Source organism: Centrocercus urophasianus, unplaced genomic scaffold (assembly GCF_019232065.1).
Source record: "Centrocercus urophasianus isolate 14NV4802_14NV808 unplaced genomic scaffold, USGS_Curo_1.0 seq_14, whole genome shotgun sequence".
Taxonomy (NCBI): Eukaryota; Metazoa; Chordata; class Aves; order Galliformes; family Phasianidae; genus Centrocercus; species Centrocercus urophasianus.
In genome coordinates this window covers 11690707-11762795 of record NW_024884586.1, presented here as the reverse complement: position 1 = coordinate 11762795, position 72089 = coordinate 11690707, and the positions used below count along the sequence as shown (strand labels likewise).

At 40.1% G+C, this 72089-nt stretch overlaps 2 protein-coding genes and 1 long non-coding RNA gene across 7 annotated transcripts in view; 1 reads left to right on the top strand and 2 right to left on the bottom strand.

Annotated features, from left to right (window-relative positions):
• Positions 1-21571, bottom strand: part of NAT10 (N-acetyltransferase 10) — a 22775-nt gene extending 1204 nt beyond the window's left edge. The window contains exons 1-27 of the mRNA XM_042814239.1: positions 21408-21571; positions 20869-20960; positions 20040-20211; positions 19609-19731; positions 18845-18906; positions 17875-17989; positions 16514-16621; positions 15573-15706; positions 15112-15205; positions 14648-14746; positions 14019-14155; positions 13400-13524; positions 12829-12979; positions 12268-12364; positions 11430-11546; positions 10390-10491; positions 10210-10284; positions 9682-9798; positions 9360-9493; positions 7401-7449; positions 6671-6764; positions 6478-6588; positions 5260-5432; positions 4610-4729; positions 3556-3654; positions 3075-3148; positions 430-513 (exon numbers count right to left, since the gene is read on the bottom strand). Coding sequence (XP_042670173.1) covers positions 430-513; positions 3075-3148; positions 3556-3654; positions 4610-4729; positions 5260-5432; positions 6478-6588; positions 6671-6764; positions 7401-7449; positions 9360-9493; positions 9682-9798; positions 10210-10284; positions 10390-10491; positions 11430-11546; positions 12268-12364; positions 12829-12979; positions 13400-13524; positions 14019-14155; positions 14648-14746; positions 15112-15205; positions 15573-15706; positions 16514-16621; positions 17875-17989; positions 18845-18906; positions 19609-19731; positions 20040-20211; positions 20869-20960; positions 21408-21515 — 2966 coding nt within the window. The 5' untranslated portion in view covers positions 21516-21571. The remainder of the gene's footprint in view (positions 1-429; positions 514-3074; positions 3149-3555; positions 3655-4609; positions 4730-5259; positions 5433-6477; positions 6589-6670; positions 6765-7400; positions 7450-9359; positions 9494-9681; positions 9799-10209; positions 10285-10389; positions 10492-11429; positions 11547-12267; positions 12365-12828; positions 12980-13399; positions 13525-14018; positions 14156-14647; positions 14747-15111; positions 15206-15572; positions 15707-16513; positions 16622-17874; positions 17990-18844; positions 18907-19608; positions 19732-20039; positions 20212-20868; positions 20961-21407) is intronic.
• Positions 21572-21774: 203 nt separating this feature from the next.
• On the top strand, positions 21775-24567 carry LOC122158369. Its single transcript, XR_006168216.1, has 3 exons — positions 21775-21992; positions 22418-22529; positions 24412-24567. It is a non-coding gene; the product is annotated as an uncharacterized LOC122158369 (long non-coding RNA).
• Positions 24568-26983: 2416 nt separating this feature from the next.
• On the bottom strand, positions 26984-59152 carry CAPRIN1 (cell cycle associated protein 1). Of its 5 annotated transcripts, none has more exons than XM_042815026.1 (19): positions 59043-59151; positions 58542-58741; positions 49258-49320; positions 47351-47437; positions 44877-45115; positions 44677-44759; positions 42648-42785; positions 41295-41347; positions 41122-41208; positions 36795-36950; positions 35807-35915; positions 35291-35352; positions 34215-34325; positions 33852-34001; positions 33496-33646; positions 31848-32042; positions 30969-31069; positions 30097-30160; positions 26984-28232 (listed from the first exon to the last, which is right to left on the bottom strand). In XM_042815026.1, the coding sequence occupies exons 2-19, from the start codon at positions 58737-58739 to the stop codon at positions 28168-28170; spliced, it is 2112 nt and encodes a 703-aa protein (XP_042670960.1). In that variant the 5' UTR covers positions 58740-58741; positions 59043-59151; the 3' UTR covers positions 26984-28167. The 5 variants fall into 5 exon arrangements, with proteins under 5 accessions (XP_042670960.1, XP_042670962.1, XP_042670963.1 ...); XM_042815028.1 differs by having other exon boundaries at positions 42651-42785; XM_042815029.1 differs by lacking the exon at positions 41122-41208 and having other exon boundaries at positions 59043-59152.
• Between the last annotated feature and the right edge of the window lie 12937 nt (positions 59153-72089).

The window sequence follows — 72089 nt, the reverse complement described above, 5'->3', positions numbered from 1 at the left end:
AGACTCCCGTGCTTCTGTAAGGCTTCTAGATATTCAGAGCTCCCAGCATTCATGAAAAGAATATGAATACACAAAAGGTAAAATAGAAGGAAGACCACATAATTACTTAAGTTGTCAGTCACCATGGAAAGGGAAAACAATCACGGGGAACAGGCAAGTCTCAACTGTAAATCCCCAAGTGAAGAAAGCCTCCATCCTGCGCAAGGTAAAAGAAGATGGACTAAAAGGAAGAAACTGCAGAAAGGCAGACTCAGCATCTTGCAGGCTCAAATTTGAAAGAATCCTCCACCAACTTCCCATTTTCTCCAATGGGAATCTCAGAGGCTCCCGCAGCAACAGGACAAGGATGTGGAACGAGTGCTGTTTATTGCACTAAAGCCAGCAGGAAAGACAAGAGAGACCTCTCCACAGTATTGCAACTTTCCTAACCTTTTCACACTGACGATGGAGGCGTTCTGTCCTGCTTTGCTCAGCACCTCATTCCATTCTTCATCATCACCCCGGATAATATATCTAAGTGAAAAAGGTAAAAGAAAATCCAAGTAAAATTTTCAGGTTTAAGTAGAATAGGACAAAAAGGCAATTCTACTGTCACACACGTACTCTTCAAACAAAGCCAGGGCATCGCACCCAACCAAATCAGTATTTGGAAATACATACAAAACCAGACTGGCAAAGGGATACAAAAGCTTGTCACAACTAGGTCAGCAAACAAACTAGTCCACAGCTTAATAGCAACCAATACTAGCGCTCATCCAAAGCTCACCAGTGGCAGACAAAGCTCTTTCTCTGAGAAGCCAGTACTGTACACATCACAAAACTGTTCTATGGAAGTCTCTACCACAAAAGTAGAATTCTGAACAGTGTATCATTTACAAAAGCAAAACAAACAAAACAACCAAAAAAACAGAGCTATGGTGCTAATGCTTTCCACAGCAGTGGTATATACTTCTCCTTTGCTCAGTAGCTTTCTTAGAATATAGGCCTTCAAACACTACAACTTTAAGACTGACAACCATAGTCAAAAATATATTCACTATACAGATTTATTTTTAAAGGATTGAGGTCTTCATTTTTTTTTATTTTTAATTATTATTTTCTTCCCCCCAAACCAAGAAGGATGATTGGTACTAAAGGAAGAGGTTGCAAAAAGGAAAGTCACATAATTGAAAGTCAGTGAAATTACCAGCTGCTCTTAGACTAGCAGTAAGTTTGAATGGTACTCTTCCCTGCATGAATCTGGGGAAAACTGAAGACCTGCAGGTTTCTTCTACAAACAGACATTCAGACAACAACTGCTAGTCAGATAGAAATGCCCCTTGTTCAAATACCCTGGAAATAACGTATGAATTTAAATAGACAAAAAAAAAATTCAGTAGTTACTCTCCATCTCAAGTTCTCAGAGATAGGATTAGACTATGCTTTGCTCATACAAGGCTGAACAACACTGGACAGAGCCAAACCAAACAGCTCTGACTTTTTTGTTCGCTTTCTATAACCTGTATTCAAAAGTGTTCAAAATAGGTTTTTGTACCTCTTTCCTCAGAGAAACAAACAGAAATCTTTTTCTGGATGAAGAAAAAGGGAACATGGTCCAAAATGACAAACAGGCATGTCATACTATCAGATATAAAAAACGAAATTAAAACTTCTATTAAAAAGCAGTGATTATTTTATTTTTCTATTATGACTGACTTACAAATCATTTCAAATCACACCCATTTTTGTCTTATCCTCAAACAAGAAAACCAAAAATTCAAAAAAAAAAAAAAATTTCCTCATATCTAACCTTGATTAATCTAGAGCCAAAATAGATTTTTTTTTCTTTTGCAATAGCAGTAGAGAGCAGTGAATTTATGAGACAAAAAAGAGAGAGAAGGAGACAATCCAAGTGGCAGGTGTCATTCCTGTTGGTTCAGAAAGAGTGACATCTGCTGACATTTCAAGGAAGTTCAGCAAGCAACTCAGTATTGTAAAAACTGTACAGCTTTACAACAGCTACAAGTATACAAGTCCATGCACACTGCCGTGAGTGAAGAAAGCTCTTGTTGGTTGTTCTTTTCTGTCAGCTCTGGGGTGGTTTTGTGTGGTTTTTTTTTTGTTTTGTTTTTTTTTGCTTTTTTTTTTTAAATACTAGAATACTAAAATTAGTCAGCTACTATTTTTACTTGAGATGAAGACAGCTGCACACAGAAGAGCCGGCCACGGCACAACATGACCCACATATCCAGGTTTGAGGAAACTAATGACTATATCTAGAAGTACAGAAAACTATCAAATTATAAGGAGTCCACACTCAGGAAGCTTATTTTATTACTCCCCATTATAGAACTACGTAAGTTATATACATATAATACGCATTCTCTACACAGCCAGGACCAAGAGCCCCCTATGGATATATAGTAAGAGTTCTTGCCAGAGTAACATAATTCACCATTGAAAGAGACAAAGGAGAACAGAAGCTCTCAAGCTCATGCCAGAGGGGAACTGAACCAGCATTTCCACATCTCCTATGTGCAGTAGTATTATGATGAGCCAGCTCCACCTTTCATAATTCAGTTCTACAGTTCCACAGACACACCTCACTGCTGATCCGCTGTTGTATGCAAACTTACCACCTCCTGCTTTTTGTTCAAAATATCAATAGGAAAAAAGGAAATCGGTAACTTCACGCTTGGCAAAAAGTAAAATTAATGCCCATGACACATTTTTCAGGAAAACAATTAATGTACTGAGTTATGTAGGTGAATGACGCTGAACAAATAAACTGCTACTGAATTTACCTTCTACTGCAAATTATGTTGTGAGTGTGAAACAAAGCAACTGTTAAGAGAGCTGATGAAAACAATTACTGGCTATCAGGACAAAATACCCAAAGTTTTCATCAGAATAGAGGCATATACTTATCCAACGTGGACAGTGTTGAAAGATGCTCATTGCTTTTTCTTATTTGTAGACAGTTTGCAATCATTGCAACTACAGCCTTGTGCATGCTGTGCCAGAGCTGGTAACCAAGCATTCAAATAACCAGCAGGGAAAAACTGGAGTTGAGACTCATACAGATAAATTCTTACTGTGTGAGGTCCATTTCCTTCAGCTTCCCCACTTCTTGCTTGTGTTTTTCTTGGAACTCCTTTGCAGCTTCTTCCTACAAAAGGATACAATAAAGATGCACTAAGTGTTAAGTGCAACAGTAACCATGCAATACAAGTAAAACTCCTTTCCCATACAAAGAGAAGAACATCTCATAAAACAAATACATATGATCCTGCAGTTTTTATCTTTTATGAAATTTCATTTTTATTTAATGGCTATACATATAGTTGTGATACGTAACTCCAAAAACATCTTTGTACGTTCTATAAAAATCCATATGGCTGATTAGCAAAGCATGACTAAGAATGTAATGTAAAGCTGGCTGGTTTAACTTCCAAAAAGTGCAGACATGACATGGAATAGTTCTAATCCAAGAAAATTTAGATTACAAGTTTCTATGCTTGAGAGAGCACCATGAGAAGTGTTTATGTATGTGCTAGGAAGAAAATTCATCATTACCAAATCATCATTTAAAGATTTAATCGTTGGCTCCATTACAATGTCCTTTGTTGCTACCATCTGTTCTTCCACAGCCTTTTCCTGGACGGTGTTGAACAACTGAAAATGAAGTAAGCCCACACATGTAAAACACTGTTTCTTCTACATTGCTGCTTTAAAATAAATAAGAAATGCTGGTTGTCCCCAAAGCAGAAACTCTTCTAACTGTGCAGATATTTCAGGCAATTATTTCTGATGCATACATTCTGTCATACTAAAATAAGAAGCTCAAGGTTGCTACCTAAAGAAAAAAAATACATAATAGCTTTTATTAAAAAGTATAAAAAAAAACAGCTAACACTGTCACTCACATAAGCTCAGAAAGCTGACAGTTAACAATACTCTTTATTAACACACCATTATTTGATTAGGATTTGTAACTAAAAGTTGTATATTAGTTTTCTTGTATGTTACTTTCATTATGCTGAGCAAATCACCTCTCCAATAAGCAATGTGTTAGACTGCAGAAGCTTTGCTACCGTTCCTTGAGAACTAAAGGCCCTAGGCTGAGCAAGCAACAGCAAGCAGTTGGCAATTTTTCTCTCTTGCCATTTAGCAACTCATCATGGTTCTCACGTCATCACAAACACCAGGGAAAAAGAAAACCAGACCCAACATTTCTACAGTGATTTCACTGGAGTTCAAGTCCATCTCTAAATGATATTGGGAAAGTCTCACGTTTGTTTTTTTGTTGTGATGCCACCAAAGCTGTGAACCACCAGGAACAAATGGCTCAAGTTCAGCTGGCTTCACAGGCTGTATGCTCAGCATTTTGTTAAGAGCATTTCAATATTTAAAAACATAACAAGCACTCTCACTTGGGAAAACAAAGTACAGATCAATGATATAAATACTTCCACTAGCATTTTCCCTTCTCACAAAATTCACGGTCATTTTTTGTGGCCATATTAAAAATACACAATTCTAATTCAGCATTCTACTGGCATCACACTCGGTGTTGGAATTACTCTTTGGCCTGATACTACCAAGACAAAGCTTGTCAAGATGCAATTACCTGGACTACTTTGCGGATGATTCTGTTGAAGAGACCCATCAGCTGGCTGCTAGGCAGTTCCACCTCCTTTTCCAGTTGCTCTAGAGATTTATGCTGTAGGCCAATCCCTAGAAGAAGGGCCTGAAGAAATATTTCAGTTACAGAGGCTTTTAGAGTAAATACTAGCATATCAACAGTATCCTTTAACTCCCTGCATTTTACCAAGTCCTCGCTCTACTCAGATAATACAAGGCTTCTCTGGCACATGCTGAAGCTTTGCTCAGATGCAGCAGCACACCTCTAAATCATTCTGTAGTCAGCAAGCATTGTTCCATACTTAATACAGATGACTACACCTTTCCTGAGGCACAGGCTCAAGAAACAAGACTTTGAGGCTTTTTTCAGCCATAGTTCACACAGTGTTACAAACGAATGGAATACTTCACTGAACATACAACAGAATACGATCCTCTACAGATTTTATTCAAGGCAAAAACTAAAAGTAGAATAATACTATAAGCAGGAGAAATCATGGAAAGAATCACAGAAGCAGCAATCACCTAAAACAAAGTCTTTTTAAAAATGACGTGAAATGGGAAACCACTCCAAAATTAGGAGACAGCAGGAAAGTGCAAAGAGAAAAACATGGCAGTTCTCATAGTGAAACATACCGACTGTGCTGCAGAGAGAGAGATATCACCCAACTGGTTGAGAAAAAACATCCTGGCAATGGTAGGTACCATGTCCATGATGAGATGATAGTCCACCATGTTGCGAGAGTACATCTCTAATCTCTTCAGGTCATATGGGATGAAAGCAGATTCTAATTCAGCACGGCTGATGGCTGAACAATAAAGAGACATCAGCATCAAGACTGTTCTTCATAGCTGTCCAGGATCTCAGTATTTAACAAATTCCTTTTTCACATCATTGATTGAAGTCCAACTGCTACCCCATACATTCACTTCCCAATATACTTCAGAAGGCAAGACACTAGGAATAACACTGCTATTCAAACTGGCTTGCTTATTCAAGAGCATTGCAAATTTCAAAACAGATCAATTAATCAAGTCAAACATGCCAGAGAAACTAAAAGCAGCAAGAACTGACTGAGAAAAACAGTTTGCTCAGTCTTTCCCTGCTTTATATTGGTTTTGCTGATAACAAACTTTGTTTCCTTGTAGCGACAACCAAACCTTTTTCAACAAGACAGATACTTAAAATCCACAAGAGGCAGATCACCAAGTTGTCTTAAGAGGACTCTCTTAGACTTACAAAGAAAATAGCAACTTGCTTTTAAGGAGGACTTTTAAGCCACGAGGCTTAAAATTAGAATTGTCTTATTTGCCCTTTTTATTACGTTGTTTACGTGTTTTCCCCAGCAGGTATTGCACTGAACCCCACAACCGTGCAGATGGACTAAAGCCTCTCTCTTAGAAAATCCCATTTCCAAATTTCTGATGATAACATGCTCTACCTATTGACACTTGCTACTCAAGGCTTCCATTTCAACTTCAGCAGGCTTCAGTATTCATTTTTTTGTTTTCATTGTGTTTTCTCATGCCTTTAGCTGCTACACTCAAGGTCCCTCTAGTTTTGGAGCACTTAAATCTTTGATTTAAAAAAAAAAAAAAAAAAAGTACAGCAAAAAAAAAGAAGAGCAGCACAGAAACACCACCTATTTTCAATTGACAGAAAACGTTCTGATAGTTTTTACTCAAAAATGCAAGCATTTTTTTAGATGATAGGAACAAAACATAGGAACTAACTCAGAGCAATTCACAGCACTTCACACAAGACTTCATATTACGCATGTATTTGAGAGCCTGACAAATCTATACAAAGACTTTAAACTGCAATCTAGATAAATACAGAGTGTGGGTACTCACGGGGCTGCGACTGCTGTTTGATATTTTTGTTCTGTAGGATATTCAATGCAAGTGAGGGAGAGAATGTGCTGAACTGGTAGGAAAGTAGAGAAAGAAACCGCCTCCTAAAATCTATACAAGATGAAAAAATAAATTACTCCCATGAACCTCCAGAATAAATATTCCAAACATTTTTGTTAGTATTAGTTGTTACCTTTCCAGAAGGCAGTAAGCCAAGGTTCCTGCTCAACATCCTCTTCATTCAGCATCTTCATCATGATGCACGAATGCTCACCAGTCAGATCATTCTAATAATGAAGATGCATTTCCCATCATCAGCATCAACTGTTTGCATTCTATGCTAAACTGCAGAAGGCAAAGGTCTTCTAAATCAACAACTCTTAGATCCACTGCTACTGATGACCACCACGAAACGATGAACTTCTACAATTTGGTAAATCCCCATGCTGAGGGATTTTGGCTTCTTGAGATATATTCAACTAATGTTGCAAACCCACTGTACAGCTCAAGAGCCAAAAAAAAAAACTAAAGCAAAATACAGTGATGAGACAAACAAATTATTTTCTCCAGAAGTACAATAATCACTACAGCTACTTTTGGTAAATACCTAGAAAAATGATGGCAGGCAGTTCAGGGACAACTTGCATATTTTACCTATGGCTACAATAATAATAATCCTGACCAGCTGCACCCTTGCTCTATTTCTTTAAGTGTAAATTACTTAGAATTCCACATTCACAACCCTAATACTTGATTCCACTAGTGAACTATTAGGCCAAAAGAACAAAAATGAATATAAAACAAACTCCAAATGTAGTCTCAGAAAACGTTTTTGCCCAAATCAGATCTCACAGAAACCAATGGAAATATGCCCAGTGATTTTAACAGGGCTGGATTTCATTCAAAAACAGTATGCTACTTACTGGTGTCTGCCTTAGATAAACTGGCACAAATCCAGCACGTTTCCAAAACCTAGGGAAAATGACAACAGAAAGCACACTGAGAAATATGGAGCTGTTGATCCTGCAATAATACTTGTGGTTAAATAAAATTTATCTATTATACAAGAGCAACTGTTGAAAGGTAGGCACTACTCTACCAAATAATAAAAATTAACACTGACAGAAAATACCAACAGCAATCTAACTGATTGAAATTCTAACCAGAGCAGTTAAAAATGATCATCACTGCCTCAGAAAATGAATGAAATTTCAAAAGCTAACAGATAAGAAGAACTCTTGTATTCAGCATGCTTCCAGGACCTCTATTAAAACAGGCAAATCAAAAACACCACAGAATCCTTAGGGATATCCCGGGAAAGTGTGAAGGATTTATAGTTCACTTCAGAGACTCCACTCTTCTTCAGTAATCACTTACGGACCAGAGAGAGCCCCAGACAGACCTGAGATTCCCTTTCCATCCTCCTCTCCTGCATCTTGGCTGTGAACTGATACTAATTTCATTTTGCCCAGGAAAAGGAATACTAGTGTGAAGGTCCTGCTGAGATGAAACATATGTTGTCTCAGACAAAAGAAAGAAGTCAGGCCCCAGAACAACTGTCACTGGCAATCCACCTCCACAGGCTAAAGGATGACTACTCATCAGCCATGCAGGGTGTTGCAAATTTCAGTAGCAAGCCCTACATGAACACCCCAGCAACTCTATGATACTATTCCTCTTTATCTATTCCCACCAAATCTAACAGAAAAACAATTCAGAACAGTGAACACTTTATCCTTCCTTCTGTCCTGAAAAGAATTGTTCAATAGTGATGAACCATTTGCTTTATAATTTACAGAGATGAAGCCTTTTTCAGAACTATTCAGTTTGGATGCTCCATTCCACTAAATAATTCACCCTCACATTTCGCTACGAACTTTGCAGCATGCTTATCACAGAACAAAGCAAGCTACAGTCTCTGTATCTGAAATGCTGAATCACACACATCTGTCTAACATCACTCTGACTGGGTCAGTCACAAACCCGCCTCCTTGGGTCTTCTGTTGGACTCAATCACATTTTTTGTGAGATGCTCCTCTGTAAAAGTGGACAGGCCAGCGCAGAAACTTTGGTTCTGTGGTTCAGATCCAAAGTTTCAGGTGGTAAATTACTGCTTTGCTGTTAGGTTAGTAACAGAAAAAATTTCACGTAGTTTTGAAACTGTCTCCCAAACTATGGATTCACAACTTTTCATACAGAGTCTCAGAAATGTAAATATGTTACAGAATTGCATAATATTTTTTTAAGTTACAATTTATTATAAAAGTTCTTATATAAAACTATAACATGGAGGGCAAACTTCAGAAAAATTATTATTAATTATTTAGAAAAAATTAAATTATTTATTGCTGCAGTAACTCCGTTCCTCCTTGGTGAGAAAAATGAGAAACAGCAGCAATTTCTGTTGAAATGTATTTACATTAGGAAATGTAAATAAACAAGTAACTTTGAAGTTAGCAGCAGCTCTTGTTTCTAGAGGTCACAAGAGTATTTAACTCATCCCTTCTTATTACAGGTTTTTCTTACTGTTCTAGCTTAGAAAAAACAAGCAGTTAAAGGTAATTAACTGTTCAGAAGGGTCACAGAGCTGATCGAGAAGAGAAAGGGTTTTCCTTCACAATGAGTTTGAGGGAAAACTACTCTGAAGGATGTGCTAAGTGATTAGATTCAGCTGCACTGCACAAGAAAAGGTCCTGCAGGAGTACAAGGCTTGGAGCTGCCCAGATTTTGAAATCAATGGAAGCATGGAGAAAAGAAGTGAATGCCTGAGAGGTAAAATATTTACATCTATATTTATACTATTCACAAATTATAGATATTCTATTATTTATATAGCTATGCTTTTACACTGGGTGTAACTGGTAAACAGAACAAGATCTTACTTAAGTAATCTTGGTGTTAGGCCATATGATACCCCAAGGTAGTCTAGACTCTCAGCTGGTCTCTCACTCAGTTTGAGAAGTAAAGGTGGCAAGTCTTTCCGAGGTGTCACAACTTCTTCTAACAAACTAACAGTCTGAAAGAGAAAGTGGAAATGAGTTAGCAGCATTGCTTAGGGCAGTCTACAAATTAAATCCTTTATTCTGTACAAGGAATATATAGGAATATTCTGTATTTACTTAGATAAATCAATAATGAGATTTACAGTGAGAAGTAGATAATTTAGCACAAGGGGAAATGTGATAAATGTACTGAGTTCCGTACCTCACTGCTTACAGTTGCAATTTCTTTTGGCTTTTGGGTTGGTTTTTCTTCCAAACATGGGAATTTGCCTTCATAGTACATCTCCAGTAAATTCAGAGCTCTGCTGCCATAGCCCATCTGTGAAGTAGGAAAAATACACTGTAAGCAAAAAGACAGATCTGTTTTCTAAAGCAGGACAACATTTCCCCCTTACAAATCCATTAGCAATCATAAGTTTAAAAATTATTCAGCCAGTGCAAAAATGTATTTTGATTGCTACATGGGAACTCCACTGGAAAAATACCACAGAACCTGATGGATGACCAAAATCACAACAAGAGCCCAGTCAGGAGCTCAGGACAGCACAGTAATTGCCATTGCATATCTCTGGCGTTCTGAAAATACCAAACACCAGTGTGAACATTTGGTACTCTCACAATAAGCGTCACTGCATCTACACTGCACACTGGGTCAGACAAAGCTCTGGTCTGCCTGGCTGCTAGTGCCTCTGCTGACTATTGACAATAACTGGGTTTCACAATACTTTACCCCCTGATAATCTGGATGAACCGCAATGCGAACAACGCGCCCGCCAGACAGGGCCCCAAAGTCTGGATCTTGGAACTGCATAAGAGACAAAAGTCAACTTGAGTTACTCAGGATACTTTGGAAACAAGCAATAGCGCTGCAAGATATCACTGGTGTGAATACACAGCCAAAATTATTTACCTGCTCTGAAATGGTCCAGGGAATAAGATCACCAGAGGCTTTCTTTCCCCTAGAAAGGCTGTTCATGATAGATTGGCGAGAGATCTCTCCCTCCATGCACACCTGCCAGAAAAGGTAAAAAGGCCATGAATGGAGAAAAAGTTTTTCTCCCGCACTCATTCCACCAGAACATATCAAAATCTATCCTCAGCTGCTGAGTGCACTATGCAGAACTGACGTGTCACCTGATGCCTCACCTGCAACATAATGAGCTAACAGATATGTGCCAACGAACAGGCTCTGTCCCTAAAAGCACTGTCTCAAAAAGCACAGCAGTGAGCAGGCAGGACAGTATGGCACAAAAGAAGCCAAAAGAGATTAAAGCATAGGATGTGCTCTACGTATTTTCCGTAGTCTGCCAGCAGCAAACATTAGATCTTGTCTCCCAATATTTCTCTTGAAGTATCATGTACTTCTGTAAATGGGCTTTCTTTTTCTTTTAAAATACAGCCAATTTAACTAGCTGCACTGAACACTAATAATTAAGAATCTGTGTTCTCAAGGAAGGAAGGAAGCATACCGTCAGATACTCGGACAAATATTTCCACAACTCTGAGCATCTGTATCTGATGCATTTGTAGTTTTGTGTTTTTACTGCAAGTAAAAGGAATGCCAGACACACAAAAGAAGCATAATAAACCAGTGAATCAGCAGTCTTTGGTAGGAATTCGAAACAGCAGGATGATAACTTATTGAACCAGCAGCTGAGCTTCTCAGAAAGCTTCTCAGCACAAAATTATTTTAAAGTCTGGAATTGAAAGGATCAGCATCACAACATACTTACGCAGCAATTAGTGTTAACAAAAGCAAGCAAAAAAAAAAAAAAAAAAACAAACAAAAAACCAAACAAACCCAAACAGCCTTAATACACTGTTGTGCTACTTGAAAACACAGCCTGAAGCTACCTTCTACTCCTGGATAGTACACTGCTGCTTCACAGTGTATTATCCCTGCTTCAGTTACTGAACAGTTCACTTCATAGATACAGGATGCCCTCTCACCTGAACAACAGCAAGTACTTCTGGTAACGAATTCTGTGTAGGTGGAACAGGAGGCAACAGACAAAAAAGATGATGGGCAGGTGCATCAGATAGCATCTGGAGGTCATTGGGAGAGTTCTAGAAGGTAAATATGGATGAGTAAGCTCAAATATTATTCCACGAGAAGAGCTCTGAACAGTCCTCCGCTGTCTGAATTTCGGGCTATTAAGAAAATTGGAACTAGAATATTGATGGATGAATCTCCTAACAGGGCAGCTTGTGGTTGTTATGCTACCAAACAACATCTCTTTTGCTAAATTGAAAACTCGTGTTCTCATATACTAAGCTGAGCTTTCTATTTTTATATATCTACGTATTTCTTAGTCTATGGAACCTGAAATAAATTTATTTCATGGGTCAGATTTTTAGCACTCAGTACTTCAACATTTCCTAACTTCACCAGTCACCCACGGTCTTGAAACTCAAGAGATGAATTATTACTTTTGTCAATAGTACAGCAATACTGCTCTTTTGCTTAACTTGATGCTACTAAGATACTGAGAAGAGAATTGCAGAAGAGTGTTCATCACTGATACCAACAAGCTTGTAGGCTCACCTGGAATTTAGCCTCCCGAATTTCTCAAGACAAAAATATTTCAGATACCTGTAATTCCAGTGTATTCAGGTAAGGCTAAAGATTCTCCTTCTCACGAGAATACAGGTATGTATACAACAAAAAACAACTGAAGCTGAACAGAAATTCTCAATAACACCAATTCAATTAGACTTCCTGAAACAAGCAGTACTCCCTCCACAAAATTCCTAGCTGAAATTTTGACAGAAGTGGCATGACCTTTACCTTGTAGTGTGAAGCCACATAAAGGGCCATCAGTCGCTGCAGAAAAACTTCTGATGCTCTGTGGTAACAAAAGAGTGTGTCTCTATTTACATAATATCTAAACACAGGGTTAAGGAATTAAACTCCCTGGAAAATGGGGAAAAAAATTCTCCTTGTTGGTTTAAGTTATATTTTCTACTCAGCCTCAGGCTATGTGCTGGCTTAAGCAATTAGGAATCTACAGCTCTATCTACAAGAGTGAATTAACGACTGGGTATTGTTCGTAACTTTCACTCCCTCAATCTGTAAAGCTTTGCACTGTGTAACTCTAACCAGGATTTCCTTCTGCTCAGCCCTTCCTTAGTCACTGCAATAAAAATGAAGTTTAGTAATGTCCTGGTAACACAGGCATCGTATCAGGTAGTGATAAGAGCTCAACTCCAGAAGCATGGTCTTCTGCCAAAAGATCATGCTCTGAGGTTATCACATCAGCTTGAGAATTCACAACACATAAGCTTGAGAAAGCCCGCATCACCCAAAAGCAAGATATTTTACCAGAGCACATCACTTGAGTAAGGATACAGGTCACAAGCCTCAGGCAGCGGGCAGCCGGAGATAATTCTGGTGATGCTGAGACAGTCCAAGCACAGCAGATCATTCAGCCATTTTTCAACTGGATCACCAGGTGCATATCTGATTGACTCATGGAGGGAGACCTCATGCAATGTACGAGCTGCAAAGAAATTTCAGAGAAAAACCTCCAGTACTGGAAGTTACAGCCAGCAAAGAGTTCAATAGGATCAGCACCCTCTGAAGGGCTCCCAGGAGATTAGAAACACACCCAAATCTGAACAGTAGAGAAAGCACTTGAAAAGTAACTGCTCCAACTGGAGCCTTCACAGTCTGCTTCTTCATGTAACATCAGGAGGAAGGTACAATGATCATTGCTTGCATAGCTTTGATCCCCTAAATGCCTTGACATATGAAAATCATGAGGAAAAAAAAAGATATGAGAAGAGCTTCCTCATTTCCCCATACCTCTACCTTCCTACAGCTGCACAGTACATGGACACATGGGACACCTTCAGCGGTTGTTGGGCAGCAACACCAGACAACAGGGATACACAGTGTAGTCCAGAAATCAATGGAGTACCTGAGGCAAGTTTGGCTGTAGCTGTAGATTTGTTCTCTGCTGTCATGGTGACTTGGGCTTGTGCACTCTGTTGCCGGAGCTGCTGAATAAGCTTCAAAGACAGCGATCGACCAGTACCCTCATACCTGCAAAACAGAAGACAAAAGTCTGTAGCAAATGACCAAATGGCAATCCTGAGCCATGAGGAAGCTCCAACACAGATGTATGTGCCATTCTGAGGCCTTTAGTGGCTCCAGCCATCTGCGAGAATTGCTGTGTTTTGTTGTTGTTGCACATATAGGACAGAGCAGCCTACCCTGTCAATTTTTAATCTCATCATACCAGATAAAAGTTCTCACTGCTCTCCTAACAGATTGCAGAATCTCATTCATATGCTCTTCTTAGCAGAACAGAAGAGGTGTAAGACAAATACTCAATGAATTTGCAGTGGAACCAAAAGGAAAGAAGCAAGTGCTGGTACTGACTCTGTCATTCTGAAGAGCAGTTCCATATGATCAAAAATCAGCAAGACCAAATTATGATAATGCATATTATAAAAAGAAACACAGTAGACAAGAAATAGTCAATTAGCAGTCACAGAACTGCTTTCCCAAGTAGACTGGAGATGCTCAAGTCTTACCCATTGATTGTCGAAGCCATGAAAACAAGGTAAGGGCCTAGCAGTTTTTTCACCAGGGGGAGAGGAATGGCAGCAGCTTCATCAATTACCACAAGTTCAGCCTGACCCAGTTTCACAGAATCAGCAGGGTGTATGTACTGCAAGGAATGAGAGGACACCATCAACAACAGCTCTGGGATATAGGGAAATATCAGAGATGGCAAAGCTTGAGATCTGACAATCTTTTGTTATCCCTGTTCCTCATGAATGAAGAGAACCCATGGGAAAGGGTTCGTGTTATCCTAACAAAGGCACCATCACACATATTGTTTTAAACATTTTCAAAAGCATTTATCTGCATAGATCACAAAAATAAAGAAAATCTAGTAACTAGAAACATATGCTCTTCCTTCACTATTTGTTTCACCTTTTTTCACTTCTGTTTCAAGAAGGAACGCAGAAGCAACTACCAGGGAGGCTCTGTAATCTACAAGTTATCCACAGAACGATCTAAAATATTTTGTGCAAGTCACACACCAGATTGAGGGTCTGCCTCAAAGCAAAATTATCCACAATAGTTACATGTTACATAAAACAAACAGTCATGAATAAAAAAATAGAAAGGTCAGTGTGCAAAGAAAGCCAGCTACCTGAATAGTCTGTCTGTGCTCCTTGAATACATTCACTCTGACAACTGCTTTGTTAAATTCCGGGTTTAAAGACTGAATGATCTCATAGTCCAGGTGCTCCTAAAAGAAAACATTGTAAAACCGCATGAACAGTCCAAGAGCTTAGAAAAATACAGTTTGCCATCACCATCAAAACGCATTTGCTACATGTGCCCTGATATTTCAGATTACTATTGAGAAATCTTGTACTGAGAAGATTTACCTGTTAAAAACTATTTTCAAGCAGAAAGGAACCAAATTCCCCAACTTATAAATACAGAGGTAAACGTACTCATACTATGATTTGCTTTCACAGAGCATTATTAAACAGGCTGGTAGGGCAAAAGCTGATAGCTAATACACACAGCAAACGTTGGAGATGAGATGCAAAGTACTCCTAAACAGGAACGCTGCGAAAGCGTTGCAAAACGGCCTGCCCTCCTTACCTGATACTGCAGTGCATCAAAGCCTTTAAATATGAACTCAAAGAGAGTGTGAAGGTTATCAGGACTTGGCGATGTGACAAAAATGTTGGAGTAACTGCAGAGAAAAATAAAACAAGAATTTAACTCCTTTTCTACCAAATTTACGCACAAAGGATTTATTTTAATATGAGGGGTTGATTTTACTTAATAACCAGGTACCTTTCCAACTTAATAACAGCAGATTCCTTTATATACTTATCTCACTTTTTACCTTGTGATTGACTTTTCAAGACTGAGGATTTCTGATTACTATAAAACAGAAAAACTTGAGTATCAGCTTAGGCAGCAACTAAAACATACAAGAACTACAAAAGAGAAGGATGTAGGGCTGGAAATTGTAAATATATTAAAATCTTATCATAATTAAAAAAAAAAAATTAACGGATGCAAATAAAACTTGGGACATGGGGGACATTCCTCACCCAAAAGCTACCGCTCCAGCAATAGCCAGTCCCAAAGCAGCAGATTTACCACGTCCCCTGGCTGCTGTTAATGCCACAGTGCTCCGCAGGGTTTTCTCAGAAATGGCTTCAATAAATTTCAGAACCGCTTTTGCCTGATGATCAGAAAAATACAAGAAACAAAAATTCACTGTGACTAAGTTGTTTTCAGCTTTACGTATGGATTTGCCACATGAATTTTGCTTAGTACAGGAAGGAGAAGAAAAACAAGATGAGACAAATAATAGGAAAGAAGCTGCTTGATTCACCCAGCTCTTGAACACGGTCAGGCTAAAACACACATGAACAATCAGCACAGCTCAATTACTACTCCCATACCAATGAGCACAGAATACAGTCAGAAAGACAGGAAGAGGTACACTGCTAGGGGAGGAAGAAGATGAACGGATCTGGACAGTGAAAAAGCCAACTATGAAAACACTTCAAAGCAGTGCATAAATCTCAGAAACTCTGTGTTGAACAGCAACTTCTCAGTGTGAAACAGGAAAGAAATTACAAAGGGGTCTTTTCCTGTGCACTGGTCAGTGATTCTCAAATGCGACTAAAGAAAGTGTCAGGGAAGCAGTTATGAGAGTACACTAAAACACAGTGCAGACCGTTAACATTTATTTCCTGCTTATTTCAAACCCCCGAGTTACAAGTTCATCAACTTTTTAAATGCTAACTTGTCCAGATCAGCTTCCTGTCTCCATTCTAGCCCTTCCACTTATTCCCAACCTTATAAAGAAAATCACTTTGAGCTATTCTGTCCAAACAATTTTTCAAGAAATCTTTCACTCTAAGACAACTCCCATCAACATTCACGCTCTCAGATTTGATTACTTGAAAGATGAGACACAAATACCTGCTCCTACAGCGACTGGGCAAGCACCCGGGATCTTGCATTTAAGTATTACACCAACCTGATCCAAGGTTTTACAGCCATCCACCAGAACTCCTACAGGTTGTGTATCCTGCAGGCTCTCCTTCAGCTCTTTCAGCTCCAAGTCTTGTGGCCGAAGACTATCTTCCTATAAACACAGAATTTTCCGTAACAGGATTAGTAGGACACCTCAGCACAATTATACTTTTGTGATGTCCTGGGATATCTTTCATCAGGTAAAGATATCTGAAAGAAAGCTTCACTACAAGTTGAATATATTATCTAGAGACAGGAAAGTTTAAGTGTATAGACAGATATTTAACACTTCAATTTTAATGCATTTTCAGAAGAATGGTTACACAACAAGTATCCCGGCTTTCCCAGTCTTGGAAGAAAAAAGCAAAGTATTTTTCAGTACATGGTAACTGGGTAATGGCAGAAAGAAGAAACCACGGACAATTTTTCCAGAAGAATTTAATCTATTTTTCAGTCTGTTATTATGATCCTCATTATGCCTGTCATATGGGATGTACATACTGTAATTTAGAAGGAAGCAGCAGCAGTTGGTCAGTTTTCTAACCAATGTAAATATTTTCAAAGCTAATCAATGAGTTTGGACACAAAAGAAATCCATTTAAAGTAGAAAGATTCTGCCTAATTGGCACTGAAAATTCCAAAGACATCTGTCTATCCATCCAAGAGATGAGCATTTCTGTTGCTGTCAATGTTTTTATAATGTTAAGACATGTTGGTTTTTTTTTTAGCATCAATGCTGTTCACGTTTTTACTGTCTTCAGTAGAATTAACAATAGTATTTCCTCGACCACACAAACCAGTTCAAAAGCTTACAGATTTCTGTTTAAATTTATTTCCATTTTGCTCATCTGCAACTGAAAGTGATAAAGGAATGCATACAGCACAAGCTGCATGTCTGGCTTGCACTCAGTGAATGTTTTCTGAGATCTGGCATGCATAATTCACTCAGAGACTGAAACAAGTACCACAGCTTTGAGCTATCAGGTATCCTCAGCCTTTTAATATGCTTCTTTCCAAAGAATTTTCCCACCTTCCAGCCTTTGAGAAGTCTTTTTATTTGTCTCGTCCTAACTGTTCACCAGCTTAAAATCTCTCTATGCACTTCTGAAACAGTAACCACAGCAGTTAAGCTTCAACTCACCAGATGAAATGAAAGAAAAAAAAAGAAGAGGAACAAAAAGACATCTTCCCAGTGCTTCACTCACACGAGGTATATTTTCTGCAGAACATTTTTCATCCTCTCTACAAAGCCATTATCTGCTATCAATCAGCATGAAAGGAAACCTTCCTCTTTTTCAGACCTTTAACACTTTTCAACTCAGACTGGTTTCTCCCAACGAAAAGTGTCTGTCATTGCTTACTGACCTGTGACTGTGGTGGGACGGGTGTGATGTTTGCAACGTGACTGGAGATGGGCAAGATATTCAGCTGATCATCAATCACGATGCAATTCTTGCATGAGGCCAGAGACAGAATGAACCTGAGCAGTCAAGCAAAGGCAACTCAGTAAAAGCACTAGCAACACTATTGCATCTTGGTGATTAATTAAACCTCTGTACTAAGTATTTACAGCAAGAGCAGCTTAAAGCTAAGCTGAGACAAGTTCACATAACTGGTCACATGCCTTTTATCAGGAAAGATGCAGAACAGGCATCCACTTACAGGGGCACAGGCCTCCAAAGAAAACCACTAACATATGATGATCCACCGAGAGAACTAGAAAGTAATTTCCAGCATTTAAGCAGGAGGTAGCTGCATAGAAGTGTAAGACAACAATTGTGACAAATGCTGACCAGCAAAGACTGCAGTCAGTGCCTGGTTTACTCATCCTTCTAATTTCTGACAACACATAAATATCACCTGCATGCAAAAGAACAAATTTTGCCAATGGCTAGAGCAAGGGCTCAATCACTCAGTAAGAACTTTATAGAACAAAAGGAGAGGAATCGCGTTTAAAACAAAGTTCTAAAGCCACAGAGAAGACTCTACAGTGAGCAGTTCCATGTTTTATAGTAGATACAGTAAGCAGTGAGTACCTGAATTTCCTTTCATCTGTGTACATGTTTCTGTGCAGCATTTCAAGAGCAGAACTCAGAAGATTTTACAAATCTGGGCACATTTACACATCCTTTGTAATATAATGCTAAAATTTTGTATACAATTCCTCCAACAAGATATAACATTCATTTCCAGGATAGTACATACAGACTTCACAGAAGCAGCAAAGAAGCTTTATTTATTCTCATGCAAACTTACAGGATACTTTCCTAATATGAATATACAGTGTTGCTCTAGACACCCTTCCTGGACATGCTTTGAATGCCTAATAACATACCTTTCATTAAACCGTCCTACCACGTCCTGGTGTGCCTCTGTTCTGTATCGAGAGTGTACATCCTGAAACAGAAAGTCAGTCTGGAGAAGGAGCAGCGCCAACAGTGACACTTACAAGATTATTACGCATGGGACAATCCAATTTGTTCCCCACTACATCACACTCTCCATCAACACTGCATCCCAGGCTGGATTCTGACTTTGTTTGCTGAGACAATCAAATATTGCAAATATTGCTTTAAAAACATACTTCTCCCACCAAGACTTTTCAGTGTGGTCTCACATATTTTTGTCTGATTAAAAGGCCACTTCTACTACATACAGAACATTTAAAGCAGCACAGGGATGCTAAGTAAAAATAATTTAATGCTTTAATTCACCTACTGGCGTTATAAGCTGTCCCTGCTACAAGGTTAGGTATACTCAGTGTGAAAAAATTATCCTTAGAAATACATAGGAATGAAGCAGCTAATCTCACTTAGCACTGAGTCAGAAAACACTTTTTTCCTTCACTTTGACATGTGTGCAAACAGCACAAATAATTTCCAAAACTACTGTGAAATGAAGACAGTTGAGCTTGTTGGCAGAACAAGGGTTGGTGTAACTACCTGAACAAAAGACTCATTCCACGATAAATGAAAGAAGGAGCAGCAAAAATAATGGAAGGAAGACTACGACCCATAACAAAAGCAAAAAAAAAAATAATCACTTAGCATCACCAAATGTAGCTGCCCATCTAAAACAGACACGTTACATTGAACATACCATGGTCATTGTATAGAGCTGCTTCAGTGAGTTCATTGTTCTCAGGAGAATTACTACAATTCCACCCCCTTCCACTGTTTCTACAGTTCTAGCTAGCAGGTTTGGAGTCAAGGCCTCAAAATCCTAGGAAGCAAAATAAAAAACCTTCAAAGCTGCATAGAATTCACAAGTGCAATAGCAACTACTAAAAAGAAGAGAAAAACTATAAACATTCTTTATCTGAGTTTAATTCTAGCCTAACATTTGCATTAACCAACTTCCCATTAAAATTCTACCCAGGAAGGCTATGTCACTCCCCACAAAACCCATAGAAGATAAGTAAGGCCATCATAACTTAAGTAACAGGAGCAACAAACAATTACTGCAGCTTTTAAACTCAAAGCCACCAATAATAGCACTACATGCCTCAAGCAAAAAGTTTAATTCTTTACCTGAAGCACACACATGCCAAAAGTGTTACCAAGAATCTTATGAGTTTCATTGTAATAGCAGTAGCGAATGTTTGTGGCTGCTATAAACAGTTCGAAAGGATCATCATCTTTTATGTTCAAGGTTCCACTTTTAATCTTTTTCTGCAGTTGCCTCATTCTCTTCTTCCGGTGGCTGGAGAACAAAACTTCATGTAAGTTTTTTTAGGAAAGGGTTTGAGAAGACTGCACTCATTCCTAATTTCAAGGCTAAACGGAATTCAGAGCTCAGCCTCCAAGGAAAAGTCTTGCATTACACATACTGTATTCAGGGTATGTTCCCAAATGTCTTTGGCCCAAAGTGGTTGAAACCACCCAGAACCAGCTGGTTTTGGAAGAAATCATCTGGTTGGAATCATGTAGTTTCAAGTAACCCTTCCCAGCTTTGTGCCCAGACTGCAAGTATGCATGTAAATCTAAGAACTAACATTTTAAACCTTTTCTCAAATGAAAGCAACAGTAACGTCTAATCTGCACCCGGCTGTATATACTACTGAGGCACTGAAGTTTTGGCCATTTGAGATTAGAAAACAGAGGGAGAAATAGGCCCAGGACAACAGGGTTAGTGTTGGAGCTACAGAAGGAAAGCAGAAGTACGTAGCGTTGATGCCAACCACACTCCTGAAACTGAATTTTAGCTCTGGAAAATCAAGCATCCTGTATCTCCTGCTAAAATAAGACTTGTTTCTCCTGACAACCAAATCAGCCCATGCTGAGCAGAGCAGCCGCAACGCTTTTCCTTCAGAGAGCGCTCAGACATCTACTGCAACACGAGATGTAAAAGGCACCTTACCTGCTAAAGCCCAGCTCTTTTTTGTAACACCACAGGACAGAGGGCCTGGCCTTGACAGTTGCCTTGGACAACATGTGGTGAAGTATAACCACCTGCCAAGACACAGGAACATCAATGCACAACCGCACTCATAAACTAACAAGGAGCAATATATTTTTCAGCAGGGTCTGCTGAGACGAGATGGGGGCAAACTGTTTCAGATAAAAAGACTGGATGGAAGAAAAGGGCGGTGAGGCACCGGCACTGGTTGCCCAGAGAGGTGGACGCTATCCCTGAGCCATCCACGGCCAGGATGGAACGGGCTGCGAGCACCTGACGTAGCGCGGGTGTCCCCGCTCCCTGCAGGGGAGGTGGGCCAGATGGCATTTAAGGTCCCTTCCAACTCAAACGACTCTATGAACGTTCCACGCTGACCTATCCTTAAGTTTGCAGCCACGGTATCTACCAAGCAACGCCGGGCAAAACGAAAGGGTATTTAAACGCGTCGTGAAGTTGAATCCCAGCACTCCTTCCCGGCACCGCAGCCGCGAGGCGCTCACCTGGTCCTTGCCGCGGTCGCCGACCACCACGAAGAGGCCCCTCTGCCGCTCCGCCACCCCGTTCTCAATCAGCACCCGGATTCGATTATCCACCTTGCGGCGCTGCATGGCGCCGGCCGAGCGCTCGGTCCTTCCCGCCTCCCAGCCGCTACCGACGGCTCCCGGCCGCGCTCCGCTCCACGCACCCCACGTGGGAACCGCGCGGCGCAAGGCGCGCGCGCCGCCGCTCAAGTAGGACCCCGCGCGAGGCTGCCCTGGCCAGCGCCTGAGCGCCGCGGCTCCCTCAGCGCGGGGCGGCAACCGTGCTCGGCGGAAGGGGAGGTCGCGGGTCCGAACGGCGGCGGTTCGGAGAGCGCGTAGGCTGCGCCACGCGTGCCCGAGCGATGGCGCAGCCGGATGTAAAAACGGGCTGAAGCGCGCTTGAAAAAGTTTTAATTCTTTTTTTCCCCGAAATAAACATCGCTTGCAACGTCTGACTGCTCGAGCGAGCGCCCCGCCATGGCGGCCCTGCGGCCGGAGAAACGGGCGGCGGGACGGGGCGCGTGCACGGCAAAATAACGAGGCTGTGTGCTACGGTATCGTCCGGTAATGAGCCATTAGAGCCTAAGAAACGTCAGTTACCTTGCTTCTCAATAAAAGTACCGCTCAAGCTGTCGGGTAAAACTGCAGCTACAGCGTCAGCCGAGCGAGCTGCCTGCACAGTGTGGCTATTGCTGGCTCTTCATACAGCCAGAACGAGTTCGGAAGCGTTTAAAAAGCGCGTAACAGCATAATGGAGCGCGCTTAGTACCGCTGGGCAGATGCTGAGATATTTAAGTTTCAAAACAGCAACACGTGCACTCAAACTATTGAATTCAACTCTTTAAGGCTGTGGAACAAACCTTGAGGAGAAGCCAGGTACCCAAACGAAATCAGCAACACAACAGAAGCACAGCAAGTCAATTCCTGAGGGATAGCTGTGGAATATTTGCTTAAAAGGACATAAAACATTGAAACTACTTATGTTTCAGGTGCTTACATACGCCACGAGCCAATTTGTTTTAAATGGAGAGGTAAAGAACTGTGAAGTTGTAGGAATGTTTAAGGCCATCGGAAAACCAGAGCCTGCAGGTTAACGAGAAGGTAAGTCTGAGAACTTATTTTGTGCAGCAGATGCATTACTAAAGTTTGTTCTAAAATGGAATAGCCTTAAAAATTATGAAATATATATGAAATATATTTTCATTTAGTACAAGTGTAATGGATACAAAAAATCAGCTGAACTCTTGATCCATTAATTAGGTATCTGAGCACATTTATACAAAGCCGAAACTGGACATCATAGTTGGACTGAGCCAGTTACACCTGCCTGATTATCTCATGAATATAAAGGAACAGGGGAGATGGGGGCTGGAGAAACGTAACTTTTGGTGCAGCCCATGATCCCATTAAGGGCTAACGCTGATCAATTTCACTCAGTCACAACTGTCAAGTCACAATGTCATTTTGCTAATACAGTTCTCTGAAACACTGCTCAAGTTGACTTTATGATGTCAATTTGGGAAACAATTTTCCTTCCTTCCTTCCATTAATGCTAGACCTACAGAATTACAAATAACAATTACATCATATTCAGAAAGCCTAAGAAAATGAATAGGATAGTACTTCTTCTAATAGATAAACCATTTAGAAAATTCATTTCTTATCAGAGGCTTTTTGATAGCACACTAGAAATTCAACATATCCAGTTTATGAGACAGAAATCCAAGATGCTGCTTCTAAAGCTGCATAAAAGTAGATGAGGGTGAGGGCTTTCTTTCAGGTACAGGAAGAGACATTAAGTTTCTTTAAAAGTCCACTTACAGCTTTCCCTTCAGGTTACATCCCTCAGTTTTAACTTGAGATGATTTGAATGCAATATCAATCCTGGAACAGCCAGGTGCCGTGCTAATCATCCTTATTTCATCTTAGATGATGTGCTGATTGGGATGAAAAACATTTATTGCCAGGGAATGCAAGTAGTTGCAGATGGAGTTTTAAGGACCTTCTCCCTCTCCCTCTGAAAAAACATAATGGCCAAACAAAAGCAGCTTAAGTCATTACCTTTCTTCATGAGCACGGAGTATGCCCATCTCACATTAAATGATGGAATTTTGCCAAAGTTAATATAAAAACTCCTTGTACTTAATTCTGCCACTGAACATAAGAAATCTGACAGTAGTACAAGACTAATTGCCCACTTAGCTTGTGATCTTGTGATGGAATAACTACAGTAGTTTTATAATTTATAATTACAAGGACACTATTGCAGTTTTGCAATGCATTTTCCACAAGATGATGATAACTATATTTAAGCTCAAGTTTTAAAAAGAAAACCATTCTCTTTTGAAGTTCAAAAGGAAAATTTTCTTCTTTAGAACAATTTTTTGCTTGCTTCTCAGACAAAGCACTGATTTTCAGGTCACCCAGAGGTAAAAGTTAACTACCCATCTTATCTGCAGAACTGATGGTGCCAGCACAAATAATTAAATGCCTTCATTTGTTCCACACTAAATGCAGATGGAACACTGTAAATAGGAGCACAGATCTGAAAGACTGAGGCAGTTCTTTTAGTTGCAAAATGAGCTTTGCACGGACAAGAGGAAGAGCTTTATTTTTCAAGATGTGACTTCGACAGTCTTATTAATGGAATTTAATGTCAAGCAGCTTCCTCGTGTCCCTTTCTATCTACAGCAGACTTGAGATAAGAAATCTGAAGAATACCACACAATTTTGCCCACTGACACTTAACATCTGCACCTCAGATAAGCATTCATAACAAATTATTCTTGCAAAGAAATGGTAAAAAAGTCAGCTACTTAGCTTGGTTACGTCCAGACCTTCGAATAAAGACCAGGAGGGCCAAGAGCCTTCTGATCATTTACCTTATTCTGCTGGATTACAAAGTTTTTGCCCTATCTGCAATTAACCACAGGAAGTTACTGCTTTCTCACTATTATTTATCACACCTTGAATATTTGCCTAGGGTTAAAGCCATTTCAACATCTAATTATTCAAATGCCATTTGGGGAGAGAAGGACAGCTTGTCCATTCTATAGTGACAACGTACACGAAGATAACCTCCAACCCAATCAAATAATCTGCCTAAAACATAAGGAATGTGGGATGTATGGAGAAGACTTTCAAGGTAAAGAAATTCTTTCAAAGTTACAAAGTCCCAGCAGAATACACCATTAGCTATTATCCAGCCATCACTATCATTCTTGCATCTACTCTGGATGATGTCTAATCATAAGACTTCAATACTTTACTGCCATACCCTGCAAAGAAAAATGGCAGTTAAGCCTAGGATTATAGATTTACTGTAACAAAATCCAAAATTTGTATTGGTGGACTCTTTAGAAGAGAGCCAGTACACACAACTAAGTAGGACAAGATTGGCCTTAGGTACGACAAGCAGCTCACGATTTAAGTTATGCAACATGTGCAGAAAGGTCTGAAATGTCCCAGATACAGCAACATTAGGTAGAAACATCTGGAAAACTCTGGCGCCACCTCACACGTGATTTACTCAAGAATCCTTTTATGACACACTGCATTGCTAAAAGCTGGTTCTCAAACAAGTTGTATGTTATCACAACCTTGCTACTAAATAATGAAGTCCCAGCTGGGAACAAAAACACTTCTCTCGTAATAGCTGCACACGCCAGAAGGCAGTCATTACTTGTCTGTAATGCTCCAAAGAGACTAATTCAGGGAAGAATCAAGTAAACCACCATGAGAGCAACTGATGTATGTATATACAGGCTCAAAAGTACGATATTTGCCCCCTGGTGTCAAAAGAAAGGGCTCTACAACAGAACCAGGCCAGAACTGCTACCTATTTCACCTGCTTACCATCATTTTGTAACTGTTCCATGTTCAGAAGACAGATTTCTTTTTCCCCAAATGAAAGTGATCTCAAATTGCTTTTGATCTGAGTGCAACTCAGATCTAGAAGTAATCTAAGCAGTGATGGTACTTGAAAGCTCTGAATTCCTCTCTCTCTCAATACAGTTCTTTAAAATGTGTAGCACCACACTTGCACTGCAGTGGACCAAGCAAAGAAAACAAGCTGGACCCTTACAATCAACCATAATGTTGACTGACAGACCCCCTGAACAGGCCAGAAAACCAGTTAATGAATCTATGTGCCATACTGTGACTCGAGGCAATTTTTCAGTATACTGTTTATTAGCTGCATGTATTGAGATTAAAGGAGTCAGTGCAAATTCCCAGATTAAACATGTATTAAGTACTTGTTTATAGTTATTATCGTTACACATCTCCCTCTATCAGCATACAGTAGAACAGCTATTCTAAAGACCATTTTCATACACGAAAAGGCTTACAACTTTGCATCTCAAATAAGAGGCCTCTCAAACACCCACGTTTTATTAATAAATTTAAATTATGCTTCAAAAAAAAAAAAAAAACTTAAGTGGAATGTTCTGATCAATTCAGTGGTCTTTAATTCAGTATGCTGCAAGTTCACTATCCAACTACAATTAACTATTGAATTCGCATTTGGTGTGCAACAGAAAAGGCTGAATAGCTTATATTCTACCAACCATTTCAAAGTAAGCTGATGCACACAAAAAGAAAAAAAAAAAAAAATCACTGTTTCCTACATCAGTTCAGCATTAAAAGGTTTGTCTTTTATTTTTTTTTTTTTTCCAGTTAAAAAAAACAATTGGGACTATTAGCTCAGTAACAGCTTCCTAAAAAAAGACACAGAACAGCAACTTCTTACCGGACTGCAGGTTTTATCTTTACACTGGCTTGGAATGTTCCTAGGCCTTGACTACAACTGCTGTGCTTCTAGCCATCAGCACTGTTTCAAGGTGTTTGCTGTGTAGCATTGTCTTCAAAAGCTTATCACTCCTCAGTAAAAACTCTTCTTGTTTGTGCTCTTCACATGTAAAATGGAAAAGTGACCTTACCACCTATCTGTATGCACTATTCAGCAACAAAGTCAAAAAATACAAGTTGTTCTGAAAGTTCAGTTATGATACCACGTAGAAATGTCCCTCTGGGCAAAACTCTCAGCAAAAACAACTTTCAGTTCTGTATATAACAGGTAAGCAATGGGTAGCTGTTCCTTAACGTCACCCTTCCACACGTGGGAATTATCTGATGAGCAACACAGCGCTTTTCTTCTTGCACATGCTATAAATGCAACACAACTACCAACACCTCTATGGAGGCAGCTATCAATATATTCTCCCCACTGCAGAGAGAGTGCATGTGCGCAAAAGTGAGGCACAAGTGATTTTCCAAAGATTATACCACAAGTATACAGTAAAAACTTGAGTAAAACTTGGTAATTTCCAGCTCCTAGTCTTATGCCATTTCTTCTAGACATTGCTGCCTTGATGAGAAGGAGAGTCTCCACAAGAAGAAAAACTTCCTAGATGTCACAGGTATTAGAATCAAATGAGAAAACGGGAGTTTGACAACTATTCAGGAAAATCTTTCATTGAAAAGAGAAAACCTTACGCAGTGTAAACCCGTTACATCAGATTTGTTTCAGTCGCTGAAAACCAGTGTTCAGGATACAATTTTTATAAACATGTTTTATTTGTCTTGCTTATACCATTAGAACTGTAACTGCTGGCTGTCATTTCCCTTAAAAGGGGAAATCAATTCAAACACATACTGGTGCTTTTCAAAAGATAGCAATTAAAAGGGCAGCAGCAGCGGGCATTTGAGATTTCTTAAAACCTTCAAGGCTGCAGGAAAGACAAAAGGACATGTGACCAAAAGTGTTATGATTATCCATTAGAGATTTCCATCAGTACCGGCATCAGTTATTTAGGTGATAATACAGCAAAGTCAAGTATTAGTGACAGACAATGTGCAAGTCATAAGGAATGATAGAGAGTACCAATCCTTACAAAAGTCATTGCTATCAAAGAAACTTAAATGTGTTTCAAAGAGATATCTAAATACTTCACATCAAATATACAGTGGCCAACCAGATTATAACTCGCACTTGTTGCAAAATTTTGTTGAAGTGCCAAATCAAAGCTTTTTTCTTTAAAAAAATTACACAGTAACATTAGCAGTTATGCAAGCGACCCTACATCCTTAGCCACAGTAAACGGGGCCCTGGTGCTGAGCAGCGCTGTAGCTAAGGGCGCTTCTTCTTTGTCAAAAACTGGCTGCAAGCCTGCTTAGGGAAATATGCATCGCTACACGTCTGTAACTGTTCAGTGCTTCAGTTTAATATGAAAAAGCTGAAATGCAGTTGCTCTACCAAGCCACACTTCACTTTTTCAATCCTTTCATGGGAACATTAAGTTTCGTCACATTAGGTTTTGCCACCACAGTAATTCTTTATGAATTTGCAGATTATATCCAAATTTGTTGCATCGCTTTTAATGTCAGAAGTGAGTCTTTGCTTTTTCCTGCCACTTCAGTTAACCATGGAGAGACTGGATCACCCTGAAAATTGCCTTTTTTGCATTATTCTTAGCAAGGGTGAGGAATCTGAATCTCATGTGCAAGGCTCAAGATGATGCTTAGGACAGAACATGCAGAGTAAACGTTGTTTATTTCTTTCCATATCCAGGTAACATAAAGCTGGCAACTGTAGTCCTGTCATTATGGGTAATGAAAATAGTCCCTTTACAACAAACTTCCTGTAAGGGAGAACAAATAGATGATAACTCTTCTGGTAACATGTATAGTACACTGGCCAGTGTGTTTTTGGCGTTTTCACGTAATCCTGTGAATTTGTTTAATTCACTTGCTGAGCGTTCATTTGAGGCATCCCTCTGTTTGGTCTTGGGGGTCCTCCACGACCTAGAAAATATGTGAGAGGCATTGGAATTATGCAAGGAAACAAAACAGAAACATCAACCACCACCACCAGAAAACAAACCAAAAAACTACAAGCTCTGGTCTAAACTAGGTATTTGGGCTGCAAATGCTTTTCAGAGTTTCTGTACATCAGAATTCAAGAGTGTACAGCTTGTCTTTACAGTTTTCATCTGTATCTCAATACCTTTCCCCCAAACTATGAAGCTGTAACCACTATGAGAAAATTTAGTCATGAGATACAAAGATTGAAACTGAAAGTTTTGAAGTAATGTAAAACAATCATTGGTTTACTGCAGTTTTAAATACTGCAAGCTAACTGATCATATTTTTACTTCCATTCTTTCTTAAGAAAGGGACTGTGTGCAGCTCACAGTGTGAGAGCAGGGAGCTGCTGGAGAGGGTCCAGAGGGCCACAAAGATGATGAGAGGGCTGGAGCACCTCCCCTTCGAAGACAGGCTGAAGGAGAAGGGCTTGTTCAGCCTGAAGAAAAGAAGGCTGGGGGGTGATCTCATTGCAGCCTTTCGGTACCTGAAGGGAGCCTAGAAACAAGAGGGGAGTCAACTCTTTGAAAGGGTTGATAGCAGCAGGACAAGGGGAAATGGTTTAAAGTTGAATGAGGGAAGATTTAGGATGGATGTCAGGGGAAATTCTTCACAGAGAGAGTGGTGAGGTGCTGGAACAGGCTGCCCAGAGAGGCTGTGGATGCCCCGTCCCTGGAGGTGTTCAAGGCCAGGTTGGATGGGGCCCTGGGCAGCCTGGTCTGGTATTAAATGGGGAGGTTGGTGGCCCTGCATGTGGCAGGGGGGTTGGAGATTCATGATCCTTGAGGTCCCTTCCAACCCTGGCCATTCTGTGATTCTGTGAACTGTTGGTCATTTGGTGAATTTCTCTGTCAGCCACACATCACTGATAACAAACATCAAGAGTTCATTCATTATAGCTGAGCTTTCTATACAATGCTTTCAGCTTCACAACAGCCTCACACTAGGTTTAATTCCAAGCCACAGTTTCACAGGATGGTGCCTTCAGTACCAAGAGTCAAGAACAGAACTCTAAGTGCTTCCTCCTCAACAATAATGAGAATCTTAAATTATAATCAGAGAGGTTTAAAATGTCCGTATGAGAACAGAGCTCATCACCAAACATCTATTAGAAAAGAACTGTGGAAAACACTGTTGAAGATTTAGAAGTTCAACTGGAGGCCTCATGAGTACACTTTTGTTTGTTTCCTGTGATGAACACCTGGCAAACACTCCCAAAAAGCTACAAGATAAAATGCTTCTACTACCTAAAAGCAATAATTCTTCAGGACCAAGGAAGAGAATAACAAGTTGTATCCTTAGATAAAAAAAATAACTCCTTGCAACAGATGCAGTAATTCATCTCTTACTGCCAAGTAAAACACAATTCTGAAGGCTGACAGCCAGTTAAAGCCAGGTGGTAGCTTTATTAATAAATTTTACTTAAAAAATATTCACACATCTAACTAAGCAGATCTTAAGTTATGACAAATCTGGAGGAAAAAAAGAATCACTAAGTTTTTCATTATTATCTGCTACATTTAAAGCACCAAAAACAAACGCCTTTTTAATTGCTTCTCAAATCCTCATTCAACAGGCAGCTAAATTTCTGTAGGAGTTCACAGGATAACAGTGTAACTTAAGACAGACCTCTTGAGGTCCTTCTTCCAAAGCTGAGTCAACTATTAAGTCAGAGAAAAGAAAGCCTATTCTTCAACTAGGATCTACTGAATAAAGGATTGAGGTTGCTTTAATACAAAACTCCAGAAATTGAATCAAAAGATTCCACTCAGCTCAAATCAAGCACACTCTACTCAGGAATTACCTCGAGGAGCTCCCCGAGGCCCACTTTGTCCAGAACCACGTTTGAAGTTCTGCTGATATCCATCCTAAAGCATAAAAATGGGCGAGTTATGACATAAACCACACACATTTTCTTGGTTTAATAGTTACCAGTAAAATAAAGAGCTTTTAAAACAATTACACTGATGAAGCACCTGTGACTCCAGCATACTGCATTCTGTTAGTTTTAGTTCTTGTAAGGAAAACACATTCTTACTCCTACCAGTATCTAGCAGCTATAATAATGTAAAATAATAAATTCCTTGTCCAGTTCCAGGATATTTTCTTCAATATAAGTAACAAATGCAGACAGAACTACTGTTCAGTTTTTTTCTGGACTGCACAGAAGTCAGACAGGGTTTCTCACAGGACCGGTCAACAAAATGAAGATTCTAACACCAGTATCAAAGTTAGCCATCTCATCTGTTTATAAACACATGTTTGAGGATGAGCAGTCATTTTCCAGTCAGTCAGACTAAGCTTTGAGCTCACTATACATTTCCTACAGAACAATGTATTTCTATACTGATTTCAGAATAGCATATCAGAAATAGTGAAGACAGCCCCTTACAAGCTTGAGAAGTTCATTTCAATGGATTTAAGTTCTGTGGTCCTTCCTCACAGAGCTGTGAAAACTTGAGAGTTTTTAACAATTCAGCTAACTTTGCTTTAGCTACTTCAGAGATCACACAGCCAAACAGTTCTCCCAGTTATAACTAGCCATCTCAAATTCTGCTATTTCTATGCATCTGTAACTTCTGCCTTCATTAGTGATAAAAATGTCATAGGAAAACTTTCCACTCATTGCCTTGCACTCGTGCTTTTGCATATGCATGCATTTTCCTTGTATCTTACCCGCTGGTAGTTTGAATAATCTCGAGGAGCATTGAACTGGGGCTGCGTGTAACCACTGTTCGGAGTGTTGGAAAATGAGGGACGGTAGCCATCATATCCTCCTAAGGAAAAATAGACAAGTCTTCACTTGGAAATGACAACCTGTTACACAAGGCTTTTCTTTCTACGGTGGCGTAAAGAGCTTTTAACCTAAATCTAAGGGAAAATAAAACATTTAGGAAGTTGTTTCTGCAAGTCAAGCAAGTGTTTGCAACATCAGTGGTAATGAATATCTAGTAACAACTGGGAGGAGAAACCATTATGTGCATTTCTCCAGTATTTTGAGATTTAATTTACATAACAAATCCAAAGCTAAACGTAATCTTGGGATCTAAATCTGACAGCTGCAGCCTGCAAAGTCACAACTGCCAACTCAGACTGCTTCTGAGTAAAGGTTTTCCCGAGAGACAGGAAACAAGCCCAAGAACAATTTCAGTCCCAAGTCTAAAATCTGGAATCTGGATCGATTTTGAACAGACAAATGGTGAACACAATACTGCCAACTATAATCAACTGTATTTTTATTACACAGCTTTTTCCTCTTTTCTCCAATCACATAAGAGGATGAGAAAAGGGCACTAGTCTAACCCCCTATCACTCAACAAGGAAGCTGCATCTTTCCTATTCTAACATGCACACCTTGGCTATCTCTGCAACACTGAAACCACATAAAATCATCTCCATGACCATTTATTATTCATCCATCCAGAACAACCGTATCATTCTTCTGCTCCTGTTAATTCCTTCAGAGTAGCGACTTCTACATTTCTCTTCCTTTACTTTTGTATAATCAAACCCATTCTCAATATGATGGAAATTGAAACTCTAAGAGCCATTTACCTCTAAATCCATTTGCAGGTCCCCTGTAACCATTCATCAAGCCGCGAGTCCCACGTGATCCACCACGAGACACTCCCCGACTGTTGTAGTAAGGCTGACTGTTACGTGGAAATCCAGTATTCTGTTGGGGAGGTTGCTGATGGTTTCCTGCCACTTGATGGGTCTGGTCCGGAGAACCATGGTAAGTACCAACCACTGTATTTGAAGTGAGGAGAAAGTACAGTACAGAATCCTGAGTTTCTGCATTGACATTCCCACATATGCTCACCTTCTAACTCAATATACAACGCTCGGAAGTACCCCTGAACACATCAATGTATGCTTACCCACTGAAAGAAAATTAATCCGCAGAATTGTGTCAAATTTAATTCTGTGAGATGTCTGACAATGAAGGTAAATCAGCTGTGTACCACTTTCAGATTGAGCCTATGTCAAGAAGCCTCTGGCCTAAGCTCAGCAACAAATATTCCATACGCAGGTAACATTCCTCTGTGTGCCATTTCAGTTCCTTTAAAAATCACCAACACACATACACACACACACACTCTCTCTGTAAAAATAACGTGAGCTAACCCATTTCCGGAGCTTCCTTCCCTCTGAACTGACAGACAGCCACTAAAAAGTATTTGCAGTCACTCCACATTCTCTCTGCTAGGCACAGCTGTGCTGACTACAGGTGAGATTGTGGGAATGTTTGAACAGAGCTGCCGTTCTGACTGTACAGGCTGGGGTTCATTCCTTCTACAGGACACGTAAACCAAGAAGCAAAAGCTGGACAGATAGCTTGAGACTATTTACTTCTTGAAAAAAAGTATGCCACGTTATCTTCACATCACAGGCATCATCAGAAATGGACTATGAACACAATCCAAGGATTATAGGTTCAGTAAGTGTAATAATAGATGGAATTCTGTATCTATGAGTGAAAGAGCTATAAACTTCAGTTTAATACCAATTGTAAAAGCAAGATCTCAACATGTAAGTGATAAGATTCTCCCAAGGACAGCTTTGCACAAAGCCTCTATATTATAGCTTATTTTTCTTAACTTGATAACTTGGAAAGATTTTGATTGCTGCATTCAAACTATGCCCAACACTTTTAGAAGAAGGTTTTACATTTTTCTGGACCTTCAGTGATCTGTGAGAACCAATCCATATTTGTTCTCAATTGTAGCCTGCTATTACCTTCTTACAACTTTACTGAAGCAGTACAACCAACTTTTTTTCCTTTTTATGGCATATTTAAGAATCATTTAATTTTCACATCAGCAGAGCAAGTACTCTACTGCTTTCGTCTCAAAAATAATCCTCAATCTCGTTTGTGATTTTCAAAGCCATATATATATGTGTGTATGCGTATATACACACACACACAAAAAAAAAAATCAGGTAGCAAAATTTCTTTGACAACTGGAGAGTTACATACTGAATTCCATGCCTTGCTGGATAGTCCAACCAAGACAGAAACACTATAGATTGCAAAACGAAGCAATGAAATATAGACGTTGCCCAGAGGTAAGCATCTTTGCAAAACAAGAAGAATTCAAGAATGTGTGACATGCTCTGCTATGCATCTTAAGACTCCACAGCCTTGATTATCTGCTCTGCCAAAGCTATCACCATTTTAATTTTCTCTAAATTAGTTTACCTGTCTGGAGCTGTTCTTGCTGAAGATCTGATTGTTCTACTTGGTGTGGCTGATTGGAGAAGCTCTGGTTGTAACTGGCCTGGTACTGATTTTGTTGCTTAAGGGTTTCTGGCTCATTAACAGGAGGAACGGGTGCATTCATGTTGAATACCTGTAATGTTAGAAAAATAGCGCTCTGCTCCAATCCATTTTTTATAAATTCTCATCAGATCATTTACAGAAATAACACAAGACTGCAAAATGAGAATAATTGAAGACTATTTTGTGCAATTACATAACTGATTCCAACACTGTAAAAAAACAACAAGGGGAATGACTACCAGAGTAAAGTAACTCAGAATTCATTTGCTACATACTGTTTGCATGGATTGGAATGGAGCTGCATTAACATTGATTCCACTGCTATGCAACGGTTTGCTAGATCCAGCCTGGAAAACTTGCGGCTGGGACGCAGCAGGAAGCGACGATGATGACGGGGTCTGGTCTGCATTCAGTGACATTGAAGCCTAGTAATTAAAACAAACAACACTTTAGTAGCCTTTGAATAGTATTGAGAACTTTAAGAAAACAAGTGCAAAGACCTTAGTTTAATTTCAGAAAGTGAACATTTCACTATCAATAAATGAAATCACAAAGTCTATTGATTTTCAAATAAACAAAGATTAACATTTGACCCCATCTGGAAACAGTCATTCCCACCCCTGTGAAGTCACACTTACCTGAATCTGGTCAATTGATTCCTTCTGTGGCCGCTGCTCTGTGCTATGAGAAGGCTGATACATGGGTTGGGAGGCTGTATATCCCTCACTTGTAGAAGAAACCAAGGGAACCTGACAAAATAAAAACCCAAAGTTCTCCAAGTCAGCTGATGCTCATAGACACTTGTATAACAGGGATCTAAGAACTCTGGAATGCATCACAAGAACTCTTTAGTAAAACTATGTATTCAGAAAAACTTTAGAACCATTAAAGATTTACTACTTCTTAACTAGCAGAGCTCTACCCACCTCATCTTGACACAGCCTGACTCGTCATATCACCCACTCCCTACCAAATTTTCTTCTGTAGGTACTTATTAATCAGCTGGACATGTATCTGCCTTAATGCCAGAGATGCCATACATACTTAACAGAAAATCAGGAAGTTCTTATTCATTACTTCTGTTATCACTAGACCATTCAGTAAGAAACTGACACATCATGAAGAAAAGGAGAATATATCATGTATGCATTGCAGAAACAAGCAACCCTACTTAGAGAGCAGTGAGCTCCTGCATTTGCTGTTTAACTCCAGTATTGAGTATTATCCAAGCAAGCAACTGGGATGAATTCTTAATAGAACAAGTCAAAAACAAAGCCAAAACCTATTTAGTTAAGCTATAAAATCTGCTTTTAGTTTGTCACTTGAACAGATACAGACCGTGATTCTGTTCTTTGCCATTTCTGTTGCAAATAAGCAAATAAAAAGTCACATGCTTTTACCTAAATTAAAAATACTACTTGACACATCTTAACATGGAGAGAAAACTACTAGGTGAGAATTGACATGTCAAATTATTAATCCATCTTGAAGAAAATGAAGAGAAATCTTAAACTATATGTATTCGAATGACTACACAGCAGTATTCCAAACAGTGCTTCCTCTAAATAAAATAATAACCATTTAACAAAGACCACCTCTGAACTTCAGCTTTGTGTTTCTGCTATAGAAAGAAATTACGTATATCCTGTCACAACACTAAGCAAAACTAAATTAAATTTTTTAACTACAAAATACAATTTACTGAACATTTTACCTGTGTAGCTTCTGGTTGCACAGGAACTTGATTAGGCTGGGCAAGTCTTGACTCAGTATGAACTGCAATAAAATAATTTCACTTACTACATGGTACACTAAAACCTTTTAAAGAACAGCATTACAGTCTTATCTAATTCAGTTATTTGAGACCTCATCATAATAGATAAGTATTCTCCTAGCTTGGCAAAACTACCAATTATCTTTTCCATACAAAGTACATTTTTTTCCCCCGTCAGGCATTCAAAATAACCCAGCAGTTTCCAAAAGATGAAGCAAAAATATATTTCACCCACTAAAAAATATTAATATGTTCCCATCAGCAGTAAGTGAAGATCCAAAGTCTATTAACAATACACCTCAGAAGTACTGTTAATCAGATTTCTTTGAAACACACCTAGAACATACTGCTACACTACTCCTGATGATCCCTTCAACGTAACAGTAACTGAAACATTTCTAACAGATGACTCAGAGGCTTCCCCCATATTTATATTTAGTATTTTCCATTACAAACCTGGAGGGCAGACCATCTGCGGCATGTCCAAATTCTGTGCTGGATTCATGGGCTGTGCAGATACAATGGCAGGATCGAGTGTCTGGTTCTCAAACTCCAGCATGGAGTCCTTGGAATAGAAACAGTAACAAGAATTAAATCCAGTTTATCGGATTTTTAAAAGATTCAGTGTTTAGACTCTAGAAATGACCAGGTCACAATAAAGGAAGCCTAGGCTCACAGTTAAGCAATAGCCAGTTTTGCCATATATTTTACATTAAGATACTAAGAACTCCAAAAGTATTTATCAAAATGAGAATTCAGCCCACATACATAAATAGAGCTCATTTCACAAAATAACAAATGGAGGCAGGAAGAATAGGAGATGATCTGGTTCTTTATTCTTTACTCAAAATTAGCATTTTCACTTTGTAGGAAAAAAAAAACAAAACAAAACACAAACCAAAAACCTACCCAACTTACCTATATGCCTCATCTGTTGATTACTCCCCTCCTTTATGGAGTAAAAAGATAAGCTTTTCCTGATACATTCACTTATACGTTCACTTAATTCCCAATGCATTTCTAGTTGGTTACAATTTCAGAGTCTAAAATGCTAGAAACTTCAGGAAACCTTCTTGTTTTAGAAAGCCTTCAAAAAACTATCCAAAGTTTGGCAGAATTATTTCATAATGCAAAATTTTAAGCTTGCTTAAAGAAAGGCTATTTTATAGCTGTCTCACTTAAGCACAATACAGTACCTACTCCTATGTCCACAGCTTTTCACCCTCTCTATTGAGGACAAAAAATGAAAAGCTTAATAGCATTTTCACTGCACTTCAACAGTAATACGGGTGTGGGACTTTTGAGACACTGCCATACAGTACTGTAAGGTAAGACCATTGTATTTTTCAGTTAACCTACACCAGGCTCTTCAAATAACTAGAAGCCAGACAGAAGGAGCTATTTTGTTTTTTCACTTGTGAATACCACAGGAGCTTCACCATACCTGCATGAAGTTATATGGACCCTGCATCTGGGCCATGAGGTCCTGTACTCTCTGTCTTCTAACAAGAGGATCTGCCTGAGCCACAGTAGTGAGTGTATGAGGTTCAGGAACTGGAGGAGATGTAGCTTGTGTTTGTTGCTGCAGTGAATTTACAACCTAGTAAGAAACAAACAACTAACTGAAATTTCAGCTTAATAAAACGTTAAGTCAGTAGTACAAGAAACATTTATTCACTATGGACACAGTTACTATAGTGTTCTTATAGAAAAGTGTTATTCTCCAACAGAAGTAATCTGTGCAATTAGTAAGGTTTGAAAGCTTAGACGGCATCTTATTTGCTTCCCATCTTTTCCTCATTAAACAGATTCATTAGCACTGTTACAATATTATAGATAAGCATTTTTTAGCATGGGATTTAACAATATCAGTTATCTTGGAAGTTCAAAGAAAGTCAGAGAAAAGCAAGATTCAGAAATATCGACACGTGAAACGCAATTATTTTCTTACACCTTTTTAGTAAACATAAACAGAGTCTGAACTTGCAAGTCCATGCCTATGTCTTTCTCAAGCATTACCCTGGCTAATCTAATTTATGGTCTCAGAGAACACCAGGCTGCATCATCTGGTGGAAACACCGCAAGAGAAGCCCTGAAGCAGTACAACTCCCAGCAGTGAAGAAAGCTCAGAGACTGAAAATGGTAAGAACTTCCTTAAACAGGACGGCAGACAGCATTTACCAGTCAAATGTAAACAAAGAAGACAAACAGCTAGAAGCTTTCAAATACCACCATACTGAAGATAACAGAGCAACCAGGAAAGCTGAGTATGAGCCTGCAAACACAGCCATCATCAAGTAGTTTAAAAACAGATTGTTACAAGGCTGATTGAAGTGCACAAGTTGTAACAGTTCTGCTTTTCTGACCAGTTTTGCTTTCTAGGTAACTCCCATAATACAGAAGCACCATTTGCAATCTGTGTTCACATCAACAAATATCCTTTTAGAAGATATCGTCAAGAACTTGTCTACTGCTTCTTTACTCCCATGAGTTTAACTAATAATCATCTTCTAAACATACAAACAAAGCTAAAACTTACGATAGAACAGGATTTAAATTAACATATATGCATCTAGAAATTCAAAACAATTAGATTTACCTAACAGCTGGATTCTCACAAGACTTTCAGAAGACATTTTGTGCAGCAGTCACGGTGAGGCACAAGACCTGTCCTATTATCACTGGTCTGAACTTTAAACTTGAGCTTCCTCAATCCACTCTCATAGCCCAGAATTTATTTTTTGAAACCTTCTCAAAGAAATCTCACACATCTTCCAGCACCACCATCCCTTGCTCAGACACGCATGGTTCTCATGGCTACATTTTGCACACTTTTTGTAAGCATCTGACAAACTGCAGTGGATCTTCTCTTTACCAAATCCCTAACAGCCTGTGATTAAAAAAAAAGAAATCTTTTGACAACTGTAAAAGCCAGCTACAACTCTGCAGTCTTCTTTGTGAGTCCCTTCATACTGAGCTCTCTACTTTTAGCCATACAACGAGAAACTCTTTGGAGAATTCCCATGGAAGTATATCCTAAGGCTGTCAACACTGGAAAACCAGCATGACAGCTCCAGTCTATTACACTATCAACCCCCAACTGCAAATTATGGACTACTGCCAAGTAAAAAAAGCCCCATTAATGAAAAAAGTATTTTTGAAAATGTTATCTACAGTACATACATGGTCTTTTCATATTACAAAGCTTTAAAATGAAAAAGGAAAAAAGCCAACCAGATGACTAGATGGAACCCAGGAGGAAAACTAGCAGCTACTCACCACCAATGTAATTACTACTAGAAAATGTTATCACTCAATTTATATAGTCCAAATCACTCAAAAGCATTTCATATCTTCATGAAAAAAACAGCCGTTGCAATAATAAAAAACACAGAATAGGAACAATTTTATCTGTTTTACTTTTTCACAAATAATGCAGCCGTAACTACAGAAGACACTTAGTATTTTCCACCTTCTTTCAAATCTTAAAGGAACCTGCTCATTTAGTCTTACTAATACTACCAAGTACTTTACCCTATTATAAGCATAACAGCCGGACAAACCTAATAAACTAAACTTTAAAAATATATATTAAATTTTGCTTATTAAGCTGCCAATATACAGGCTGTAGCTCTAAAGTTAATAGCTACTTAAACGCAGTCTGCTGCATGAAAACTACTCAAACATAAGGATCATTAATTTAAAAAGAACCATTATTATTAGAAAAAAAAAAAAAAAAACCAAATTACCACCCAGCCGCTTATCTCCCTTCATCCTAGGGTAGAGAGAGCATCAAGAAACTGAATTTCTCCAGTGCAGTAGTGTTTGACTCAAACTCTATGACAAGCTATTCAGTAGGCAGAACTAACTGAGGTGATGAAGGGGGGCAACAAAGGACAAAAGGAGATGAAAGAACAGAAGCTCATTTAGACCACAAACCAACTCAAACGACATCTCTTTTGTTAGTTACGGGACAGTTTCTAGATTTACCCACAATACACACACCTCCACCCAACATTCCACATTTTAAACCTCAAATAACTTACGTATTAGAATACACAGATTTGGGTACTTATTGCAAAAGAGAGGAGAAGGAAAAAAAAAAAAAAAAAAATCACAGAATGAAAAAACCACTGTCACCAGTAGAAGACATCCAAAGAAAAGTAAACTTCTGAGAATTCAAAAACAAATTCTTTAATTTAGAACTTATGGAAGGTCCACATCATGTCAGATATTGTCACCTCTCAAACTGGAAAGTATACCACAGAAAGATTAAATTTATGATGTTTATTATTACTGTGTAATACAGTCTTAATATTTGAAGAGCTCAAGGAAGTACTCCAAGTTTCAGTCACAATGACAATTCCTATACTCTCACGTCTTTATCCACACTACTTACCTTAAGGGCTATAGAAAACCTCTAAACTACACTGCACACTTGGTATAAACACAGATGTGATTATGCCTCAAGACAGACTGAAGCCAGTCAGGCTTCAATATTAAACTACTGTGTCTCCTATGAATACCACAATCTGACATCCCTAGAATGGTTCTTTCTGAAAGATTTCTCTAGTTTTCAAGAGGTTTCTTGAACTGTATTCAACAGCAGTGGTAATGTAGAGTATGTTTAAGAGCAAGAATAGAAGAGTGTGAGAAGGTACTACTAAAATCTTCCACGTATGTGGCCAAGTTAGTTACAGGAGGTTCACATCCATCCTATTATTAGTGTAGTAGTATTATTATAGTATTATTAAATCTCTCTGGTCTACAACACCATTAGACGTAAGTTTCATTAATACAGTGTAAAATCAGGCAGAATAGATTATGTCAAAATAACACCTTTTTTTTTTCCATCATTTGAAGAGATGATGAATACTTTATTCCACTCCAACACTTTAAGAATCTAAAGGCACCAAGGAAGAGATTCCTTAAAAGTGACCTTCTGGAATTTGCTGCTGAGAAAACTATGGTGACTCAAAAAATACATCTTCAGCATCTGAAAGGCATTGCTGATATTTGGTCCTAACAGATGCATACAAACCAAGGTCCAATACGCCAACCATTTCAGTGATCCCATGATTCTTCAATGCATAAAGGACACAGATCTCCATACAACAGAACAGCCAACTCGTACGCATAGCTGAGTCTAGAGCCTGAATCACTGAACTAAGATCCCAACAGCACGTACCAGAAAAATCACAAAACAATCATTCAACTGCCAAGTAGCAGTGAGTTAAACATATTAAGTACTGTGTTTCTTGAAAGCAGAAATGTACATACAGGTGTATTTTAATGCTATAATACATGTATATGCAATTTGGAGTAGCTATTAACTGAGCTATTATTTTTCCGCTTGATCTTTATGGAGCTGCTCAATGGAACACAACTACTCCAAGCTGTCAGCAGATAAGCAGATACGCTCACGTTCTACATTGGCACAAAAGTCATCTTCGAAGAACAAACAAAAAAACTCTTCCAAAAAAAAAAAAACTGTAAGTCTTTTTAAGTCCAAACCTTTACCCTGCATTTTCCCCACATGCCACTACTGAACAAAGCAAGATCTGCACAGACTTAGCCAGGCTGCATTGTTTTTATTTTAGTTACTCCTGAGCTAAACATACAATTGAAGAGTGAGTAGTCATTTCAAGCCTATTTAAATATATACTTTTATACATGTTAAGGGAGAGAGGATGAAATACTGTAACTCATCATGAACTGTGAGTCAGCGGAAACAGGGATTACAATTTTACCTGCAGTACACAAGATCTTACCTCAACCGTTTCAACTGTCCACTCATCTACCTGTTCCTTCTCACTACTGCTGAACTGAGTCTCTGCCATGAATTGTCTGTTTACATACTAAAATAAAAATGAGAAAGGGTATGAAAGTAAAAGTAAGTGGCATTAAAGCTGCATAAAATGACAATCTTTCTAGTGAGTAATACCTCAGTTGATTCAACTTCAGTAGGTTCAGTGAATTCTTCTGCTGGATCAGGTTCTGTGAGAAAAACAGACCATTTATGCGAAGGAAAACAAACAACAACCCACAAGACATTACAGACTAGATTTACAAGACCAAAAACATACTCTGAAGACATGAAGACAGCCAGTAGAAGGAAGAAGGGCTAGGTGTAAGAATGAACAGACACACATTTACACTTGACTTATGTTAATACCTAATATTAGAAGTCTGCTACACAACAAGGAAAGAGTTGCTTCATCACACACCTTTAGGCAGATAGGATTCTGATTAGATCTAAAATTAGAGCCTCAACATAATTTCTATAGTTAAGTATCTGCTAGGCTCAGAAACAAACCTAATGATAAAAGGCAGATAAAATAAGAAACATCTTTCTCAGAAGGAAGAAAATAATGTCAGAACAGAGAACTAAGCACTACCAAAGATTTCTGAAGTTTTGAAAATAATTAACAAAACAAAACATAACAACTCATGTAAAACTTTTACTATGAAGAATTACATTCTGCTACCTCCAAAATTTATTACTCCACAGCATATTCAAAAGGGCAAAAACAAACAAACAAAAAAAAAGGCAGGAATCTTTTCTTCAAGTATGGAACCACATTTTCAAATTCCTTGCATGTAAACATACCCTACTTCAAATACTTCTCCCTTCTAAAAAAGGGACTAAGTGATGGAATTACAGCAAAATGGAAAGGCTCCAGCAGCTAGTACTTAGATCTTCAACAGTTTCAATACTGCAAACAAAATGTTCTGAGAGTTTGTAAAGTGTAAGTGCAGCAGGAAAAAAAATAGGAGAGATGTTGGAAATGATTTTCATCTGCACAAAACTGCTTCTAAATCATTTCATTTTGGCTTTGGTGGTTCTTTCAGCAAGTGACATACTGGACAAATGCTGAAGGATGTGTTCAAAAAGAAATCCTACCAAGTGACTTTGTTTCTCCATTCAGCTGATGCTCCACAGCTACAATAGCCAGCCTTTTCTCATGCATAACTGAGGACATTTAACAGTGTGATCGTTAGAAGGGATTATGGTCCTTCCAGAACAGTAGCTAACAAGAGTAACCCTTACAGAACTCTTCTGAAACACTGCTCTGTTCTTCTTTTCTCAGTCTCAGGACAGGGTCTAACAAGTGGTTGACTGTCCCTATATATATTGCCCAGCTGTTTGTATAGCTGATAATCCAGTAATTACATTTCTATTCAAAACACACAGTACATAAAATCACATTTGCAATTTAATTAGTCTGATGAATCCAAAGAGACTTGACAGTACGGCAGAAACATGACAGAAAACAGTGGATCTTCACATTCTTACCACCTTCTGCTACAGTGTCTTCTACTGCAGGTGTGGGTGCTGCCTCTTCTTCCTCACATAATCCGTTCTGATGGTTATGGGTGCTATCAAAGTAGCTAGTTTGAAGAATACGTTCAACAACCTCTTTTAGGGCTTTATCTGAGAAAAGAAGTTAAAAATTAACAGCCACTGAACTCTAACTCTAATCCTTATCCTACACATTTCCTTTTCTTCCCGAAGATCCCAAGTACATTTTACTGCCCTTTCACTAGGAAGACATTCCTGCCTGTCCACAGACACTACTGTTACAGAACTACCATCTGTATTACTAGGCCATATTCAATAAACATACTATCTGCTTTAATTCAGACAAAAATCTGAAAGGGCAAAGAGAAGAATATGCAACACCCTTCAGAAGAGTAATGAAACACTTTGAAATTAGTGTAAGGTTTTCAAATTCAAGTATACTTTTACTACTATTTCAAAAATCTCTGGTTGTTTAGTTTTGACTCTGAAAAGTTTTAGGAACTCACTGAAGTTTCAACCCCACTTCTTTCCTAATTAAGAAACCTTACTACAAGTTAATTTTCAAACTACAGTCAGTACTAATTTACATGGGTACCATCATCACAAAGATTCTTCCCTTGAGGTAAGTGACTCAGAACAGGCTTTGCAAGTGAAACAAGAACAAGCCTTCATTGCACTCAGTGCCCCATATGAATGCAGCAGCATCTTAGCCTAGAACAAATTTGTTACAGCCATACTGGAAAGGCAGCAACACCTACTGTCTAGGCCCCAAAAATAGATTAAAAAACAAAGCAACAGACTCAGAAGATTCACAATGTATACCCTGCAAGTGATTATTATCACCGTATGAATCAATACACATAGAAGAACACAGAAATGCATTAATATTGCCCATGACATCAGTAAAAGTTCATCCTGATATCCATATAATACCCAGCCTAACTTCTTAACATCCACTAAGAAAACAACCAGGCTTCCAAGGCACAACCATCATCTCTCTCATAAAAACTGCTCCCATACATCTTCTTTATTTTCTCTCGCAAAAAGAAATACTACACATCTACTGGCTCTCACTGTGATCCAACACCATTTGTTTTACAATAACTTTAAGTCTCAAAGATTTGTATTAACTGAAAAAAACGAAACAAAAAACAAACAAACAAAAAAAACTGGTATCTTCCCATAAGATTTCATTTTAAATGTGTAAATGGTTTGAGGTTTCCTGTTCTGACACTAATAAGCAACGTCTTAATGATTAAAGCCAAAATATTTATAATATTCTGTGTATCATTCCTCAGTAAAGTAAGGTAGATCACTGCAAACAAAAACTCTTCCAACAGCTTAAAATTGCTGCAGCACAGCAAGAATTTCAATTATTGGAGTTTTAAAAAGCAAATGAGAAAAGCAGTTTTAACTAAGAAGGACAATCTTCCCTCCAACCTTCCAGTTAAGAGACTTCAAAAGAAATAGGTAACTGTCTAACACAGCCATTTTCTTAATATATAACGTTATAATGTTAAAAGCTAAGTATTTGTGGAAATTGACATTCATGCAAGAAAACAAATAATCATGCATCAATTTACAGTTAATTGTTTAAAATTAGGTCAGAAATAAAAATGAAGTGTTTTTGTAGGAAGGGACAGGGGAGAGTCACACATCACACTAAATAAGGTCATGCCAGTTTATATATTAGATCATGTTGCTGTCTAAGCTCCTGGTCCATACAAATGTTTCCAGAAAACAAAGAATTGCTACAAAGCATCAACAGCAGTTAAATCCTGCTGAAACAGTAGGAACGGACTACGCTTAAATACTGAGCAATGCTGCGTCAGCGAAAAAAATCCCGTACACACAGTTTGTACTTCAGTGAGCCATTCCAATACAGTCCAGGCTGTGTTTGAGAAAAAAGCAGCAACTATAAAACGCTGGAAAGACATTTAACTATCAGAACTGTTCTACATCAGACACTGTAATTTAGGTCAAGCACAAATTCAGCGCGCTCTTTCAAACAGACTATACTTACAGGTTGTTCCACAAACAGGTTTTTCCTTCCCTTCCAGTAAGTCCCACAGGTGAACAGATGCTTGCTCATACTGCTCATTCAACCTTAAAAATTAATAAGGGTTAATTTCTTACTAAGCTTGTGGTAATTTAATCACAAAGCAAATAAATATCATTAACTAAATGACAGTTATATAGGAAAGTACTTTCCTAAAAGCCTACCTCATGTTCATGTCTCTTTCAGGGTAAACTAGCTTGTAGAATTCATCCAGCATTGTCAGTTCCTCCTCTGTCAGTACCGGCACTCCATTTGATCCTTGTTTCAAGTCAGTGCGCACTTCATCGTCACCCAGCTTGTCCAAAATAAACTGCAGCTCCAGCACGGTCTTTAAACGCTTCTGCTCAGCCTCTTCTCGCATCAGCTGCTCCCTGCGAGCTGTCTTCTTTATTGTTTTCTGGATCTGTTCAGAATCAAAAAGGGATTTAAAAAACAGGTTGGAAATGTATTTTATTGTATTTATAGTAAGGATGGATGCCAACTCACTACTTATCAATCTAACGTTACAGCAGAATATCAGTGAAGCATGAAAATTATCTTTCGAGCAAAGTCAAAAGCCTGCAAATTAAGCCAAATTTTAGAATCAATGCCACAAACCTTACACTACATTGGATTTTGATTATATTCTTATCTGAAATCTGTGTTTCTCTGCATGACTTCTAAGAAGTTCAGTCAAGCAAGTACAGCCCCAATGTATAAAGTTTCAGATGTGAAGGAGCTGTGTGAAACAAGCTCAGATTAATGTTATCTGCTTCCTTTATGAATTCTTCCATAACGTCTAAATGATTTTGATCTAGATGAAAGTAAACAAATGCACAAAACAAGGTACCTTTTAAACAAGCATTACAGCTATTTACAGCCCAAGTTCAGGCTTCACAATTTGGAGGTGTAAAAGTGATCCAGATTTTTTGTTTTGTTTTAAAGGCCACAAAGGTCAGCAGATAACACTAACATTCACCATTTCCCATTACAGTCAGTACAAGGCATTCGCTGGAACCAGCTGGAGGTCAACTTAAAACAGATAAATAAAAGTAATCATGAGAGGGAGCTCATGGAATGTTTTGCCTTGAAGGCTGGGGAGACTATTATCAGCAAGTTTAAGAACAGCATTACAACAAATTCTTAGATAAAAGGTTCACAAATACTAAAGGGAACAGGAAGGAATCAACTCTCCAGCATTCTCAGTTTGAGGATGATGAACACTAGCAGGAACAGATAACTTTTGTTATGTAATCTGTATCATATCCTCTACAACTGCTGTCACAACACTGGTTGAAATGCCTTACTAGTCTGAGCCCACAGGACATTTCTTTCATTTTTATTCTTTGTTCTAGCCTCCAAAATTGAACTTGTTCTCATCCCAACTACACAAAAATTTAACCTTCTTTTCCAAAAAACATAACTCGCAATAGTAACTCTCTCACTCCGAAGCATCTACGTTGTTTCTAATCTGAAACAATTGCAAGCAAGCTTTAAAGCAAAGATTAACTTGTTGTTCCTGGAGTCTCTCTTTCTGTTAGCACTCAGCTGACCAGGAAACATTTCAGGACATACTTGTTGGAGGAAGAAAGCTCTTTGTTACTAACGTTCCATGAACATACACAGAAACCTGATGCAAGAAAAGCAAAAAAAAAAAGGCTTGGCTTACATGCTTCCAAGCAAACCAAAATATAGAAAGCAGCCTATAATGTCAGGGGGCTGACTGTCCTTGAAATTGTCACACAGCTTGTTCCTAAATTGAACACACTTGTTAATGCAGCAGACTGGTTTCACATTGGTGACCTAATGAATTTTAACAGAGTGTTACTGCTCTTTCTGTAACTCATCAAATCTACCTACATGTACAATCTTCCACTCATGTGGGATGCATTATGATTTCTGTTTGCACCTGCATTAATTCTTCCTTGAAACGATACTGAATAGGCCTGAACTGTCTCTTTTGAAGAGAGTGAAAAGAGAAAAGCTGCTCATATAACTGGAATTGTCTTCTTGGAATTTTAGAACTTATTCTTGATCACACTGTCATTTTACAACCCAGACATAGCAGCAGTTTCAAAGACTCTATTTTATGCAGTATTCAGTTATCTTATAATTTACAAAAAATATTTTAGTCTTGAAACTTGTCCCATATCGTAGTTTCTGATTGTATTTGCAATTACTAAGACAGGAAAAATCTTGAAAAAGGTACTGCAATACTTTCAGTTGCTGAAGCATGACAAGCTACAGTAACATAAGGAAATAAAAACATTCAACCACTTGCCAGAGAAGCAGGCCTGTGAAATCCCTCTTTTCTTTCAGGAAAAAAAGAATTACTTATGGCAGTAAGCAGCAGACTATGGTGTTGTATGACAGGCCTGCCCAGTAATCAGTGTCTTAAAAATGTCTCTCCTGTCAGGATATTACCACTATATTTTTGTTCCTGTATCTTCAGGCAGTGCTTCAGAAGACATCTAGGAGTGGTTTTGAGGAAACGTGTCACAAGCTAGTACAACATTAAGAGAAAGTAATCAAACATACATATAATGAGCATTTCACCTTCTGTAATAGAGGCTGCTGCATCCAGTGTTGGTGAAAGACAATTTAAATCCCAAGTGCCACAAACAGCAGCTGAAAGCCCACACTGGACCACTTTACTTACATCTTGGCTCAGTGCCATAAAGCTCCTCTGCAGTTCTTTAGCAAATTCCAGATTATTTGTCACTTCCTGGTATTTTGACACTGCGTCCTTAAAAAGAAGAAGAAAAAAAAAAAAGAAAAAAAGCAACCAATCAGAAAGAGAACAAAATACATGCTTCCAAAAATCTACTTGCTGCACTTTCAATTTCTAAGTGAGACACAGCTGCACAAGTAACCATCTCTAAACAGACTGCAGCAACGTTAAATTTTAAACTCTCACTGGCCAAAATATGGAAAGGACTTGTGCAGGACTTGTATGTCTTTAGAGCCTGCTGTTTCTTAGCAAGTACACTGAAACATAAGCATGAATATGCTGACACACTGAGTAGCATGACACACTAGTTTAATGTCCAGTTTTAGACAGCTTCTGAGGAAAAAAACCTAACAGGCAGGCTGGCCAAGGGGATGGGAGAAGAATAATTTGACAAGTCAATCCTGCTTGAGATAAGGGTCTGAGAATTAATGCAATGCAATCAAATCAGTATACATACATACATATACATAGTAATGTTCCCCTGTCCACAGATTTTTATATTTTATATTCTGTTTTACAGTTTATCTTCTACCACCAAAGCAATCCATACACCTTAACTCCCTTATTTTGTAGTAATGACAGAGTCAAATTACATTACGCTTCTGGTGAGATTAATTCAAGAATGGAAACGTTCTTGGTAGGAACAAACAAGCCAGAAGAAAATGTTACTTCCTTTGAAAAGCAAAGAACATGAACTGCTTTGGTTTTTTACATCTCCAGCTATTTCTGTTTGCAATACAAGTAAGAAACTTATTAGCTGATTTGCAAAATTCATCATCCTTAGCTATTTATTGAAGCAAAAGATGCAGTGAGCTTTCAGAATTTCTCTACTCAAACACAATTTCACGGTTCTGAAGTGCTGTAGTCAGACTCTGCTCCTTATTAAATTTAACTCTGGAGTTTCTCTTCTGAAGGTGAAATTTCAGTTATCCTCCCTGCTCAAACAGAAAACTTCTCATGGCTTATTTTCACAATATTGCCATTCAAAAAATAAAAATACATCAACTGATGATATTTCACAAGTCAATTAATGGGCAAAGAAGAACCAAAGTGATTAGCTGACACTAAATAGATGAAAAGATGGAACAAGGGGAGTAACTGATTTCTGTAACATGAACAGCTACAACTGCTATTGAGTACATTTTTTTTAGTCTTCTCCATGCTGAAAATAATCAACAAAATATTGCTGACTCAAGCAATCTCTAATATCAATTCACATGTTTGCATAATACATCTGAATTTGATACTTGCTTCATATTTATTACAACTGGAATATAGCTGTTAAGCTGAGCTCTACAACCTCCTACTTTAACAGCCAGAACATTTTTTTCAGATACATAGAGATATACACACACATACATAGACATTATAGATAGCAAACCCAGTTTACCAAGTTACAGCTCCCCTGCAGAACTCAGTGTAAGCAAAACCTCTAACTAGGCTGCTTATTTCTAAGGTAAGTGTGATCAAATGACTGAGCTCTTTAAGTTCTCCCTGGGCACATTTTCTAAGAAGAAAAGAATGATGTCCAGGGAACCCCAAAGATACTGTTCAGCTCTTTCAACAGTACTAGATTACAACAGAAGCCATTTTTCACCACAGCCTGCTCACAACCCAACCTCAGCAAGCGTAACAAAGCATTGTGACAAATTCCTCTACAGATTCCTTCAGCTTCTTATGAACAGAAAAACCGAGATCTTCCAGGCAATAAGAAACAGAGGTCAAGACTAAAGTCTTAAAAATCTAGCTTTTAACAAGCCGAAGTGAAATTCATCCCTTCCCTCCCCCAACATCACCAAACATTAAGAGAGATCTAGTTGTTTTTTTCTTTTTACCAGTTGATCTTGATTTAGACGTTCTCCCTTGTTCATTCGTTCCTGGTAGTCATCAAGTTTGCTCTGAAATGGAAGAAAAATCCTATTTACAAAAGGTTACTGCTTTTTCTGTTTCTGCTAACAAAATCATATTACAGTAAATACAGACTGTAGCATATTACACAAACATGCAACTGTCATGTAGAAATAGTACCCAAGAAAATTCACCTTCTGGGTTAAAAATGAAAATATTTGTCTCTTAGGAAAGTATTTACAACTCTTACTTAGGTTACAGCAATGTATCTTCATGAATGGTCTTAGTTTCCAAGCAAGGACAGGTTTTTCCTAACGTGGAGAATGTTGACAGCACACTTCCTTCATTGCTAATTACAGAGCTGAAGAGAGTCCTGAGCCACAATAATACAAACATGACTGGAGAGGAAAAAGCCACTGTTACTAAGATTCAAACCTTAATCTTTACACTTGTACCGGTTAAGATAGCGCAGGAACGCCCATCAACATAGATCATGTTAATAGCAATAAAACATTTCTATTCAAAGGCATGAAGAAGATTTCTTCCTAAGGGAAGACACTTCACAATCATTAGCTTAATTTCCAGCAGGACCAAGTCTCTAATCTGCTTAAATACAAAACTGTGCAAAACACTGAGAGTAGTCAAGAGCAGGTATAGCTTATGCAGGCCCAAAATGACATAAACGACTATAGGCTGAATTGTAAGGGTCTTAGGCAGGAAGCAAAGTCTGTATGAAAAACCTACATACAGATCTCTAAGTTTCCACCATTCCTACATATCACAACTGATCATAATTTTATGAAGCTTGCCTTGTGCTTATTAAAAGCCTTAAAATGATCCTTACTCATTATCTTTCTGATCTAGTATAAAAAAAACAAAAAAATATGAAAATGAGAGCAGGCTAACTTCTTTTTGAACACAGAAGAATTAAAACCCTCATATAACCGTAGCTTTAGTTTATACTTATCACTGAGGGACATGGGGGTTTTTTGGTTCTTACTTGTTTGTTTTGGTGGGGGTGGCTTATGTGTGGGTTTTTGTTTTGCTTGAACTACTAATTTTACTTAGTGATATGTCAGTCAAAATATTTTACTAGCGTGTTTCTAGCTAATTCACCCCCTCTGCTCAGCACCAGACCTCTCAGAATGGACTATGAAGAGCTGAACGGCAAAGCTTATTTATTTGATGTTCAGCATCACTTGGTCAAACACAAAAACACACTGATGTGACCTGGTCCTTTCGGTGTCACCTGGAGACAAAAAAAAAAAATTATGTGAAAATTCTACCCATTAGATTTAACTACTTTGCCTTTCAGCACATCGGAGCCAGTAATGCTGTAAGTCCAAGAAATAAGAGCTTCCTGAGCTCCAACAACGTATTACAGGGAATTTCATGCTGGATACAGACGCTAGCACTGTAAAAAAGCTGCTAAATGCAGCAGCCACAGTTGGAAATACATCAACAGAATTGTCCTGAAAAGCATTCAGCGTATTGGAAATCCACCACATCAGGAAACAAGGAAATTCAATTCTCACACAAACTACCTTGTATTAAAACAGATGAAAATCCAGCTGGACAAGAAGTAGAGAAGTAGTTTCCATGATTTTAGAGATACCAGCTGAGCTGAGAAGAATTAAAAAAGCAATGTAAAGAGCTCAAACATTCCAATGCCCAAGGACAGAGTCAGGTTAACCAAATCTTCCCCTGCTTAAGGCTGCTTGCATCCTGCACTAAGCTGGCTTCACAGACCAATTTCAAGAGGTTCCTACTCAAACCACTTACTTCCATGCTTCTGTTTACCATTCCCTCAGTTACAGTGATACAATTGTTTGTGAGGCTGCACAGTAAACTGGACTGCTAATGTAAGAGGGTAAAAGGAGTGTCTACAAAACACATAAAAAAAACCCGAACAATGTGGGTGATGCAGTTTCCAGCACAAACCCATAAACCATCAAAGGTAACACCAACAGGACTGAGCACCAAGCTCCTGAAGAATCTACCTGGAATCCTGAAAAGCCTTTGATACGGTTCAACAAATCCTTATCACTAAATTGCAGGGATATGGATTTGAAGGCTAAACTGTTTGGCAGATAAAGAACTGGTTGGATGGTTGCTATCAGAGGGCTGTGGTCAACAGCTCAATGTCCAAGTGGAGACTGGTCACAAGCAATGTTCCCAGGGGCCTGTTTTGGGACCAGTGCTCTTCAATACCTTTATCAAAGGCATCGACAGTGAGACTGAGTACATCCTTAGTAAGTTTGCTGATGACATCAGAGTTGTACAGCTAATACAACAGACAGAAGTCAGGCCATCCACAGGGACCTGGACTGACTTGAAAAGTGGGCCCACATGAACCTAACAAGGTTCAGAAAGGACAAGCACAAGGTACTACTACGCCTGGATTGGGGCAATCCCAGATTGTGGCTATCTTGAGAGCAGCTCTCCACAGAACGACCTGGGGCATCCTGGGGTCCCAAGGACAGGAACGATACAATGCTGTTGGAGCAAGTAAGTCCAGAGGAGGGCCGTAAATGCAACTAGAGAGCTGGAACAAATCTCCTATGAAGAAAAGCTGAGGGAGCTGGGATTGTTCAGCATAGAGAGGGCTCTGGTAAAAACCTCAATGCAGCCTTCCAGTATTTCCATGCTTCCTCACGCTTATAAGCATGAGAGAGACTGAATTTTTATGCAGTCTGATAGCAACAGGACAAGGGGAATGGCTCTGAACTAAAAGAGAAGCAATTTGGAAGTTAGAAGGAAATTTTCTACTTAGAAAATGGTGAGGTGCTGGAACAGTTTGCCCAGAGAAGCTGTGGATGCCCCATCCCTGGAGGTGCTCAAGACCAGGTTGGACAGAGCCCTGGGCAGCCTCATCTGGTGGGCTGCAGCCCTGCCCATGGCAGGGGGCTGGAATTAAATTATCTTTAAGGTCTCTTCCAAGCCATTATATGAATAACACTGCTTAGAAAAGTTTCGTTGAACATACTGCAAAACTATGCTGCCAAAAACTTACATGATGTGTTTTGCTATTATCTTCAGATTAAGAACACAAGTTCTTCTTCAACGGCCAAATATTTTAAGTCTAAACATAAGTATTTTGTTTATATGGTTTCCATTCCATGGTAGTATCAAATGAAAAAACAAAGGGTAATTTGTCTATTCCTAAGAATTGAAGAGTTACTTCTCTTTTTCTATGCTAAGTGCATCCATACTGGAACTGTAAAAGCAAAAGAAGGAAAGCTCTTTCAGCTGCAATGCAGAGGAGAATCAAACGTGTTTGGTTGCTTATTTGGTGCTTGAAATCTCTGTAATAACATGCAATTTTCTATCATGCTCAAGAAACTATAAGATCAAAATGTTATGTTACAGAAGCCTAAGGAAGCACAATGCTTTTAATCAGTACTGTGAACTAACAGCAAGCTAACAGCAGCATTAGTGCTGTAAAATAACTGCAGTAAAACTCCCACTTCACAACCTACTGCAGCGTTTGCAAGAAGAAGGGATTTTCTTAACTTTACCTCTCTTCTGCAACTTCACTCATGCTGAAGTATAAAAGCTAGTATAAACCAGCAGAAAAAATACCAAGTGGCAAAGTGAGCATATAAATTGCCCATTAAACAGTTTGTGAGCCACAAGACCCCAGATCTGCAGACAGAAAGCCACCACACTTCAGCTCTTTTTCCACTGAGATTCTTGAAGTATTTCAGACTTCCCTAGGAGAAAAGCACTACATACAGGCCACATGTCCATGCAGAGAGAAGACAGGGAGATGGTGGTGTCAACTGTTTAAGTATGCCCTACATCTTATTTTAGCAGGAAACAAAATTGATTTTCTTTACTATGGCAACAGATGCTTTCCTCTCATGTTCAGGTGAGAGGAAACCCATTCACTCATTACCTCCTCTAAATGTCAGAGCAAAGTGAAAAAAGGTGCAGATACGTGGTATTAGTTTCAAAATCAATACTGGTTTGAAAAGAGCCTGACTACTCAGCTGTGCTATTAAGAGTCATTTACAGTGCTATCCTATAAACTGGATCGTTGGAACGATCTGATTAAAAATAACCCTTAAAAAGGGTGGAGGCCAGGAGCAAGGAGGCACTATATTTAACCAGGTACTCTCAGCAATATCATTTATGCTAGTTATATCAGCACAACCGTATACGAAAAGCTGCAGTGTGGAAAAGGGTGAACTCCAACCTACTGAAGCAAACTCTGTAACAGGCACTTCACTACAAGCAAAGAAAAGGTAGAGAGAATTATTTCAAGTCTGTTTTCTGAATTCTCAAACACTGCCAAGTTTTCTTTAAACACGTATTAAGCAATTAATATAATCCAAATCAATTCCTGTGTGTTCAGTTGAAAAAAAAAAAAAAAAAAAAGAAAACAAGCTACAAAATACAAGTTTATTCACATGTTTTATATTTGCACATTATAATTTGTTTCTCCTCTACCATCATCTCTGCAGTCACACATCTTAACGTCCCTGAAAAATCTGTTCAAAAAAGAAAAAAATTTAAGTCTATTTTCTCAACAAAATGGGGAAAAAAAAAAATCAAAAAGGTTAAATACTTAAAGAGTATAAAGAATCAAATGAGGAAATACAAAATCTCTCTCACTCTCAAAAAAAAAAAAAACCAACCCAGTTCTCTATCTTGGTACAGCTTATACTACGCATACACACACCTAACAGAAGTTCCCAAAAGCTGCTTCAGCCTGAGGTTTCAGTGAACGTTTCAGACTTCCAACATGCAGCTTCAAACAGTTTTACAAGCCCTCGCTTTCAAAATCACGTCTCATCTCCAAAGATAAATTTGAACTAGCCTCATACTTCATCCAGCGCAGATGGCAACAGGACCTTTCTGAAGCAGCACTTGTTTTTCAGTAACTTCTAGATCAGCATTCCAGAAGAATCAACTTACATGTGTGGGTGAAGAAAGGGAGAAAGAGGAGGTGACGATTCCTTCTTTAGAGAACAGTGTGCAACAGCGACAGCCCATAATAGCTGCAGCAATCAGCAACGTATCCTGCATGCTTCCACTGCCACAGAGATTGCAGAGAAGACACTTGTGCCGTGCTGGCAATGGGGACACAATTACGTTCATTTTAACAGGACAGGACCCACACAGGCTGCACATCCAGACTAGCCCTAGTGCTGACCTGTTGCCACAAAACAGAACAGCCCACTCAGGGGGCAAACTATTGGTAGAACCAAGCTTCACAAGGAGAGGGGTTCTGCAGAGACACAAGATGTCCTTGAACATCCAAGTGGCCCACATAATGGTACAAAAGCACTAAGGCAGCTAACAGGCAACTTGGAACATGGCACTTTCCTGCTATCACTGGCTGCATCTACAGGAATAGAAAACTCATTTCAGCTTTTACTATAGGCTGCTACCTGCTAATCCAACATTTTACTGAATGGGGAGGACAGCTGTCTCTTAGGTCAGAACAACCTGAATACACACGAATTTTCACTGCAACAGCAGCTGGGTAATAGTTACAGTCTAAATTTTTCAACCCCATCAGGATTACACGTTTTCAGAGACAAGCTGATAAAGCAACAGTGTCTTATGGTACCAATGAAAGCTAAAATGCCCCATTTTGACAAATACACCAAGGCCAGGTCACATCAAATACTTTAAGCTAACATACTTCGTATCTGCAGTTCCCCAAGAATAATCTTTGTGATCACCTGCCCGTATCTTAAAACATGTTAGCAATGAGAGATTTTGTCCCTTTTAGAGAATAGTTGGTTTTAAAAATCATTTTTGTGAGCTGAAATCATTAGGCTCTTTGTTTTTTCATTCCCCATTGTAACAAGACATGGGTTTGATCTATATTCAATCAGCTTAATTTGGAAAGGATCTACTCATCTAATAAAATAAGGAAAAAAAACCAGGATAGCATTCCTACCATTTCCAAATACAAGGAGATGAAGAAAACACAGACATTTTCAGACTGTATTTTCACATACATTTATAAACAGCAATTCAGTTTTCTCTTAATTCCCTTTGAACTAAGCCAGACTTGTTTGAAGTAATAAGATAACTTCTAAGAGAAGAACATAAAACCGTAACACCATACTATTTCCAACACACTCAGAGACATTCAAAATAGTACAAAACTCAGCAACATTATGAGTTCTATACTGTATTCTGCTGGCCATGTGATTTTGTGCTCAGAGCTTAAAATGGAACACGACAAAGTTCACTTCAAACCTTGAGTTCTCTCATAAGGAATGACCTTTACTTAACTAAAAGTGGCAGATACCATTTAAGAGTTAATCAGCATTTCTTAGCCTTCGTCTACTAGAAGCATGTCTCAGTCAGATATAATTTTATAACTGCTCTCAAAAGTGGAGCCCTTAATCACAGATTCACAGAATTGTAGGGGTTGGAAGGGACCTCCAGAGATCATCCAGTCCAACCCCCCTGCCAAAGCAGGTTCCCTACAGCAGGTCACACAGGTAGGCATCCAGGCAGGTCTTGAACATCTCCAGAGAAGGAGACTCCACCACCTCCCTGGGAAGCTTGTTCCAGTGAAAAGCAACCTCTCTTCCAGCCCTTGTAATCGGCTGCTGACAAACGACTGCATGTTCAGCTAAGCAGGTATTTTCTGGGTGATTTACACAATTTTCCCTCTTGTTCCCAAATGGACATTATCCAGCATGATTTTACTTTCTGGATGGTTAAAAATCTCAATGAAAATTCATTCATGTATTTTGGTGTACAGTTGGAAGAGTAGTGCAGTTAGGATGGTACTTTGCAGCTCTTACAGTTGGAAAGATTATTGTGGTAAGAAACAATCAAGGAAGAAATGCTCACCTATATCCTAGGCTCACAGTAGAAAACTCCAAAAAGGAGAGATCTCCAGAAAAAGATCTGTCCCCAGGGGCACTCAGCCCTTACATGGGGTCTAGGAGAGGTGGAACCTTCTGGTCACACACCTGAGTTACCTTCACCTGTGCTCCCACAGCTGACCCAGTCATTGCTGCAGGTGATCAATCAGTGGTTCAGGCCTGACTCAACAGTTCCCATACGCTCAGTAAACTTATTAATACAGTAAAAATACTTAAGTCCATGTGTACAGGAAGTTACACATTTAACGTTCTCTTCATTGAAAGAATGCTGATCTACTGAAGAACTGTTGGTTTCCCAACTAAAGGACAGGCTCAAGCCCACAAATCAGTAACTCTTATTTAATACATAACGATCAATAGGGGGAAGAAGGAAGGCAGAGCACTGATTCTCCCGAAGAGATGCTCTAAGTAATTTTAATGGAATTACTATTCCAGATTAAAAAAAAGGTACTTTCCCTGCAGTCAGCTGCTAAGACACTGTAATGATAAAAACACGATGACAGCAGCCACAGGCACAAAATATAACAAGAACCAGGTCGTTAATGAGCAATAACACTAATTTTCACTCTGCTCCACTGAAATAAGCACCTTCCACACACCCTTTTAACTTCAGGTACTACAGAAGCACTCCAGAAGGCCCATTCAAACAGAGGGGAATGGACAAGCCAAGTGTAAATTAGGTGTGAATTATTTATTTGAAAAGGTAAATAAAAACGCCACTGGAAAGGAAAGCTGACTTGCACACCAGTAACAGTGTGCTTGTCTGCTTCATTTCTTCCACATACAGAATTGATCAGAAGGCTTTCTAATTTAAAAATACTCATTTTCAGCACCATAGAAAACTCTTTTCCTGTCTTTTTCCTGTATTTTAGTACCATACTACATAGTGTATGTTGGATACCATCATTTCAAACCATCTTACCAGAATCATTTGAGATAGCACTGAAAGACTTGTGTTCTTTCTCAAGATGAGGGCCAGTGTTCTTCTGCAGGCACACAGTTGTACACATGAGCACATTTAAGGAAGATGTTTTGTCCCAGCTATACACAACAGTATTCAGACAAGGGTCAAGAAGCGATCCTTTAATTCTAAGCTTATCTAAAAGCTCCCAGCACCTTTCTCTTTGTTTTTTAAACAGCAGGAAGATCCAACATTGTATTTTTTTAAGTGAGAAAAAAGAAACCACTGCATACACAGATTTATGTACTTCATTCACAACTCACCTGGAAGGGCTAATGTTTTGGCCTTCTTTAGGATACCTGTCTTGACTACTAGAACCTAAAACGTTGGTTAAAAAACTGAAGTGTAACTGTGCTTGTTAACTCTTAAGAGCTAAAACAGATTTAGGGCTTCAGCACAGACCTGAAATTCTATCCGAGCGCTCCCAAATTTTAGTTTGGCGATGCTGTGTTTCCCAGTACATCTGCACTTTCAGTGTCCTACTGAAAGTCCCCCTACTGAAGGGGAACCCCTTCCCGCATCCCACAGCGCTAAGCACGGAAGGGTGCCGTGTAAATGCCCACTAAACACGGCATCATCTCGTCTCTGTCACAAACCCGAACCCTCCCAGGATCAAGGATTTAGCGGCGGTTCTTTCTATAAATAACCGCCCAAAGGCCGCTCTCAGCTGACCCGGGACTCCCGAGGGGCGAGAGCGGGGCGAAGTGAAGAGCCGCGGGCGGGGCGGCCCGGCTTTGTGCGGGCAGCTGGCACAATGCAGTTCCGCTGGGGAGGCTTAGGCGGCCTCGCCGCCGCCATGTTAGCTCCCGCTTCCATGTGCGCGGCTTGGGGGGACGCGGCGCTCCGGTCCCACGACTCGGCCGCGCGGAGCGGACGGGGGAAGCGCCGCCGGCGGGGCGCGGGGCCGCAGCGCGGATGGGAACGGCGGCCCTCCCGCAGCGCGGCCGGGCCGAGCCCCGCCGCGACGAACAAAAGGCGGAAGGGGGAGGGGGCCGCGCCGCCGGGGGGCTCGCCGGGAGGGAGGGGGCCGCGGGCCGCGGCGGAGAAGCGCCCATCCGCGCCCGCCTTCGGCACCCGGCCCGCGGGGAACAGCCGCGTTCGCTCCGAGGGGCCGAGCGCTGCCCGGCGAAGGGACGGCCCGCGGAGGGGGCTGGGGGACCCCCGAAAGAGGAAGGGGAAAGGCCGGTAGAACACGGCTCGCCCTTCTGGAACCTTCCAGCGGGCGGCCCCTGGGGGCGACACCGGGAACAACCCGAGCGGCCGCGGGCGCCCGGAGTGGGGCCGGGGGCACGCGGCTCGGCCCGAGGAACGGACGGCGCCCGGCCGGCTCGGTGTCCCCTGAGGCGGCAGGCTGCGGGAACGCGGCGGCCGCCCGGCGGAGAGCACGAGGGGCCCGCGACCTCAATGGGGACGGCTGGCTTTGGGGGGAGCAGGAAGAGAGAAGGAGCACCTTTTTCTTCTCGAGGTTGCGGAGCTTTTTGTCGATCACTCCCAAGATCTGCTTCATGGCCTCGGTCTGAACCGAGGTGATGCTGCCTCCCGACGCCTGCGGGGCCGACGCCGCCGCCGCCGGGGCCTGCTCGTTGCCGCCGGGGCCCGCCTTCCCGCTGCCGCTGCTCGCCATGGTGCTGTTGGTAGCCGAGGGCATCTCTACGCGGGAGAGAGCGCGCGTGAGGAGAACGGGCCGCCGGAGGGGACACGCGGGAGGGCGGACGCGCGCACTGCCGCTTCCCCACGCCCAGGACAGACGCGCGCCGGCCGCACCTGCCGGTCGCGCGCGCGCCCCCGTCCCGCTGACTCGGCCCCGGGCGCGCGCGGGCCGGTCACGTGACGGGCGGCCTCGCGCCGGCGCTCGCCCCTCCGACGGTCATTCCCCGAGCGTGGCCATTTCCACCGCCCCCCCTCCCTCCCCACCCCGCCGGTGTCCGGAGGGCCTCGCCGCCCCCCTCACCGTGTGCCTGAGTGGCCCGGGGGAGGGGGGAACTCGGTGCGCCGCGCTCTCGCTAGAGGAATGACCGCCTCAGCCGACTCCGGCCCCGCGCCGCTCCTTCCACCTCCGCACAGCGCTACTATGGGAGAGAGCGAGAGCGCGCACGCGAGCGCGTAAGGCAGGCGGCGCGGGAGCGAGCGACGCGGGGTCCTCGCCATACGCGAGTGCCCGCGGAGAACGCCTGAGCCCGCCGCGAGGGCGGAGGAGGCGCCTTCCAGCCGCGCCGCTGCCCTTCGGCTCCTCTCGCTCGGGTCCTTCAGGCGTGCGCCGGGCGCCTCAGCGCCAGACACAATAGCGGGGCGGGGCGAGGTTCCCACCCGCCATTAGCGGCCGTGTCGTACGGCAGGGTTGAGCCCCGCGGAATATCGGGTGCCCGCTGGGGAATGTGTTCTGCCATCTCCCAGCGGTAGCGTGGCTCTGAACGCTGCTGGTGCCCTGGAGACACGTCTTTGTGGCGGTGCGTGGCGCGCCGCGTTCCGGCCGCTGGAAGCAGTACTCTTTTTCAGATTTGGGTGCATATTTAATCCTTCTCCGTTCCTCAGTGCGATGCGTGCATTTAATAAACCTCTGCGACCAGAGCTGACAGCTGCTTGCTGAACCTTCCATGCCTAGGAGTGGTGATGACTTGGGTAGCAGAAGTGAAATGCTGTCTTTCTGTGCCTCCCCATTAAGGCAGCAGGAAAACAACACGGAGCAGGCTGGAACCTAGGTGACATTGGGAACGCGTTTATCCCATGGTAGTCGTAGAGTTAATGGACGCAGAACTAGGAACACAAGGCCCTAATACTCCCCCAGTTCCACTTTGTAAATGAAATTTTCAGTTGCAATTCCTGTTTAGGATTTTGTCTGTTTAATCCTGGATGCCCTGGGTTGTTTTTTCTTAAATGAGGGCCGTTCCTGGAACGTCTGAGCCAACTTAAAGGTTCTCCACATCAGAAGGGAGAGCTCTCCTTGCCCTTCCCATCTGTTACCCCATCCCTTCCCCTGTGCACAGTCACACAGTTCTGATTCTGACTGCCTATGAGTTAATTCAAGTTGGTGATCAGCAGAAAAATGCTTTTTTTGACCTCATGCTTCAGCAATTAATGCCTGAATAGTCAGATTTTTCTTCACGGCACCCATAAATACCGTTTCGTAGACTTCTCATGTATGTGTGTATTTTAAATAGCAGCTCAATGCTTTGCCATTTTATGATAGCTAATTTGCTTTCCAGATCACTGCATTTTGCATAACAGGTTATAAGACAAGCATAATAAATCAGCCAACTCCACTTGAATATATATACATATCCTCAGATATTGAAAGTCAGTGTCTTTTCACAACTCACCAAGAAGTTTTGGTTCATACTGCTGTTGAAATTTGCTTTTTATGCAGTAACATATTTCTGCAAGTCCCATACCCAGCTGTTGAAACCACTTTTCCCCACTCACGTTCTTCATGAAAACTGAAGCACACTGAGGCATTTTGACCATTAAATGTAATACCTGAAAATATGAAGTTATTTCATCCATTGCTATTCATTTCTTCTTATTACATTGCCATCGCAATTCTGGATAAGCTGTGGCAGCTCAACAGCTTAGGAAAAATCACCAAATCGTAGGGAGCTTAACGTAGTTTGTACTCAAAGGCTGTATTTCTGAAGAACACAAATCTGCAAGAAAAAAAAAAAACAGAGTTAATGGAAGAGTAGTATTTATTCTCATTGGGAAGGCACAAAAAAGAACAGCAAGTCTTCAGTATCACAGAAAGGCTGAAAATACTGCTCCTGAGAGCAGTTATTACATGAGATTGCCCAAGCAATAATTATATGACAATTACTGCATCAAAGCTCTTCATAATTACAGTGGATGCCTTTTTGTTAGCCAAAGATGGAACTCTATTGCTGAGCTTACATACTGAAGCACAAATATAAACAAAGCATTATGTATGTATCTTATACAGAACTGCAAAGGGACTTTCATACCATACTGAAAAAGTGACATTTGTAAAGTCAAGTCTAGGTATCATCTCCAGAAATGAAAAAATATTTAACTTGGCTATGTTCAGTAGTAATTTAAGATATGTTGGTAATATGAGGTAAATTAAAAGATTGAATTTTAACAGCATACAATCATTAGCCAACTGGGAGATTTAAGATGATGTGAGGGAATAAGTAATAATTAAATAGCAACTGGATTACAAATTCAAGAATGACAAGATTCATGCACTTACAGGATATTCTAAATCAATTTTTATACATATGCACAGATGCAGAACATACAGAATGCATACAGATATATACATACAGAATCACAAAGAATGGAAAAGGCCCCCAAGAGCATCCCATCCAATCATCCACCTACCACCAATATTCCCCCATTAAACCATGTCCCTTTAGTACCACATCTAAATGTTTCTTGAACACCTCAGTGACACTGATTCAACCAACTCCCTGGGTAGTCCGTTCCAGTGTCTGATCAGCCTTTCAAAGAAAGGTTTCCTAATCTCTAATCTAAACCTTCCCCTAGCACCACCTGATGCCATTCCCTGTAGTTTTGTCACTATTTATATGGAAGAAGAGGCTGACCCCCACCTTGCCCCAGCATCCTTTTAGGTAGGTCTCCCCTGAGCCTCCTCCAAACTGAACAACCCCAGTTCCCTTAGCTGCTCCTCATAAGACTTGTGCTCCAGACTCCTTTGTTGACCTTCTTCTGGACATTTTTCAGGACCTCAGCATCTTTCCCAAACCAAACACAGTGCTCGAAGTATGGCCTCACCAGAACTGAGGTACAGAGGGACAATCTCTTCCTTGCTCCTGCTGGGAGCTCTCTTTCTGACACAAGCCAGAATACCATTGGCCTTCTTGGTTACTTGGGCAAACAGGTGGCTCATGTGTCAGTAAGCATCAACCAGCACTCCCAGGTCCATTTCTTCCACATAGTTCTCCAGCTTCTCTGCTCTAAGACTGTAGTACTGCTTAGGGTTGTTGTAACCAAAGCGCTGGACGTAGCACTTGGTCTTGTTGAACTTTGTCCTGTTAGCCTCAGCCCAGAAATCCAACATATTCAGATCCCTCTGAAGGAGAGGAGCTACCCTCAGGCAGATCAATGCTTCCTCTCAGTTTGATATCACCTACAAGTTCACTGAGGGCGTACTCAACCCCTCATCAAGGTCATTAAAGATTTTAAACAGGAGATGTGCTGATACCAGCCCCTAAGGAAAACAGCTTGTGACCCATCGTTAGCTGGATTTAACTCCATTCACCACTGCAGCGGAAATGCTAAGTGATTGAGCACCTGGTGGGAAGGCAGGGCCAACCCCAGGGAGCTCAGGTGCATGCAATGTAATTCACCTGAGTGACTGGAAGGGGAGGAGCCAGGATCCACCCTTCCCAGACCTCATTTAAGGGTTGGCAGTGGAAGTGAGGGTGTTTTGCTGGAGTTCCCTGCGTACCTGAGACCCTTGGAAGGTAAGTAGCTTCTTTTGTTTATTTTTGTGCTCATAGCTGTTGCATTTGGGCAAGTTTTCATTTGCTGTAGCCTGGAATCTTGCTGCTCTGCTCTCACTGTTGTGCTTTTTTATTGTATTATAACTGCCATTTTCCGGGCCCAGCTGTCCAGCCAGTTCTTTACCTAGCAAGCCATAGGCTAGTTTTTCCAGGTAAATGCTGTAAGAAACTGTGTCAAAGGCTTTGCTGAGGTTGGTGTAGAGTACAACAGCAGCCTGGCCCTCGCCTTCTAAGTGGATTATCCTTTTGTAGAAGGAAATCAGATTGGTTAAACAGGATTTGCCTTTCATGCACCCCATGCTGTCTGGGTGTGGTTCTTGATCATGGAATACATGTGTGTACTTAAGCACACGGGAATATGTGGATCCAGTAAAATGTCTGAACACTCAGGCTAGTGAAGCAAATGTGTGTTTATGGAACACATATATAGGTAGGGAGGTGGATGGAGGAATAATAAATTAGCTTAAATGCAATAGCTCTCCCTACTTGAGTTTGGAGCAAATACTCACTTTATAGCAGCATTCCTTAGTGGGCTACTGGGGAACTGGCTTGAAACAGAGGACTTTGTCTTGGCCCCATCACTAGACAGCCTTGAGAATCTGGTAGTACTGAGAGTTGTCCCAACCCAGGGAAGATGCTGATCACAGCTCACTGAAATCCAGGAGAACTAAAAGGGCCTTACTTTATATTACTATTTGTAGGGTTTGAGCTAATTGACTTTTGTCAGGTGCTCTTCAGAACTAGCTCCTTTGGATGGCAAAATATTGTGGTACTTTTCAGCAGTTGTGTTAGTACCAGAACTCATTGGATTTGCAAACTTCCTATTACTCTCTTTAGGCCATGACCCAGGTACAGATGTATGAGGTTGTGTGGGGGTTATTGTTTCTAGGAGACAGAAGGAGAAGCAGGAGCCAAGTACAATAAGGCGGTGCATTAACACTCTGGACAAAACGTGCAATTATTAGAGATATGTGCCCCCTCTTGCTTACCGTGAAAGAATAAGTATTTTCTTCTTTGAATTAAGTCGTGTGCCTGTGTGGTTTGTGTTGCTGCTGAATGAGCTGAAGCAAAAGTTCTCAGCTTCATCCACTGTGTGGCTCCTTTCATGGCACTTTAAAACCCAGCCAAGCTAATTGATAGAAAGGCAGGCTGACAAAGGATGAAGAATTAGCTTTTACAGGTATGCTTAGTTAAGAAGTAGACACAGGCAGCTGATTGTTTTGTTAATAAACTGCTTACTGTGAAGTCTTTAAATGGAACAATCTGTGTTTTTTTGAGCATGGAGCTATTGAAGAACTTGAACTCTGTGGAAACTTTTGTAAACTTTAAGTCCTATGTAATCAGAAGGGTAATGCTATATAAATGGTCATGAAGCATGAGGTGGTTGTCATTCACTGTAGTAGTGATCCAACTGAGTTGTCTGGAATAAATCAGCAAACCTAGTGTGACCCAGTCTGCTGTAATTTCTCCCTTCTACATTTACCATTTAGTTTGGTCTCTTCTGGTTTAGGATTCAGGACTTTTCACCAGTTAGCTATCTGGTTAAAATCATACTTCTGCATAATTTTAGATTAGATAAAATCTATTTGAAGGGCACTGGGTTCGTGTTTTATTATTGCAAGCTGGGTAAATGAAGGTCAGGTCTGGAACTGCTTATTTTGGAGTCACATTTGCTTAGTCACTATGGAAAGTCAAAGTCCCTTTAACAAGCGAAAGTACATGCAGCACTTCCACAAATGCAAACCTTTAGACCACAACATTGCTCAAGATAAAGGAAACCTTCTAGTGTGGAGATCCAGACTGAGAAGATATTTAGCTTTGCTCTTCATGTTCTGAGGAAACTTCTCCCATGCTAGAGCTCTCTAGCTTTTATCTGCTATTATTTTACATCAGCTGTTATTAGAAAGTCTGAATACAGCTTCTCTGTTTGAGCTTCCAGCCCTCAGAAAAGCAAATGAGCAAAAACAGATGCAGGTGTAGTTAAAAAATGTGACCAGTCTATTACAGGAAAAAGTTGGAGAAGAAATCAACTCTTTAAGCTTGTTGCTGCGCCTGCTCAGTTGTGTAAATAGTCTGTGGGGGGTATACAGCTTTCTCACTGAAGTGAGGACTCAGGCAGTGTTTTTCTCATCGGTTTCAGTACATCAGTTCTGTTAGTCCTGACACACCTTCTCAGCCCTTCCTGTTCCACCTTCATGGCCAAAGGGCTTGGTGACTTTCCAGCAAGATGAGCCTTGCCCTCCTTGGAAAATGCTATGGGAAGGTACTACCAGTTCCCTGCCCTGTTGTTCTTTCCCCAGATAAAAACCAAACAAATGGCATCACCTGTGTGTCCTAGAGGCCATTTCTAGGGAAGAAGTCTCTCGTTAATTCCTTACAAACTCCAAGGGGTTGAGTTGTGTGTTCCTGCAGCTCTGTCTTCTGACTATTCCTATACTGGCAAACAAAGCATCCAAGTAGAGATACGTTGCCCTCTCTCCAGGCCTGTGTTCTTACATCTTTTTACTGCCTCTCTGAGGTAGCAGCCAAACCTCTATCTCCCCAGCATTCCCACTCAGTACATCAGTATACTGCATTCCCATAATAAGGAGCTCTGACCCTGTGCATTATTCTTTGCTTCTTATTTTGTGGGTCTGTCCCTAGTTACACTCAGAATTGTTCTGAGTGATCAAGTGATGTAATGAATAACATCTGTTTATTCTACTCCCCCCCCATAGAATACATAAGGCTAAAATGGAGTTATTCTTGCACATTATCATAAATCTGTTTGTCAATCAGTTCCTGAATGAGACCACAAAGTTTTGCTGCCTAAAGATGGGCCTAATCTGCATATTTCAGAAGCTGCAGTTCCTACTGCTTATCAGGCACTTCTAGAAAGCTGTCACTTTGTTCTTATCTAGGTTTTCTTTTCCCAAAGGAATTTTCTCAAGGCAGAGAAATTCTCATTCTATCTAATGCCAAAGGCTGACTGAAAAAAGAAAATACGCTGTTAAAATAAATCCCTCTGAATAAAGGTTAAAAGCTCAATAGGTGGTTTTATTTGAATAAGATTAAATTATGAATTTTGTACAACAGAAGTCAAACATTGGTTTGATCAATATCAAAAAATTGATCAGCCAGATCAATAAAAAATTCAGAAGATATTTGGGTTCAAAGGAAACTAAATGATGTTTGGCACACTTAGTCAAAACTAGCATATTCCAACAGAATACCAAATGCCACTGAATTATAGATTGTTCTATGAAATCATTGTTGGAAAATCATTATAAAACATTTGTTTCTGCTGATGTCACAGTTCTTCAGCCTGTTTATGAAAAATGTTTGCTTATAAAAACCTTCAACTTTCAAAAGTAAGTAACCAGGGTGGAGTAGTACCTTGCTGTGTATACTACATGCAAAATACTTCCAGCATTCCTTTTTGTAGACAGTGCGTGCACAGGAAGGTCATAAATACCAAAGAAAGAGTCTCTGCGTTGAAGAGCAGATCAAGATTGCTTAGAGCTATTTGCCTGAATTGACTCATTTGAATGGACCAAGCTTACCACGTGATCTAGGTTGTTTTATGTCTATCTCCCCTCTAATTTACTTATTTTCCAAAGATCTTGAGTAAATTTATATTTATTTACTGTTAATGACTGTTTTGAGTATTGTTATGACAGATGTTGCAGGTCCAACCAAAATACATTCCTAATCAGCAGTTTTCTTTTCACAATTTGTGCCTGCCAGCCACTTTCCTCATGTGTAATGCCAGCTCTTTCTCTTTGAAGCTGACTTTCTAACACGATATGATAACAATTACATTTCTTTGTGCTGTTCTTTGCTGGGTCGAGCAACCTCTGTTCTTTCAGTCTTTTCACATTGATGATGTTTGTTATACTTCTGGTTGTTTTTTATGTTTTTCTCAACCCTGTCTCCTATGGGTCTGTACATACCTTCAAATAAAGTGCTTAAAACTGATACTAATTCATTGGGGTCCTTCTTAATGATAACAGCATGGTGCAGTTGCATTATGTGCCTCGCAGGATAAGTTATTGTTCATGCATCTATCTATGCTGTTTGCTTTTTTGCAGCAAACTCACACTGTATGCTGAGCTTCAGCTTGTAATTCATTATCACCTCCATATCTGCAGAAATACCTGCTGGCCCGTCAACCTCCAACATGAGTTTATGAAGTTGCTTACTGTTACCTAAATTGATTTATCATTATTGAGTTAAATCTTTTGTGGTTCTTTGTTTTGTCTCCAAAGTATTTGATGTTTCTTTCCAGCTTTTATATCCTCTGCTCTACCATCTAGGTCATAATGAAAATATTTAATAGTGTAAAAACATGAAGAAATTCTGGTGATATCTTGCTTGATACTTCTATTTATTTTTACAAGGAATCACTAGCAATTATTCTTTTAATAGACCACATCTGCATCTGCTTTAGATTACCTTCATTTAGGCCATATATATTTTTAATCTTGCTTGCAAGTTGTGTGAGGAAGTATTAAAAGCCTTATTGAAGTCAAATTGTTGCTTACTTCTCCTCTGTCCCCTGGTTTTCTTCAAGGAAGGATATTAAATACCTTGTCATATCTTGGCTATGACAAATTTATGTAGATTGTTACTTGACTCCTTTATTCCCAATCGCTTTGAATGTTTCACAAATAATGGCATACCATCTCTAACTGTAGGAAGATCTGCCATACAGCTCAATCTACAAATGGCTAGATCAGTTTGTTGCTTGTATTTCAGGAGTTGGACTAGATGACCTTTAAAGGTCTCCTTCCAAGTCAGGCAATTCTATGATTTTGATTCTCAGCTGAAAAACCCTTTACAGGGTTTCAAATGGCAAAGCTCTCCTGTAATCAAAATAAAATATAGTGCTGACATGTATATTCTCACATCAGTGCAGAGATTTACCACTTTGATGTTGTGTATACTTGTTTGTACTGACCTGCTTATCTCAGGCTTTATCATACAGCTACATTTTAGTAATGTCTCTTTCAGAACAACAGTCACAAAGAAACAGGAAATACTGAAAACTTCTACAATATATGCTTGTATGGAAAAGTCAAGTGTGCTTAGTGTGGTTGAAAGACCTGGAAGTTGCTGTAAACAACAGTATTTGCAGCCTCTATGTTAAAATACAGGTACTTTGAGGAAAAACTCATGGTTCATTAGGCAAGTATTTCCAAGTGTGTCAGTATTACAGCTACCTTTTGAATGCATGTTGTCTTTAGCAGTGCCACTGGCATTGTAAGCCTTTTCCATCTGACTTCCCAACACTGTAGGAAGTGTACGTGTGCATGGCTTTGAGGAACATACATAACCTATGTAAGCTGAACAATTCTTCCACTGAAGAGTTTCAAATTCTTCTGCTCAACTAAGCAATCAAACCAAACTATCCAAGCAAACAAAACAAACAAAAGACTGAAAATCACGCTAAAGCAAGTGAAGAGATCACCTACATAAATTCAGACTTATTGTTAATTTTTTCCTGTCCTTTAACATCTGTTTCTTTTGAGGGGGAGGGCACTGAGCCTGAACCATATTGGAAAAGACTTGTGCTCAAGCCCTCCTGAACGTGGTTTCAGGTTGGATATCAGTAGAATGTTCTCTGAGAGGGCAGTAAGGCACAGAACAGGCTTGGCATGGCCCCAACTGCCAGTGTTCAAGAAGTGTTTGGGCAACAATCTCAGACAGAAGGGTTGATTTTTGGATGGTCTCGTGCGGACCCAGGAGTTGGACTCAGTGATCCGTCAAGCTAGGTATGTTCTATGATTCTGTTGGTTTGATGTGGACAGATCCAGTCTTTGTCACCTCACTTTGACTGATGGCCTCTCACTGGAACCTGTTCACTGTCCTATTCTGATGCAAGTTTTGCAGGCTTGTGCTCTGGTCAGCAGGATCAGTGCTTGCCCTCAATGCCTGGCTCCTTCGTGACGCAGTTGCTGGCAGCCCGTGCATTGGCTATGCTCAGTCGCAATTGGAGTGACAATCTTTCCACTCATGAAGACCAACTTCTTCATCTTCAAGTACTTGAAGTCCACTGAGCAGTTCTAAGAAGCCAGTGAGTAATAGCTTATAATTGCTTTTGAAAAGTAGCAGAGCTATTCATCAGGCAATAATTTGTGTTACAAACACACAGGTTAGGACTCTAGCACTGCTGAGGAAATAAGTTTAGGAACAGATTTTATAAGGAGATTGCAACACAAGATTTAAAGTTTAGAAAAAGATTGATTCACTGACATTAGTAACTAACATATTGCAATAATAACATATTGCACTCCAAGAATTGCAAAGCAGAGCAATTATCTAATTAGAAAAATAATTACATCACGTTCTAATTACTTAATAGCAGAGAAATTTTCATCAGGATGAAGGCTGAGAAATGTCACGAAGAATTAACAGGGAGTGCAATTTGGCTGGTATGCAGAATATTTTCCTTACTGTCCTGATATTTGGAAGCATGTTTGTTTGCAACAGTTCCTCAGAGGCCCATCAAGATTCACTGCATCACCACTTCTGTAACAGATGCCACGTGGAGGCAGGAGGCCTTGCTAGACCTGAGGAGGTCACTGCAAGAGCCAAGACTTGTATTTGGCAGTATGTAGGACAGCTGCAGGAGAGGGAGAAAGCCCTAATCCAACAGCATGCTAGAGAAAGCATCTCAATGAAGAAGCAACTTAGTTTGCCACCTTTATTCGCAAACATGCTGAGTGCTGAAAATCTTAGCAAGATGGAGCTCAGCAGCTCAGAGGAAACAGATGCACTTCTGCTATGGGGAAGGGTAGTTGCCAGGGGAATATCCCCTCTGTGCAAGGATTTATTACCCAGACTTGCCACCAGGGAAGCACAGGGTTTTTGAAGAAGATGGCAGGTGAGACTGGGGGAAGGCGAGCACTGAATGACTTAAGGATGAGAGTTTTCTGTGAAGGAGTCAGAAGAAGCTGTTGAAATGCTGGATGTGCTCTCTGCCATCATGACTCAGAGCGTGCAGAAGAGACATTATTTGGCAGGTTATGACTTACAGTTCTTATATTATGGAAGAGTTGCATTGCAATGAACAAAAACTGCATCAAGATGTAGATCTGCAAAATATGTAATTTGGAATAAGCACTGGGGATATACAACTCACACAAGACTTCATCTGACCCAGTATTTTTGTGGATACTGGACAAACACTCTCATTTCCTTCAGACTACTTGAAAAGCAGTCTGATGGTTGAAGGGATGATGATGCTTAAGGTAGTAACTAAGACAAGAAAGCCAGGCCAACAAGAAGACAGTGTTTTAAAATAAACAGTGTAGGCAAAAAAATGAAAACATTCAAATGACATGTCTGTGCACCAGGGTGCTTGTTTTTGCAAGACTGGTTGCAATTAACATTTGAAAAGGTTTGTAAATAATGTTTCATGCAAATATTCACTTGGACACAGGCTTGAAAGTTATTAGTTATTCAAAAACAGCACAAGCATTTTGTCATTGCTGTCTGCTGCATGTTCCTTGCTTTCATCTGTCCTTTGGTCTTAGGGCTGCCAGATTTCCATAACTGGGTCACCCAGTTCTTTCTCAATTTTGCTTTCTGTGTGGAATGAAAACTAGCATTGTCTATCACATATTTAGATATTCTATAAGGAGCTTGAATGGCTGTTACAGGAAGTGTATCAGTAAGGATGCCTAAAATATGTGTTAAAGCTTTCAAGGAATGAATTTGTATCTGTGGATAATGTGAATTTTCAATGTCAACTGACCCTTGGAAACAGTGTTGGATGAAAATCGCATTTTGCTAGTTGGCCAAATGAAAAGAAAAATATTACCTGATACACAGCCATGATGTTAGATTCTCAGAATCAAAATCAAGTGATGGAAGGGACGTCTGGTGTAGTCCAACCCCAGTTCAGTGCTTGTACGTGTGTAATGAAAAACCCTGTTGGAGTGCCCATTAATAACTTTAATAAAATAACGATAGCCGCTATTTAAAAATTATTGGTGACCCGGAGATACACGAGTAGTTAGGGGAGATGTATTAGCTATAGTGAGGTGATGGGTGACATTGGAAGTATTCGGAGTTTGAGTCGCTAGAGGGCGCTCAAGCACCGCTTTTTAAATCTACTTTTGTACCCTGTATGTACGGCAGGGCTGCTCTGCGCTGCGAATGGGGAGAAATGTTGGGGGGTCGAGCTCGGAACAGTCACCCCCTCTTCTATATAGCATGAAACAGCTCTTCTGACCTACACAGGCCAGTACAGCATATGCAGGCGGAATACAGGTATTTCTTGACTTCCCAGCATCTTTTCACAATATTCTCTGTAGGTGATTTACTGTATGGCTTGCAGGGAAGAGTAAGAGAGGTGAGATGGAAAGGGTCTCAGGTAAGTGTGTTGGGAAACCTCTGCCACCCATTTCTTAATGGTGCCAGAAATTACGTATTTCTGAACCGAATTTGTGGTTTGTAACTGTTGCTGTAGACTCTTTTTAAGATGTATCCTTTTCAGGTGCTTATTGTATATTTGACCTCTCTTTGTTTTATAGGCCACTAGAATGATTTCTAGGTGATTTTTTTTTTTTTTTTTTTTTTAAACAGTCACTGAAGTTCTAATGAGCTTTAGGAGGATTAAGAGGTAGGGTTAGAATGGAGGCTTGGAATGGGTGACCCTAAGCCAAGGTTTCACTTCCACTGTAGCCTCTTAAAGGCAAACCAGGTGAAGATTCAAGCCTAAGGGCCCACACTTCAGCTCCTGCTTAAAGTGATGTCAAAATGTTCCTGATTGCAAAGGAGATGCACTTCCTGAGGCCTTTGAAGTTCATCTTCTTGTCTGCTTGAATCAGTTAAGGAGTTGATAGACAATTATCAGAAATACCTCTCTTCCAGGAGAATATCCATGAACTCTTTGATTCTAGATAACTTCTATGATTTGAGATACCTCAAATCAGATCATCAGAGAATAGCTCAGGCTGGAAGGCCCTAGGTGCTCCCTAGGCCCATGTCTCAAACCTCCAAGGCTGCATGCTGCCCAACTTCTCTGGGCAGTTTGTGTTCCTATTAACAGAGCCCAGGATGCTGCTGATCATCTTTGCTGCCTGGCACGCTGTGAGCCAGTGTTTACGAAAACACACAGGTTTCTTTCAGCAGAGCTGCTCTCCAGCTAGTTTGACTGACCTTTTTGTTCTCCCACATGACAAAACTAATATATATGTATATAAAATAACAAAGACCTTCTTTTTGGAAATAATTCCAGCAAGTCTTAACGTGCTTTCCTCATCTGGAAATGCTTGAGTTTCATTGTAATTTCTAGTTTGCAGAAATGTATAGATCTGGGGGCACATACTTCAAGCTTGAAGGAGTCTTTCATTTGCACTTGTTGATTTTTGAGGCTGAGGTATCATTAGTCTAATTAGCAGATTTACAGAATATCAGTGTAAGCTACAGATACTGAACTTCTTTAGAAACCAATCTGAGCATTGATAGCTTACCTAAAGAAAAATTAGGTGGTAATCTGCATTTCCTATATGCTGCTACTTATGCTAGATTAG

Coding starts and splice junctions, on each gene's coding strand:
- CAPRIN1 (XM_042815026.1), bottom strand. CDS start 58,739: ATGCCCTCGGCTACCAACAGCACCATGGCGAGCAGCGGCAGCGGGAAG. Junction 35,353..35,806: donor GCAGATGGTCTGCCCTCCAG/GTTTGTAATGGA, acceptor ATTTTATTGCAG/TTCATACTGAGTCAAGACTT. Junction 28,233..30,096: donor GCCTCGGGGAGCTCCTCGAG/GTAATTCCTGAG, acceptor CATATTTTCTAG/GTCGTGGAGGACCCCCAAGA.